The sequence below is a fragment of the Borostomias antarcticus genome (genome assembly GCF_949987555.1).
Source record: "Borostomias antarcticus genome assembly, chromosome: 20".
In the NCBI taxonomy this organism is placed as follows: domain Eukaryota; kingdom Metazoa; phylum Chordata; class Actinopteri; order Stomiiformes; family Stomiidae; genus Borostomias; species Borostomias antarcticus.
In genome coordinates this window covers 20,703,631-20,775,719 of record NC_140253.1, presented here as the reverse complement: position 1 = coordinate 20,775,719, position 72,089 = coordinate 20,703,631, and the positions used below count along the sequence as shown (strand labels likewise).

The window sequence follows — 72,089 nt, the reverse complement described above, 5'->3', positions numbered from 1 at the left end:
TAATGCCAGACAAGATTACAGACTGTAATCAATGTATGAACAATGTCACATTGATCATGCTCAACATTGTTAAAATTGAAATACATCTGAGACCTCCGAACGTAACGTTAGCATTCACTAACGTTAACCCTAAGCCGTTAGCATTAGCTACCGTTAGCATAGCTCCCTAGCCTATCAATATAGTTGATGTTAATATAAAGAAATGTAACATTAGATAATGTTAGCTAAGTTATTCAACATTGACCCACTTACCCTCTAGATCTTTTCCAACGATGTCCTAAAGTAACCACATGTCATGATCATTTGCATCATAGACATACGTTCTGATTAGCATGATCATAAGCTTCATTGCTAAAGCATAGCAAATGTTAGCGACGTCATTACATGACTTCCTATCCAATCAGAGGCAGAGTAGGGCGGGTCTTCCTATGGTCACGTGCTTTCCCGAGTTCGCAGGACTCACGAACGCGCGACCAGCGCGTCCCCGAGGCTCGTGCACAGCACATGTTTAAATGGCTCGATACAGGTATTGGTGGCTTCAAAAACCCCAAAACTTTTTGAATTAAAAGTTTATATTGATAAGATTGGTCTCTGATGCTGAATGATACCCAGAAAAATTTTGTTTTCCTTTTCTAGCCCTATCTATCATCATCCACTAACATGGGAAATAAGGGTTCTTGGGCCGCATGCCGTGACATGACTTGCAATACCGGGCTTTGGCCACTACGTCAAATGGCTTCATGCGCCGGTGAGCAACTTTCATTGAAATGAATAGGCAGCCATTTTCAATGCCGTCTCCAGTTATATTATACCTCCATGAAATACATGAACAATACTTGTAAATTGAATAAGATGTACTTGTTTAAATTAATTCCAATATACCTGAGTTCATGGTTTACAACCACTCATCTCGTAGCGTTCTTTCAAGGACTTTCAAAATAAAAGTAAGGGAAAACAAATCTACTTTTTTTTACTCACTTGGCATTGGTCCGAATGATAGGCCTATACTGAAGTATGAAGTAGGCTATATTGAATCTGATATACTGAATAGCCATATTTGTAGGACCTGTTCATCAGTTAAGGACAACTTTAATCTAAATGTATGCAAGCAGACCATGAAAACGTGTTTATCTGAGGCGAGGCGAGGGTGCTTCCAGGTTAGTGTTAATTTGGAAGAAACCAAATCCACCGGGCGGGAAAGAGGGTGTTTGGCTTATTGAAAGAGGTTATGGTGGCTTTTCGAGGTGGTCTATGACAATTAAAATAATACATTCAGCTCAGTAGAGAAAATAATCATAGCTCCGCATTGTAAAATGTAATGATAAACAAACAATAACAGAAATGTAATTTTTTTTTTTTTTTTGAAAAGCACTCCCAAATCTGAGGGGGCAACTGCCCCCTCAAGTTCTATGGGCATGACGCCTCTGGGTAGAACACAATGTGTCAGAATAAATGGTGATCTATCACCCCCCTGGAACATGATGTGGGTGTGCCACAGGGATGGATCCTGGGCCCTCTCCTGTTCAGTCTGTACATAAATGGCCTGCCCTCTGTCTGCTCTTGTTCTCTAGTCCACATGTATGCGGATGACACAGTCATCTATGTGCATGCTAAAAACAAAGCAGAGGCAGCAAGCAAACTCAATGCAACCATGATACAGGTTGTTCAATGGCTCACTGACTGCTGCCTCCACCTGAATGCAAAGAAAACCATCTGTATGTTCTTTGAAACCAGGCCAGCGTGGCTTATAGGCTTGTTTCTGTTCAGGACTGGTCGAACGGAAGCTAGTCCAACGCTAAAATAGCTGTGAATTGAAATGACATGAAATAATGTCTGATAAATTAAGATAGGTCTTGCCAATTCTAATCCAGCACAATAAGAGCGGGATAGCCAGTTAGCTCATGAGCTCACAACAACTAGCAGCAGCTTCCATAAAATTAATGGTAGCGGTCAGTGGCTAAAGCAGTTACACTGATGATTCCTGTAACGTTAGCTATTTTGCTGCAATTGGTTCAACTTCTGTTTCTGGACAAAGGTAAGGGATAAAAAGATTGGAGTGAAAGTCATAAAGTCATCCCCACCGGCCCCCCGTCTCCTGGGTGGGAGCCCTATGCTTTCACCGCTACTCTACTTGTGCAGTAGAAATCGGCAGGTTGGTTTTGGTGTCCTTCTTAAAGTCCCTAGTGTGGGTTGGGGTTAGAATAAGCGTTGGGGTTAGAATAACGGTTGGGACAGGATCTGACCTATAAGGCAAGGGGTAAAGGTTGGAGTGAAAGGATGAACATGTGGAGGTTTGGGGTATAGTCCCATAAAGTCATCCCCACTGGGGCCTTGAACCCCCGTCTCCCGGGTGGGAGTCCTATGCTTTCACCGCTACTCTACTTGTGCAGTGGAGATCGGCAGGTTGATTTTGGTGTCCTTTTTTATTTTTGTGTGCTGGGACTACTGCCTCTTGTGGTGCCAACAGAGAAATGCAGGTCAACATTGACCGGAGGGAGGGAGTGATAACCGGACAAACGCTATTCTAGGTGCGCTGGCTTACAGCCATGCACAAAAAAACACTGCCTCTTGTGGTAGCAACATAAAACTGTGGGTCAACAACCCGACGGAGGAAGGGAGGGAGGGAGGGAAGGAGGGAGGGAGGGAGTGACAACCGGACCAGGGTTTCCGTTAGAGAAAATCGGTACCGGTCAATGTTTCCGGGAAGATTAGACTTTTCCGGACAAACTGGAGAAATTCCGGTCATTATATTATAATATAATATTAGGCCTATTATAGGTGTTTGTCGCGGTTATTGGCCGTTGTGTAGCTTATATATGCCATTTATTGTCTTATTTCGCATCCGTATGATTAAATGTGTGATAGGCTGTCATGATTCCATGCGCTAGGCCTACAGTATAGCCTATGTAATTGTACAGCCACAAAAATAGTCACCTTTGAATTGCGACTATAGGCTAGAACATGATTGTTTATTTCAATTGCATGAATCGGATTTGAGGATGTAGGCTAATTGGTTTGGGATTTGCGACAGTAATATGTGTTTACTAATTTCTCTTTCCAGTTTTAGCCTACCCTTTTTATCAATAAAACAGCGTCATTATAACGATGGACATCGCAGTAGGCTATGATGATGAGGAGGACATAACTGTTGAGAAACAACTGATATGCGGGCTGGGCTAAGTAAAAAAATGCCACAATGCATGTCTAGATATAGAACATTTTTATTTAAAAGTGCAAGAGGTTAGGCAACATGTAGGCTTCTCGTAACATTTTAATTTAAGGCCTACGGCTGCGCTGATTGGAATTCATGGGCTAGGCATATAGCCTAATTTCGGCCTTTTATCAGATAGGCTAAAATAGAACAAAACTCCTTGAAAATAAATATAGCCTACTTAAAGGACAATGCTCGTTTTTGACAACCTGGACCTTATTTACGACATATTATAAGACGTTTGACTCAACGAGATCACTTTGGTGTAGTTCGGAGGCATGTAGAAGAAATTAAAAATCCAGCGCGAGCCAGTATATCCATGTAATGGTGGTGGTCGGGGCAACGAGAATGCAGCTTCTAAAAATCTATTTTCTGCCGCGAAACGGTTGTTTTCATCAATCTGTCTTGATGAATCGCTAGTTGTGCTTACATAGAGAGCATAGGCCTGTTGTGGTATTTGTGAGTACGGGTCAGTTGCCTCCTATTTTATTCCCTTCTTTCAAGTTCTTCACGTCGTAGCTAGCACTAGCCGTTTACCTCAGGTTTTGTTTGCCTCCACTACTTTCTGCCACCACACTGTGCACACAACTGCAGTGATGCAATATTAATTTGAATAACTGATAATTAATTTGAATAACTGATAATTAATGCAATATTAATTTGAATAACTGATAATTAATTTGAATAACTGCATTGAAAAACTGAATCCGAATAGCATATTTTCAAGATTAAGTTATAAGTTTGAAACTGAATGTAATATCATGGAATTTAATTCATTTGTTCTGAAACCATATTCATTTCTCTCAATTCAAATTTGCTTCATGGAATTCAAAACATTATTCTGATTCAAAACTTCAGTCTCACTCACCCGGGCCCTTGATGAAGAGCAATCCGGTGTTGTGCCGAAAAACTAATGCACCGCAGGTTATTTAAGGCTGAAAAGTTTAAAATTGCAAAATATAATTGCTAGAATATAAGGCCATCTGAGCTTTTTGAATAATATGTCAAGCTCTCCACTCCCACTTATCCACCACTGATGTAAAAACCGTTCTAGTAGACCTGTATACACTTCTTCAGTCACCACTAGCCTACAACACTAGAAAGCACATCATTACAACAGGGAGCATGTTGAAGTGGGAGTCAGATTTTAGCAGTGTTTTTAAAATCGCCCTCCACCCTATCTAAATCAAATCCAACTTTCTTCCTACAGCACATTTCATACACAAAGGCAACATAATGTGCTTTACAGAGAGAAGGGGGGGTCGACATCTGCACCCCCCTAATTGAGGATAGCAAAGTCTGCAGTGACCCACTAACATCTGATGACCTCTACTTCAAAGCCTCAACTTGTCACTAACATTTTGCAATTCTGAGATTGGGGTGCACTCATATTTTGCAATGCTGAGATAGGGGTGCACTCAATGCTGAGATAGGGGTGCACTCAATGCTGAGATAGGGGTGCACTCAATGCTGAGATAGGGGTGCACTCAATGCTGAGATAGGGGTGCACTCAATGCTGAGATAGGGGTGCACTCATATTTTGGCAAGCGCCTGCAACACTTTTTGGCAAGCGCCTGCAACAATATTACATGAAATGCAATTAATTTTAGACATATTTCAGAACACAGACATTGGATAGTCGATTTGAGTAACTTTTAACTGCCGAAGCCATAGCCTACCACAACTATGTTAAGTGGCGTGAATGTTAGGCTATAGCTCGCATTGCGATGTGTTCATCTTAAAAACTAAAACCTAAAATATACGATAGTTTTTGTGATAATTGCATCCCTTGGGATGGTCCGGTGTTTACTGAGTGAGTAAACAGTAGAAGCATTTGTTCTTTTGGAAGAAGAGCACAGATCGCAAGCTGCACGGAGAACACAATGCTGATTCTCTCCCTCTTTGAAAACTCTGGTTAAACACTAACTATATTAAATAACAACTCACATCTCTCACTGTTATGTCCAATGTGATATTCTGAAAAATAATTCTGAAATAGAGTAGCCTACTCCCTACTAACACACGCAGGTTGCGCAAACGTTCTACATACGGCCGCTATAGGTGACGATTCATCTGCGCCGCGTGCGGAAATTACGCGGCCATTTACGGAAACGCGAGATCTGCCGTTTAGTAGCCGCTACGTAAGAACGACACGTCATTCCGAAGTTGCGGCCGCGTGCAAAGAACGCACGTGATCACGTGGGCAGGAACCTCCGTTATAAACTCACCTGGCTGACACTAGATTTACAGGTATTTATATGACTTGGTCTGCACGTCTTTTTCGCACGGTGCAAATATGGTGCGGCCGCGTGCAAAAAACGTGGGCAGGAACTTCCGTAATAAACTCACTTGGCTGACACTAGATTTACAGGTATTTATATGACTTGGTCTGCACGTCTTTTTCGCACGGTGCAAATATGGTCACTTACTGACCACTGGCTATATTTAGCATTTGCAGTACCACTGGCTATATTTAGCATTTGCAGTACCACTGGCTATATTTAGCATTTACCAGTACAAAAACGAATTAATGCTATATGGGGATATAGCAGCAAGCATTATGATACAAACCAATATAAGACTGAACACCATTAACAGTTTAGAACATTTTATTACACAAAGTACATTACAAATTAAAAGTATACATATTTACAAGGATGAGGTTTACGGTCTGTCACATTACACATAGCCAGAAAAGCAAAAAAAAGCATGTACAAGCTCTGGCTAGCAACCCATTATCTGACAATTGCAAAAGTTCTAAAAACAAAAATGAAACAGTGCGCATTCTGTGGCAGGCAGACCGGGAACAGACCGTTGTATCCCACAAAAAAAAGGTTAAAATTTACAAAAACTATTTACAAAAAAGGCATCCATCCTGGCAGGCTGGAAAGGCAGGTTTAGGGAGACGGGCTGGGGGTCACCCACATCTGAATCGAGGGTCTGGGCAGAAGAGGTCATCCTCATCTGAATACTCCACTGTGGTCAGGGCTGGAGCTGCGGTCAGGGGCTGGGCTGGGGAGGTCAGCTGGGCTGGAGCAGATGCCTAAGGACATAATGAAATGGCTGTAAAAGCAAGTCGCATACGTTCATTGGAAGCGTGCCATGTCACTGGATACGAGAAAATTAACTGCCTGACATCACATACCTTTTTGAATCGAGCAGGGGCATGTTTCAGCATCTCCTGCAGCTGGGCAGACACCTCCGTCACAGTGGTGCTTGGCTTACAGGCCATAACCCTCCCTCAGACTCTGCATGACGCTGGAGAACTGCTGACACATCATCCTCTGGAAGTCTGGATATTAAACACAGATGTGGCTATAAGTAATTGTACGGTCCCATAATGGATATTCAGCTCAAAGTATATCCCTACATGCAGCATGAAGTAGTTCACAAAATTCAGCATACCAGCATCTGCAGAGCTTGATGGCAACACTGCTGGAGCTGTTGGTCTCACAGGCGATGGCCTCAGAGAACTACCTGAAAACCAGAGGATAAAGGGATGAGCAGGAAACTATGGTGCTGGCGGCGTAGTGATTCTGGCATAAGGGGAAGAATCAACTCGACATGAGACATGTCAGACCCTGACCTGGTCTGGCCGGGGTGCTAATCGCTGATGCATGCTGCTCGTGCCTGGACGTCTGAAGGGCCTGGGCTCACAGCGCCTTGGCTCAAAGGACCCGGGCGATGAACATCTACTGCCGAGTAGTGAGATGTGAGATGAGCGAATTAGTGAACTGAGTACATGAGTCTTCCGAAAGTCCTGAGTTAACTAAGTGTGCAAATATGCATAGACATTTCACCAACACAAACATGCATGGATACCTGCATTGATAACTGGCAGAGCAGGCCTTCCGGCTCTGGCACCTGGCATAGCTGGTCTGGTCTGAGTTCTGCCGACCGGCTGGCTGCCTGGGCACTGGAACATATAGTAGAGGTAAACTAGCTCAGATTAGTCAACTCAAGTAGTACTCTTTTGGGACTGTTGAATGCACTTTATTATATTACCTTCGTCACTGGAGTCATAGCGTGTGTTGCGCTGTCTCTTCCTTGTGTCTTGGGAGTTAATCCATTGATGACTGCTGCTCAAACACCTTCGCCAAGGCACTGGCTACTTCATAATGCTCTGTGTGTTCCTCAGCAGACAGAGGTTGTCATGGCTCCTCTTGATGTGCTTGTGGAGGTAGATCTGGGAGGTATAGGAGAATTGGCACTCAGAGCAGGAGAACACCCAAGTCTTGCACAACTCTAACATCACAGCTAGGAGAGCTTTTTAATAATCCATTAAAAAGGATTATCTCACCTGTAGTACAAGTTCAAATATAGAGTGATTATACGTCATTGTAAATGAGAGCTTACTCTCAATTGATTCACGAGGTTAAATAAAGATTGAATGAATATGTAGCTAGTGGGGGGTTACAACCACACAACTGTGGAGAGAGAATGAGACACTTGGTTCCCTCCTCTACTGGTGTTCATGGCCATGGCCACACACCTGGAATACTCCAACCCTGATTTAAAGGGTTAATAACTGAGCGGATCTTGCAAGTTTGCACTACAGGGAAGCAATTGCTCAATTTCCCTGATATTGTGGCGTCACTGGCGTCAGTGATGCGTCTTATGAATCTCACATGTCTACCGCTAACATTAACTCAATATCAATATTCCCTTTTGTTTATCCCATCTATGGAAACGTATGTGCATTTGTACTTACGTGTGCCTTTATTGATGATCAGGTGTTTCTCCACCTAAGGGCTGGCCAGACAGAACCATCAGAGACCATTGGGCTGAGCTGAGGAGAGAGCGACATGTTAGAGTGTATGTGTGCATATGTATATGGTGCTCTTCTGTTAATACTCATGAGGGCATTCAACTGAACAAGACTCACAGAGCCTGTGGTGCTGTCCCAGGACTGCCCCTGGCCACGCCTGTCCCCGTCTTAGCGCCTCTATTAGTAGTCCACATCATGAGTACCTATTATGCAAAATTTGGATTTGTATGTGAGTGAAAACGTAGTACACAATTCTTTACCCGTTTGACAGAATGAGCAACCATTTCAACAGTTAAGAGTAACATGAAATCCACCAAGATGGCTGATGTAACCAAATGAGCCAAGATGGCTGCTATAACAAATCCTGCTAGCTAGCCTAGCTCCGTTGTTGGGGCTTCTAGTATTCTGTTAACGTTAACTTCGGAAAAATGAATGCCTAAAAACAAACACATACTAACGGTGTCGTGGGTTAATGCGAAATCAATGAGTAAGCTAATTATCACATTTTATTCCAAGCGATGAAACAGTACGAACGTGCAGGAGCTCGCGCGAGCCTGCTAGACTCCAGAAGACTCCACCATTGCCCGAAAAAGGCTAATCACGTTAGCTGGCTAGCTAGTTAGCTAACATTGGAAAGAGAGCATCTGCATATAGATAATCATTACAAAAGGGTAGCTTGCACATAACGTTGGTGTTTTATCTGGGACGATACCAAAATACATAGTATGTATGTATACATACTAATGTATACATTGAAATTGAGATACTTACAGGATCTGTGTTGTCGCGGGGACAAAGACAGCGTGTTGGTCTTTCTCAATCACTTCTGTTTCAAACGGGGCGGAAGTTTACCGTTCTCGTTCTTCTTCTCCTTCGCTGGGTTTAGTGGCGGATCGCAAACAACTTTAATGTGCATACAGCCACCTACTGGCACAGAGTGTGTAACTTGTTTGTCTAGTTCTTCAATTGTGTCACCTAAGAAAGTAGCCCAATGCCTTGCATTCTACGTTCACTGCTCAGCGTTCATTGCTCACATTTAGGTTGCAAAATTAGGACTTTATTCATAGGCATATTTTTTATCATTATTTTTTATTAGGCCTAGACTGCAAATCTTTAGTGTTAATATTAACTGTAAATGAGAAATTACACACAAAACAGACATGCAGGATTTCTCCTCATTATTACAATTCTGTAACTGTATGACTTCAAAATCTATTTTAAAACCTAAGTAATTTACAAATGTTCTGACCCACTGTGACATATTTTTAATAAAGTCAGATTGGGACTGTGATCTAACCACATTGTCACGTTATTTAATTACATCGTAGTTACGGATTTAAGCAGCAGTGGCGGCTACGTTCCCTTACAGTGTACTTGAGGACGGCTATTTTGGTTATTTTGCGACTGAAAAGGCAAGTGTCAGCTAGGTGTCAGCTAGGTCCGCTGCTCGTGACGTCGCAAAGTTACCACAATTACACCAATGTGTCCCGTCAGTTTTACGTACTGTGTTAGTAGGGCTTACTCTGTATTGTCCTCTCCGCTTTGAGATGGTATTATTTTCTGTCGAAGCTAAATGGATGCTGCAGAAACTTTAAATTTTCGCTTTTTGCCTCTCCCTTATATTTGTCCCAGTTACTAGCACACTAGAAACACTCTGCCCCCCCCCATCTCTTTCTCTCTCTCTTTCTCTCTCTCTCCTCTTCCTACCTGTACTCTTAAGATTTCAAAATACTCACTTTATTTTGTTGGCACTAGGCCTACTTCTGAAAACTGTACTCTGCTTCGCCTGTCCAAAATGTCTCCTTGACTGTTGTTGGGCATCACCCAGATGAAGTATGCTGAAGGTGGATCTATGAACTTGTTTTTCCTGTTTATATGTCACTGGGTCCGACTCACAGAGCACAGTATTAGCTAGAGAACACTGAGCATGTATTGTGGTGTATTATCAGTCACTTTCATGTGTTTCATAACGCCATGTTAACAGCTTAAATAAGAACAGGGATGGAAGTAATACTGTTTATCTGATCTGACTGGTGAAGTGCACAGCTGGATTTAGAGAGACAGAGAGACAGAGAGAGCGGGAGACAGAGAGAGAGGGTGAGAGAGCAGGCGAGGGAGAGAGAGATAGGGCAGGAGGGAGAGAGAGAGAGAGTAAGAGACAGAGAGAGAGAGATAGGGCAGGAGAGAGGGAGGGGTGAGAGAGAGAGAAGGCCGTAAACACAAGGACAGATCATGCTTCTCATATTACATTGAAACATTAACTCTTTCCTTCCCCAGCACTGACAGTCAAATACTTCTTTAGTTAATAAGTTAGTTATTAGTTACTGCATTTAGTTTGCTAGCTAGCGTTAGTTAATTATTTACCTCTGCCTCAGCGACAGTGCAAGATGAGAGGTAATGTTTTCAGTGGCATGTGTTTATTTATTTGTTAGTTTATTTTTTTGCAGGATTATGCAAAAACCTACCTGACCAATTTATGAGACTTGGTGGAGGGGTGTAACAGGGTCCATCTTAGAACCCATTACATTTTGGAGCGGATACGAATCACAGGGCGAATTAAAACAAAACTTAGAACGAAGCCAAAATCAATGGATTCTAACTCAGGTAAACATCAGGTAAGATAGAGTCATTGCTGTCATCTGTAACTTTTATTTGAAATTAAACAGCCGTTGTTTGCACTGCACTGCTATTGTTACATGTTTGTTAAACACACACACACACACACACAAACAGACTCACACACACAAGCCTACTGTAGGCTACATACGGTGTTATTATCCCACTGTCACATGCATGGGCGTAACTATGTATTCATTGGAGGGGACATGTCCCCTGGAATATTGAAATATGCCAATCTGTCCCCCTTAATAATATACAGTAGACAAAATAAAAAAGGATAAAAATGCTCTCGTTTTTTAAACCTTGTCCATGGATCTGTTTCATATTTCCTATTTATTTTCAAATTATTTCCGTTGGAAAACAAATGTGTGAGATGAGACCCAGGTTTGTTCCAACATGCTCACACAGATCCAGCGCGCGCGGCACGCTCCACACGTGCACACGCACGCTCCACACCGTGCACACGCGCGCTCCACACCGTGCACACGCACGCTCCACACCGTGCACACGCACGCTCCACACCGTGCACACGCGCGCTCCACACCGTGCACACGCGCGCTCCACACCGTGCACGCGCGCGCTCCACACCGTGCACGCGCGCGCTCCACACCGTGCACGCGCGCGCTCCACACCGTGCACGCGCGCGCTCCACACCGTGCACGCGCGCGCTCCACACCGTGCACACGCGCGCTCCACACCGTGCACACGCGCGCTCCACACCGTGCACACGCGCGCTCCACACCGTGCACACGCGCGCTCCACACCGTGCACACGCGCGCTCCACACCGTGCACACTGACGCAGAGCTTCGTGTGAGGGAACAGGGAACGAAAGAGCATCCATTCGGTACTTGACTGTTGTCTGTGAACTGTGATAATTGAATGGCGGCACGCACATTAACCCAAGATAGTCTACTTTTCTCTTAAAAAGCAGCTTCTTAAAAGGATAGCATAGGTAACGTTAGAGCTGCTCAATTAGCTAGCTAGCACTGATCTGGAGCACACATTGTTGTGACCAAATTAATTTGGCTAACCAGAACTCGGTTGTCTGATTTTAAACACTTGCTAGTCTATTATTGTTCACTAAAGTAGCTATGGCCAAGTTAGCTCAGAATCAGCAGATCTCCCAACTTTCTAATCTAATGGTGCGTTTATCATTGGGAACTTGGATTTTCTCAGTTCCTGTCATCACACAGTTCCTAATGATAAAAGAACGCACCATCACTTTATCTCATGTCCTTGACAGTGTAGCTGGCAATGGAGATGACATGTCATGAAGACATTACCTAAAAAATGGGGCCATCAGCAGGACATACGAGGCTGTTTTCATACAGTAGTGAGATAACTACCCAGACAGCAATCAGCTGATCTGGGCCTGATGATCTGTAGCTACTAGATCTGGCTCAGATTCTTGCTCTCTGGGTAGATAAATAAACCTTTTTTATTTGGTCGATCATATTGCCACTGTATTATTTCGTATCAATCGTATATCCCACAATGCATGAGCTTACAAATGGGACATTGTAAAGGGAAATTAACTGGCTTTCCAATTTTGATTGGAAGTCTATGGGACTGTGCACTGTGATTTCAATGGTCTAGACTAGAATTGGTACAATTTATTCAAGAGATGGAGACTATTCCTTTCTAGTTGCATTTGTGACTAAAAATAGATTTGTGCGAGCAGAAGGAATCATTCATGAGCACACTGCGATATTTCAACCATTTGTGTGATTGTAGCCTATATTGACTTGATACATGTCAACATACAACTAGGCTATAGCTTGTAATAAAATAGAATATTCCAGTTATGATCATCATCAGTCAGTCATTGTTCTTCTGGTAAAATGATATCTTGTCATAATTTAGGCAGCACGCAGAGACAGGGAGAGACCGCATGGCGAGAGGAGAGTGTCCTGTGGGGACTCTGGGGACACAGATGATCAGGTAAGAAAATGGACAGTGAGACTGAAAACAGCGGGATACAATAGTTTAACCTACAGTAAGCCTACATGTCAGCAGTTAATAATACAACTAGCTTTAACTTCAACCATTAATAGAGCCCACCAAAAGAAGCAGGAAACCTTCCGGCAGGGCACGTTTAGCAAACGGCAAAAAAAAAAAAATTTGCGCGCTATGCGCACGGACAATTCAACTTATAAGTATATGGTTACGGGGGAGTTGCCCAAATCCTCGCTGCCCACGCCCCTCCTGGTGGCCACGCCCCTCCTGGTGGCCACGCCCCTCCTGGTGGCCAAACGATTCCACTGGGAGCATTTGATGACACGTAGCAGAGTTCCCCCCCCCCTTCCTCCGGACGATCCATTCTAGCATCAACTCCAGCGCAGCCAGCAAATTTAGAAACGTCCTCCTTACCTAGCGTAATGACCGCTGTTCTAGTCTGGGTGCAGCAGCAATCCCAGCTGTAGCATCTTAGATTGTTGTTGCACACAAACTACAACAGCGGTCATTACAGTAGCCGTTCGCGCTGCTGCGGACGGAAGCACAATTGGGTTTTATTTCTCTTTGCTTTTTTAAAAAATTCACTGTTGAAATCGGGGACATTTCCGGGGACAGCTTTAAGCAGGGACAGGTCACCCAAAACGGGGACTGTCCCCGGAAATCGGGGCTGCCTGGTCACCCTACCCTAACCCTCCACACCCACCACAGACGATCTCCCTAGAACACTCCCTACGTTATATTCTTTATCATCTAAACACCAAACCAAGCATGCTGACACATCTTGATCCAAAATAACATTTTATATCTCAACTGAGCCTGAGGAGGAACATAATGACGCTGTCCCTCTGGGTCAAGCTGAGCTAATCAATCAATCAATCAATCAAAGCTTTATTTGTATAGCGCATTTCATACCCAGAGGCAACACAATGCGCTTTACAGAGAACAAGGGAGGAGGGCATGGGTCATTATACGAAAACATGCCATTTTATGTCACTTGAACAAAACTGCTCTGTAAATCTGAATAAACAATGAATAAACAGTAAAACATTTGATAATTCAGTTTCCATGATATGTCTCATAACATAAAAATAAATGTATGCTATTTTTGTTTTGTGTTAAAAGTTTTAAACATGTTTTTGTGCGAAGCATCTTGACAAAATTGCAAAAATGACCTGTCACTCAGTATGGTTTTTCTACTTTCACTAGCTATTGAGGCCAAAAAAGTCAAGCTATAATAAAAATAACTAAACTTTACTTAAGTCTTAAGTGTCCATTCATTACTCATGAATGGGTTTTATTATTAATATGTGTAAAATGTTGGAAAAAAACACAATTTAGTTGTGTCGCCATGTTGTCGTCAACCCTGTTACTTTTAAGGAAAACACCCCTTCAGATATAATGGACTGTTCCAAAAGTAGCATAATTTCCAGAAAGTTGCATCATCTGCCTTTTCAGAAGTTGATGGTGGAAAAACAAGTAAGTGTCCTCTTCTTTTAAGTAGTTTTCTTTGAGTTATATAATGTCTGACACAGGGGGACAAGCTCATTGTGTCAGCCCTGTGACCACAAAAGCATATGTTATTAGTAATTTGTTTGAAATTGTAAATGTACATATTTATCACAATTTAAGCCTCTCATGAATGCACACCATGTCGTGTCATGACCTTGACCACAGAGCTAGCAATGGCTGCTAATATAATTTTTCGTCAACCCTGTTACCGTCAACCCTGTTACAATTCTAGGGTAACAGGGTTGACGAAGATTTTGTGTATACATGAAAATACACTTTTGTTACCAATAGTATTAATATAATATACAGGTTTTTGCAGGTTTCATTCCTAAATATGTTTTTCCTTTTATTCTGATTTATTTGTATTTTATATGCTTTTGTTAGGATAGGATGCCACTTTCTGCAGCTGAGAAACAGCGCCTCTACAGACAACGTAGAGATGCTGATGCCGAGAGACGAGAAGCTTATTTAGAAAAAGAGAGGGCAAAATGGAGAAAAGACAAAGACACAGGGAAAAAGCTGTCTGTTAGTGAACTAAATGACAGAGAAAGGAGAGCCAAGCGACGAAATTGGAAAGCAGCACAAGTGAAATGCAGAAGAGCCAAAGCAGCAGGACTAGCAACCATAGATCAGTCCATGACATCACCTCTAAGTTCAGGGCCAGATGTAGAGCCAGCTCCAGAGCCACTTCCAGGGCCCTCAAGGTTAGACTTAGAAGAAAGAGAAGTTATGGCTTATGTTTAATGTGGTGCTATACTGTATGCTGACTTGTACATTTAGATTTAATAGTGTGTGTGTGTGTGTGTGTGATCTCCCTATATTTATGATAATTTGATTGTCAGTACAGATATTTGCTTAATCTATGCTTCACTGTGTTGCAGGCAACACGTTCAGGGACGTTTAAGGTCAAAGAGGGACAGAAAGAAGGTCCACCATGACCTGGAGCAATTGAGACAAAGGCTGGAAAAAGAAAAACAAAAGAAAAATAAGTACAAACAAAGGTACTTCCGCCTAAAGAAGAAAACGGCATCCCCAGTCAAGCATCACCTGAGCACCCCAGCTGCTCGGTCACAAGCACGAAAAAGCCTTAAATTTCATACTGCACTGTTGAGGGACTTAAAAGGCAAACATAAAGCTTCACGTGATGAACGAGAGAGGCAGGTTATCTCCCAATTGGTATCCGGGCAGATAGTAAAAAAGTACTGCATGCAGAAATATGGAATGAATGCCATTGGTCTTCCAAAAAGAAGGTGGAAGACTTTAGATAAAAATTCACTTTCTTTCACTCGTAAGGAAAAGCTCCGCATCCCCACAGCATTCAAATCCAGTGTCAGAACCTTCTATGACCGGGATGATGTTAGTCGGGTCACAACTGGGAGAAAACAGACCATAACGCGTGACAAGGTTAAAAAGCAAAAGAGATTTCTTGTTGATTCACTGATAAACCTTCACAGGAAGTTCCAAGCCGAAAATCCAAACAGAGCTTTGTCCTACACTCTCTTTTGCAGACTTCGTCCCTTCTGGGTTGTACATCCAACCATTCAGGACAGAGATACGTGCATGTGCAAAATCCATGAGAACCTCGGCTTTGTGGTTGACAAGCTCAAGCAACTAAGTTTGCTTACCAACTCAAATCTTGAGAGGCTAACAGAGGAGGTCTCTTGCAGCATCAATAGTAAGGAATGCATGTATGGAGAGTGTTCAACATGCAAACTGAACAGCTTCCCACTGGCTGCTGTTCATGATGCCACCATGCGTGTCACATACACACAGTGGGTACTGGAGGAGAAACAGAATGAGGCTGTGTCATTCAAAGTGACAGCAAAAAAACAAATCGAAAGCTCTTTAGAGGAGCTCATTGAGCATTTCACTTCTCTACTGCACAAGTTCAAGAAGCATTTGTTCAACATCAAGCAGCAGTTCTCATTCTCCAGGGAACTAAAGAGGAGTCTGTCCTCACATGAATGCATTATACATGTGGACTTTTCAGAAAACTACTCGTGCAAGTATAGTGCTGAGATCCAAGCTGTGCATTTCGGTGCCTCGCACCAACAGGCAACCATGCACACAGGTGTGTTATATGTTGGTGAAGATGCAAGCCCTCTCTGCTTTTGCACCATCTCACAATCCAAGCAAAAAGGTCCCCCGGCAATCTGGCAACATCTTGGGCCAGTACTGGACTATGTACAAGCCCATCATCCTTCTGTGTCTGTGGTCCACTTCTTCAGCGACGGCCCTTGTACTCAGTACAGGCAGAAGGGCAATTTCTTCCTGTTCAGTACTGAATTGAGCAAGAGAGGCTTTGAGAGTGGCACCTGGAATTTCTTCGAAGCGAGCCACAGCAAGGGAGCTCCTGATGGTGTTGGCGGAGTGTTAAAAAGACTGGCAGATCAGCTTGTGAGTCAAGGCCGTGATATCCCTGATGCCCCCACATTCTACCGAGCACTACTAACAACTGGCACCAATGTGAAGCTCTTTTATGTGGAAACCGAGAACATTGTGGATGCATATCGTAACATGCCAGCAAACATCCCATCGGTCCCAGGGACGATGCGGATACACCAGCTGGTCACCTACAGAAAAGGCCACTTGATCTCCAGGGATGTCAGCTGTCTGTGTGCCACATTGAAGAACTTGTCCTGCACATGTTTCAGCACGCACCACTTCATCTTTCCTCCACTGTCAGAGGGCCCTCAAATGATCCAGGATGAGGAACTTCAAGCAACAAAGTCAGGCCTCAAGCACCCACAAGCAACACAGTCAGGCCTCAAGCACCCACAAGCAACACAGTCAGGCCTCAAGCACCCACAAGCAACACAGTCAGGCCTCAAGCACCCACAAGCAACACAGACAGGCCTCAAGCACCCACAAGCAACACAGTCAGGCCTCAAGCACCCACAAGCAACACAGTCAGGCCTCAAGCACCCACAAGCAACACAGTCAGGCCTCAATCACCCACAAACAACCCAGACAGGCCTCAATCACCCAGAAGCAACAGTCAGGCCTCAAGCACCCACAAGCATCACAGTCAGGCTTCAACCAACCCATTTAGATGAGCACCTGACAGAACAACTTCAGGGACCCCAAGAGATCGACTGGAGTAATGATGAGATCATTGGAAAATGGTGTGTCTTGACATATGACGAAGAGCTCTATCCAGGAATCATTGTGGCAACAGATGAAGGACATGTCCAAGTTAAGTGCATGCACCGTGTTGGCCTGAATAGATATTTCTGGCCACCCCGCGATGACAGTATCTGGTACATGTTCGATGACATTTTAGGACAGATTCCTGCTCCTGTTAGAGTGACAGCACGGCACGTAGAAATACGGAAAGACATCTGGTCAAAACTCTCTGGGTAGGCAGACAGGAACGTTTTTGTGCTTTATAAATCGCATATCGTATCCATTTCTAGGATTCTCTCTCTTTTTTCCCCGTTACATAATGCAGCGATTGGGGGGGGGGGGATTTCTGATTTTTTGGGTGGGAAAACTATTGTCAAACTATTTTGTTCAGCTCCACAATATTGACTTTTGTTTATTCTGTTAAGGCAAAGCATGTTCAATAGATCTAATGTTTAATAGATTCTCTTGTCATTTGAATATTCTTAATGTTTTGAATAAAACCATTGGTCCCATCTGTGGTATCATAATTTTTCATCACCGTCTGTTAATAAATCTGTGTCCAGAATATTCTGATTAGTGGTTTTGAGTTAAAGGTTTATGAATGTACCATTCATTAGACCTATAATTGTAACTTAAACAAGCAGTTTGACTACCAACTGGTGTTCTGGTGTCAACCCTGTTACTGAGGTGTCAGCCCTGTTACTTGTATAATATTGTAATATAATTTAAACAATGAAAAGACTAAAGTAAAATCAACTCAATTTATATGTAAAGTAAAATACAGAGTAATCCACACAAAGAAATCAGGGTATTATTATGTTATTACCATAACCTTTTCTTAAAACAGAAGATCCTGTTTAAGTGTCAATTGTAAATGAGCATATTAATCCATGGGAAAAAAGTAAACTCCTCATTATTCTCACTTTACAAACACACTTATTATATCAAGGGGGAATTTATCTTTCATAGAATATCAGATTTTGTTCTAAATATGGATTTAAAACATTTTCAAACAATTATTATGTCGGTAACAGGGTTGACGAAACAGACTTACACATGTTGATTATATGTTTAAAAAAATAAAAAATAAGATAGCCTGAGATGGCACAGCATATTTTTCTAAGAGGTAAGGACCTACTTCATCCAAAAAGGGGCTTAAAGACTTTTAAAACAATACTTTGAAAATCAAACATAAAAAATGGAAAATGGCACGTTTTCGTATAATGACCCGCATACGACCCACCTCTACATATTCCAGAGGGAAGCAAAAAAACAGTATCACCCGGGGGCCAGATAAGTGAGCTGTAAAAATTCTTCCCTGACCCCTCTCAACAAGGCGATCGAGCAAGCTCCTGGAGTATGTTTGTCTACCGGCTAAGAACATTTATAAAGCAATACATTACATTAAATTACATTTCAGAGTGAGAGAGGCTAAAAGCATCATAGGAGATCTAAGCTAACATGTGACTAGTCTACAGTAGCATCAGGGGCTGGGAGCTAAGCTAACATGTGACTAGTCTACAGTAGCATCAGGGGCTGGGAGCTAAGCTAACATGTGACTAGTCTACAGCAGCATCAGGGGCTGGGAGCTTAGCTAACATGTGACTAGTCTACAGTAGCATCAGGGGCTGGGAGCTTAGCTAACATGTGACTAGTCTACAGTAGCATCAGGGGCTGGGAGCTAAGCTAACATGTGACTAGTCTACAGTAGCATCAGGGGCTGGGAGCTAAGCTAACATGTGACTAGTCTACAGTAGCATCAGGGGCTGGGAGCTAAGCTAACATGTGACTAGTCTACAGTAGCATTCAGGACTGGTAGCTAAGCTAACATGTGACTAGTCTACAGTAGCATCAGAGGCTGGAAGCTAAGCTAACATGTGACTAGTCTACAGTAGCATCAGAGGCTGAAAGCTAAGCTAACATGTGACTAGTCTACAGCAGCATCAGGGGCTGGGAGCTTAGCTAACATGTGACTAGTCTACAGTAGCATCAGGGGCTGGGAGCTTAGCTAACATGTGACTAGTCTACAGTAGCATCAGGGGCTGGGAGCTAAGCTAACATGTGACTAGTCTACAGTAGCATCAGGGGCTGGGAGCTAAGCTAACATGTGACTAGTCTACAGTAGCATCAGGGGCTGGGAGCTAAGCTAACATGTGACTAGTCTACAGTAGCATTCAGGACTGGTAGCTAAGCTAACATGTGACTAGTCTACAGTAGCATCAGAGGCTGGAAGCTAAGCTAACATGTGACTAGTCTACAGTAGCATCAGAGGCTGAAAGCTAAGCTAACATGTGACTAGTCTACAGTAGCATTCAGGACTGGTAGCTCCGTGACTCCGAGGCCCCTGCTGTCGATCAACACAGTCACGGGTCTTCTCTTTCCTGTCCCCACAGTGGTGGAATGAACTACCCACTGACGTCAGGACAGCATCATTGCCCATCGTTCTCCGCACGTTCCAAACTCACCTCTTCAAGAAGTACTACCAGGATCCTCCCTCTGAAGCACCTATTGTATTGTATTTTTAGTTTGCTATTCTTGCACTTTGGCTTCATCACTAGATTATGCTCTTAGTCACTTGTTTTAGAGAGGAGATGCACTTGTGAGTTCTGGCAGTAGTAGTACATGGGCTTTTCCTATGTTAAATGCAATTATTGCAAGTTGCTTTGGATAAAAGTGTCAGCTAAATGACTGTAATGTAATGCTAGCTAAGATAAGGTGACTAGTCTACAGTAGCATTCAGAGCTGGAAGCTAAGCTATATGGAAATTGTTTCTGCAGTCTGTCCCTTTATGAATGGTTACAGGTATTGTAAATAAACCAGTACAGCACTGAGAAGAGGAGAGAGATATGACCATTCAGTCATCATAAAAATGTAAAAACAGACAATAATAAGTAGATAATCTCTCTCTCTCTCTCTCTCTCTCTCTCTCACACACACACACACACACACACACTCTATCAGAACAAGCAGTCCTACTGACTAACTAAAAAGTACACCATACACTCCTCTTCCTGACACACACAAACATAGGTTCTGAGACAGATGAAACACCATTGTAACGGTATATTGAGGTAGGGACCATTGTTGTAATTTGTCCACTAGGGGCCAGTCTTGAGCCACACATATGGAACTAGAAGGGAGAGCTTCCGCATGCTGAGGACACTATAGGCCAGAGCCGGGTCAAAAGTCACATTTTTTGGTTTGATTCCATTTACTCCGAAATTAATAGAGATAGAGATTCCACATTTTATGACACACAACTTGCACATGTCCTTCACTATTATCAACTGTAATGTTCGTGCTAGGATATAAGAGTTTAACATAAATAGGGCGAGAACGGACCGAGCGCAATGCGACTTTTGTCCGTGCCGAGCGGGACAAAAGTCTCATAGGAGAGGGGCAAAAGTCGCACTGCTGCAAAGTGTGTCCTATCTGGGTTTTTTTGGCATGTAATTCTCTTTACTTTCAACGAATGTATTATTAGACATAATATCATAATAATATATATAGCCTTCAACGACCTCCTGCTGCCTGCCTGATGGTCTCAGGGCTAAAGAGACCGTGCATCGTTTTCCTCACATAACTATTGGCATGCTGTCAATGAAAGAAAATACATTGTAAATAAACATGGTTTTAGGCTATTGTGTTTATGTAGGCCTATAAGTTAAGCTATTTGTGTTCATAAGGTAACGTCATTGTAAATGAAAGTAGCCTATATAATCCAATTGACTGGAACCAGGGGGTTTAACAAAAGTTACGAGGCAAAATAATTTGTCTTGACTGCATTTAAGATTTATTTTTCACATTAAAACTGCCTCCTGGGCGCCTCCCTAGGGAGGTGTTCCAGGCGTGTCCGGCTGGGAGGAGGCCGCGGGGTAGACCCAGGACTAGGTGGCGGGACTACATCTCCGCACTGGCCTGTGAGCGGCTAAAGATTCCCCAGGCAGAGCTGGTTGATGCTGCTAGGGAAAGGGATGTCTGGGGCCCCCTGCTGGAGCTGCTGCCTCCGCGACCCGACCCCGGATAAGCAGATGAAGATGATGGATGGACCTTCTCAACCCTCAGATCACAATAGAAATAAAATACATAAGTCAATAAAATATCAATCAATCAATCAAAGCTTTATTTGTAAAGCGCATTTCATACACAGAGGCAACACAATGCGCTTTACAGAGAACAAGGGAGGAGGGCATACGACCCACTCTCTACATATTCCAGAGGGAAGCAAAAAAACAGTAATCACCCGGGGGCCAGATAAGTGAGCTGTAAAAATTCTTCCCTGACCCCTCTCAACAGGGCGATCGAGCAAGCTACTGGAGTATGTTTGTCTAGCGTTCTATCTCAGTAAACGAGTATGTTTGTCTAGCGTTCTATCTCAGAAACGAGTATGTTTGTCTAGCGTTCTATCTCAGTAAACTGGAGTATGTTTGTCTAGCGTTCTATCTCAGTAAACTGGAGTATGTTTGTCTAGCGTTCTATCTCAGTAAACTGGAGTATGTTTGTCTAGCGTTCTATCTCAGTAAACTGGAGTATGTTTGTCTAGCGTTCTATCTCAGTAAACTGAAGTATGTTTGTCTAGCGTTCTATCTCAGTAAACTGGAGTATGTTTGTCTAGCGTTCTATCTCAGTAAACTGGAGTATGTTTGTCTAGCGTTCTATCTCAGTAAACTGGAGTATGTTTGTCTAGCGTTCTATCTCAGTAAACTGGAGTATGTTTGTCTAGCGTTCTATCTCAGTAAACTGTGGAACTGTTGTGTAACAACACAGGGCCCTGCCCAAGGAGCACTTCTGCTTTTCAGATTGTATGGAGACAAATCAGGAACTTAGATCATATTATTCATTGAGAGACTGTATACATTTTTGTATGGTGTGTGTCAAACGTGATGTGTAGCCGACATGTGACTAAGGAATGTTCTAGAAGGGGTAAATGCTGTAAGGCTCTGATTGGATTGGAATGTGTGATGTTTAGAAAGCAGAAGGAGAGTGAAGCTTGAATAAAAGGTGATGTACAGTAGACATTAATGGGACTTGCTCAGTGGACACCACAACCCTCCCCATCGAGGCATCCAACTTTCAGGAGCCGATCCGGACCCAAGCGCCCCCAGCCCGGCGCCGCTCCGGCCCAGTGTAGCCCGCTGAAGAAGACTCAGCTGCACATTCAGACTTGTTTTTATGAGGACTGTTGGAGTTGTTAGGTCAGGACTGAACAGGGTAGGGTGATAGAACTGCCCTCTTAGTCACTCTCCTAATAGGTAACCTTTCTTATTTGAATGACTTAGATTTTCTATATTATTATTTGGTATTATTTGCTAATGCTTTTTGCTCAACTAATCAACATTTATTCAAGATTAATACATTGATATTCTGCATTGAAAGACACTAATCTCCTGACACTTTTCTCTCCCCTAGTGAAGGGAGTAGTATTATTGCATCTCTGTAATTGTAAAGGTTAGGTTTCTGCATATTGTACGCTGCTACAAAGTTCTTTAAGGTTACTCTAGACCCACAAATTGGCACTTCCTTACACCTTCCTTATAATTAGTGGTGAATTAAACTCTAGCACTCACACCAACCGTAGTCTCACAGACTTGAGCTGTCGTGATGTGGTTTATAGGCTGATATTCTACTAAAAGGTTGCTAGCAGAGTCCTACAGTATAAACAGAAGCAGGGGGGAAGAAGACGACAGCCTTCGCGTGGCCTTCCCTGTAAGTAGCAAGAGATGGTGCAAGACCAACTTGCTAAAAACCAGCTTGTGAAACTAATGTCGCCAACCAAACGTCGAGCTGGCAGACCTAGGAACGGCGGACGAGCAGCCATCCCGACCGTCCAAAACCGAGGCCTGTCAGTGCTTCAAAAAAACAAGCAGGGAGAGCTTGAGGATAGGAGGCAGAGGCTAGACAAGTCAACTCTTTGAGCTGAAAGGTAGTGAAATCCTTAGTGATTAGCTGGAATCGTGTTCTTGTACTGGGATCACAGGAGAGACCCTTAATAGCCATCTTTGGGGTACCCTCCATTCCAGCCAGTCTTATCAAGAAGGAATCTGATGTGTCGTTGCCCTTGCAACATAGCTCGTATCCTTTTACAGTAGAAAAGCCCAAGTCCACCCACTATCCTGGCTGAATGATTTAATGAGCGTTTCTGTCACAGGAAAATATTCTTTGAGAGGCTCAGTTCCCAATTTCTTTAAAAGATCTCAGACTATTCTCTCATTCATTGACACTCTGTACTTCAATTCTTTTATTTTGTTAATTTTCTTATTTGCATATGTATGTTTTTTGTTTTATGTTCTCAGAGTTTGGGGTGGGTGAGGTGGTTGAGCTGCTGTTCTGGTTTGTTTAACTGCACCACAAACATACATACAAGTTTATATATATGACTATATATATATAAATATATATATTTATGTGGAGGAGGTGTGAGGGAGGAGGAGGTGTGGAGGAGGAGGAGGTGTGAGGGAGGAGGAGGTGTGAGGGAGGAGGAGGTATGAGGGAGGAGGTGTGAGGGAGGAGGAGGAGGTGTGAGGGAGGAGGAGGTATGAGGGAGGAGGAGGTGTGAGGGAGGAGGAGGTGTGAGGGAGGAGGAGGTGTGAGGGAGGAGGAGGAGGTGTGAGGGAGGAGGAGGAGGTGTGAGGGAGGAGGAGGAGGTGTGGAGGAGGAGGTGTGAGGAAGGAGGAGGAGGTGTGGAGGAGGAGGAGGTGTGAGGGAGGAGGAGGTGTGGAGGAGGAGGAGGTGTGAGGGAGGAGGTGTGAGGGAGGAGGAGGAGGTGTGAGGGAGGAGTAGGTATGAGGGAGGAGGTGTGAGGGAGGAGGAGGAGGTGTGGAGGAGGAGGAGGTGTGAGGGAGGAGGAGGAGGTGTGAGGGAGGAGGTGTGAGGGAGGAGGAGGTGTGAGGGAGGAGGAGGTGTGAGGGAGGAGGTGTGAGGGAGGAGGAGGTGTGAGGGAGGAGGTGTGAGGGAGGAGGAGGTGTGAGGGAGGAGGTATGAAGGAGGAGGGGGTGTGAGGGAGGAGGAGGTCTGAGGGAGGAGGAGGTGTGAGGGAGGAGGAGGTGTGAGGGAGGAGGAGGTATGAGGGAGGAGGAGGTGTGAGGGAGGAGGAGGTGTGGAGGAGGAGGTGTGAGGGAGGAGGAGGTGAGGAGGAGGAGGTGTGAGTGAGGAGGTGTGAGGGAGGAGGAGATGTGGAGGAGGAGGAGGTGTGAGGGAGGAGGAGGTGTGAGGGAGGAGGAGGTGTGAGGGAGGAGGAGGAGGTATGAGGGAGGAGGAGGTATGAGGGAGGAGGAGGTATGAGGGAGGAGGAGGTGTGAGGGAGGAGGAGGTGTGAGGGAGGAGGAGGTGTGGAGGAGGAGGAGGTGTGGAGGAGGAGGAGATGTGGAGGAGGAGGTGTGAGGGAGGAGGTGTGAGGGAGGAGAAGGAGGTGTGAGGGAGGAGGAGGTGTGGAGGAGGAGGAGGTGTGAGGGAGGAGGAGGAGGTATGAGGGAGGAGGAGGTGTGAGAGAGGAGGAGGTGTGAGGAGGGAGGAGGAGGAGGTGTGAGGGAGGAGGAGGAGGTATGAAGGAGGGGGAGGTGTGAAGGAGGAGGAGGTGTGAGGGAGGAGGAGGTCTGAGAGAGGAGGAGGTATGAGGGAGGAGGAGGTCTGAGAGAGGAGGAGGTGTGAGGAGGGAGGAGGAGGAGGTGTGAGGGAGGAGGAGGAGGTATGAAGGAGGAGGAGGTCTGAGAGAGGAGGAGGTGTGAGGGAGGAGGAGGAGGTGTGAGGGAGGAGGAGGTATGAGGGAGGAGGAGGAGGTGTGAAGGAGGAGGAGGTCTGAGAGAGGAGGAGGTGTGAGGGAGGAGGAGGAGGTGTGAGGGAGGAGGAGGTATGAGGGAGGAGGAGGTATGAGGGAGGATGAGGTGTGAGGGAGGAGGAGGTGTGGAGGAGGAGGAGGTGTGGAGGAGGAGGAGATGTGGAGGAGGTGTGAGGGAGGAGATGTGAGGGAGGAGGAGGAGGTGTAAGGGAGGAGGAGGTGGTGTGAGGGAGGAGGAGGTATGAGGGAGGAGGAGGTGTGAAGGGGGTGTGAGGGAGGAGGAGGTGTGAGGGAGGAGGAGGAGGTGTGAGGGAGGAGGAGGTGTGAGGAGGAGGAGGTATGAGGGAGGAGGTGTGAGGGAGGAGGAGGTGTGAGGGAGGAGGAGGTGTGAGGGAGGAGGAGGAGGTGAGGAGGAGGAGGTGTGAGGGAGGAGGAGGTATGAGGGAGGAGGTGTGAGGGAGGAGGAGGTGTGAGGGAGGAGGAGGTGTGAGGGAGGAGGAGGAGGTATGAGGGAGGAGGAGGTGTGAGGGAGGAGGAGGAGGTGTGAGGGAGGAGGAGGAGGTGTGGAGCAGGAGGAGGTGTGGAGGAGGAGGTGTGAGGGAGGAGGAGGTGTGAGGGAGGAGGAGGTATGAGGGAGGAGGAGGTGTGAGGGAGGAGGAGGTGTGAGGGAGGAGGAGGAGGTGTGAGGGAGGAGGAGGAGGTATGAAGGAGGAGGAGGTGGGAGGAGGTGTGAGGGAGGAGGAGGTGTGAGGGAGGAGGAGGAGGTGTGAGTGAGGAGGTGTGAGGGAGGAGGAGGTGTGAGGGAGGAGGAGGTGTGGAGGAGGAGGTGTGAGTGAGGAGGTGTGAGGGAGGAGGAGGTGTGAGGGAGGAGGAGGTGTGAGGGAGGAGGAGGTGTGAGGGAGGAGGAGGTGTGAGGGAGGAGGAGGAGGTGTGAGGGAGGAGGAGGAGGTGTGAGGGAGGAGGAGGTGTGAGGGAGGAGGAGGTGTGAAGGGGGTGTGAGGGAGGAGGAGGTGTGAGGGAGGAGGAGGTGTGAGGGAGGAGGAGGTGTGAGGGAGGAGGTGTGAGGGAGGAGGAGGTGTGAGGGAGGAGGAGGTGTGAGGGAGGAGGAGGAGGTATGAGGGAGGAGGAGGTGTGAGGAGGAGGAGGTATGAGGGAGGAGGTGTGAGGGAGGAGGAGGAGGTGTGAGGGAGGAGTAGGTGTGAGGGAGGAGGAGGAGGTGTGGAGGAGGAGGTGTGAGGGAGGAGGATGAGGTGTGAGGGAGGAGGAGGAGGTGTGGAGGAGGAGGAGATGTGGAGGAGGAGGTGTGAGGGAGGAGGAGATGTGGAGGAGGAGGTGTGAGGGATGAGGTGTGAGGGAGGAGGAGGAGGTGTGGAGGATGAGGTGTGAGGGAGGAGTAGGTATGAGGGAGGAGGAGGAGGTGTGAAGAAGGAAGAGGTGTGAGGGAGGAGGAGGTGTGGAGGAGGAGCAGGTGTGAGGGAGGAGGAGGTGTGAGGGAGGATGAGATGTGGAGGAGGAGGTGTGAGGGAGGAGGAGGAGGTATGAGGGAGGAGGAGGTGTGAAGGGGGTGTGAGGGAGGAGGAGGTGTGAGGGAGGAGGAGGTGTGAAGGGGGTGTGAGGGAGGAGGAGGTGTGAGGAGGGAGGAGGTGTGAGGGAGGAGTAGGAGGTGGGGAGGAGGAGGAGGTGTGAGGGAGGAGGTGGTGTGAGGGAGGAGGAGGTGTGAAGGGGGTGTGAGGGAGGAGGAGGTGTGAGGGAGGAGGAGGAGGTGTGAGGGAGGAGGAGGTGTGAGGGAGGAGGAGGTGTGAGGGAGGAGGAGGAGGTGTGAGGGAGGAGTAGGAGGTGGGGAGGAGGAGCAGGTGTGGAGGAGGAGCAGGTGTGACACTGGCACAGGCTAGCACCGTCAGCTGGTCAGTTTGATGGAGCTGGCCAGGCGTCCTCTCTGGGGCAGCCGTACTGCAGCACCCTGGTACCAGCACCTCCAAGGGCAAGGTGGCACCGCTCAAAGAGCTCCAGAAGAACCCCACATTTCAACAGAAGAACCCAACATTTCAACAGAGGAACCACACATTTCACCAGAAGAACCACACATTCCAACAGGAGAACCCTACATTCCAACAGAAGAACCCTACACTTCAACAGAAGAACCCCATATTTCAACAGAAGAATCCCACATTTCAAAAGGCTTTCCGGTTGGTGGATGATGTTGTAGATTTAGAGTGCAAGATTTGGAAAAAGCAAATATAGCAATTATCCCAGCAACCAGTCAGCTGGTCGATGAGTGGAATGTGAAGCTGTAAGTGCAGGAGCAGCTGGTGTCAGGGTTCACATGCGTGGTGTCTGGTCACGTATGAACACACACCAGACATCAGGGTTCACATGCGTGGTGTCTGGTCACGTATGAACACACACCAGACATCAGGGTTCACATGCGTGGTGTACGGTCACGTATGAACACACACCAGACATCAGGGTTCACATGCGTGGTGTACGGTCACGTATGAACACACACCAGACATCAGGGTTCACATGCGTGGTGTCTGGTCACGTATGAACACACACACCAGACATCAGGGTTCACATGCGTGGTGTACGGTCACGTATGAACACACACACCAGACATCAGGGTTCACATGCGCGGTGTACGGTCACGTATGAACACACACACCAGACATCAGGGTTCACATGCGTGGTGTACGGTCACGTATGAACACACACCAGACATCAGGGTTCACATGCGTGGTGTACGGTCACGTATGAACACACACCAGACATCAGGGTTCACATGCGTGGTGTACGGTCACGTATGAACACACACCAGACATCAGGGTTCACATGCGTGGTGTACGGTCACGTATGAACACACACCAGACATCAGGGTTCACATGCGTGGTGTCTGGTCACGTATGAACACACACCAGACATCAGGGTTCACATGCGTGGTGTCTGGTCACGTATGAACACGCACACCAGACATCAGGGTTCACATGCGTGGTGTACGGTCACGTATGAACACACACACCAGACATCAGGGTTCACATGCGTGGTGTCCGGTCACGTATGAACACACACCAGACATCAGGGTTCACATGCGTGGTGTACGGTCACGTATGAACACACACCAGACATCAGGGTTCACATGCGTGGTGTCCGGTCACGTATGAACACACACACCAGACATCAGGGTTCACATGCGTGGTGTACGGTCACGTATGAACACACACACCAGACATCAGGGTTCACATGCGTGGTGTACGGTCACGTATGAACACGCACACCAGACATCAGGGTTCACATGCGTGGTGTACGGTCACGTATGAACACACACCAGACATCAGTCCGCCTGGTCAGCAGGGCGAGGCCCTCAGCAACACGCCGAGGGTAGTTTTGCACCCTGCCAAGACTCAGTCATCCTTCACATACAGAGGGGTGAACTAAAGAGGGGCCTGTTACAAGCGGGGGGCTGAGCCGATCTTCTGGAGGCCTAAACCTGACATTAGTATCATCAGGTTGCTGTCAAGGTCACTGTATTTGTCACATGCACAGATACAGAGTAAAACCATGGAGCTACTGTATAAAAAAAACTGGAGACGGTGTTAAAAATGGTGTTGCATTCATTCCAATGGAAGTTGCTCACCCAGCGCATGAAGCCAGCTTACGTAGTGGCCATGCTTGGTATTGCAGGCTTTGGGGGCAAAAAGCCTATTTCCCATTGCCCATAATGTAACCAGGCCAGGTCCAGTCTGGCATATGTGCGTGGCTGGCTTGTTTCTGTTCAGGACTGGTAGGACGGACGCTAGTCATGCCACTGAAATAGCTGTGAATTCAAATGACATGAAATAATGTCTGATAAATTAATATAGGTCTTGTCGCCTGGACACATCAGTTCCAATGCTTCCAATGCTAATCCAGCACAATAAGAGCGGGATAGCCAGTTAGCTCATGAGCTCACAACAACTAGCAGCAGCTTCCATTACATTAATGGTAGCGGTCAGTGGCTAAAGCAGTTACACTGATGATTCCTGCAACATTAGCTATTTTGCTGCAATTGGTTCTGTTTCTGGACAAAAGTCATTACCTGCTGTATGCACTTCCCTTTAGGTGGTGAAGTAAGTAGACGGTAATCTCTGAGAATGTCCCGTGTGGGAGTCCAATTATTACTCTACTTGTGGAATTTAGGTAAGGGATAAAAAGGTTGGAGTGAAAGGATGAACGTGTTTGGGGTATAGTCCCATAAAGTCATCCCCACCAGGTCTTGAACCCTGGTCTCTCACTAATCTACTTGTGCAGTGGAGATCAGCGGATTGGTTTTGGTGTCCTTCTTCCAGTCCCTAGTGTGGGTTGGGGTTAGAATATGGGTTGGGGTTGGGACAGGATCTGATCTATAAGGCAAGGGGTAAAGGTTGGAGTGAAAGGATGAACATGTGGAGGTTTGGGGTATAGTCCCATAAAGTCATCCCCACCGGGTCTTCAACCCCAGTCTCCCGGTTGGGAGTCCAATGCTCTGACCATTACTCTATTTGTGCAGTGGAGATCGGCACATCGGCAGATTGATTTTGGTGTGCTTAATTATGGTGTGCTGGGACTACTGCCTCTTGTGGTGCCAACAGAGAGATGCAGGCCAACATTGTTGGGAGTAAGGGAGGGAGGGAGTGATAACCCAACAAACGCTTCCAGCCATGCACAAAAAGAAACGGTTGGGGAAGGAAAACATTTTTTCTGCGTGTCATTCAAAGTAAAAAACGAATTTTAACGATAAACGATAAATTTCGATACGATAAACAAATTTCGAACGATAAACAACAAAACCGTTGGACTCTTTTTTTTAGAAGCCTCTGGGAGCCGTATAAACCAGGTAGTGGTTGGTATCATGGATGTTAAAATGATCTCGGAAATCCCAATGCCTTGTGAATCATCGGCGAGATGCCGAGGGCTGCAAGCAACAAAATAACGTAATGAAAAGCCTTGTCTGCAATTGTTTTGGAAGCTAAAGGTAGGCAGATGAAGCTACTGTAGCTATAGCTAACGTGAGCCACCAACGTTAGCTAACTTTGGACATCGGCCTTTGGATATTTTTTACATTAAGATGGTCAAGCTACCTAACAGTGGCTTCTTCTTCTTTCGTGTATCATCAGATGGCCAGCTCAGTGTGTTTTTGCCACCAAAGCCTGCAATACCGAGCTTGGCCACTAGGCCCACGTAGTTTCAAAACGCCAAGTCATTCCTGGGGGATTGAGTAAAACATGCAGTGAAATGAAGGGAGGGTGCTCAAGTCATGCTAAAAATATTAATATACAATGATATTTAAGTGATTGCGATCCATCTATCCTAAAAGAGGCAAATGGGTGGAAGGGTTGACCATGCACTTCACCACCTAGCCCCCAGAGGGCGCTGTGGACGGTCGCAGAGACACGCGGTTTGGACTGGCAGAAAGGTCTCCATGTAATGGACACAGCAATACCAAACATGTCCCGCTCGCATGCTCGTGCGCACGCACACAGCCAAAATAAAACTTTGAGCAAAGCCAGGACAGTGAAAAATAGTGACAAAGTGATACAATATAGTCGACAATAGCCTACCATTTACAAAAATATAGGTTATAAAATACACATAAGTCTGTCAAGCATGAAACGAACGAAAATCTAAAGACGATGTGGTACCGGACTCCACCTATAGCTTCAGTAGTGGATATCAATCAAAAAAGATGCATGATATTATCCTACTCTCACTGTACTCCCTCAGTATCCAGAGGGGCGCGCAACAGTTTGAGTTGGACCAGAGAATTGGGGATATTATTGGAAAGCACTCTCACTTTGTAAAATAATGAAAACCATTATCAAAGGATATTATAAATTATACAAATATTATTGTATTCCAATCATATATTATACAACTGTAGAATTGAAGTAATCGCAATCACCAATGATTTTGCATGAACATTTTGCATAATGTCAGCACTCCTGTAGCCTGCACACGACTGCTCTTCTGTGTTTGTAGATACTGTTCTTTGTTCCCACATGTGAGAACATTGGTGAATGCTTGCAGAAAAAAGGAGAAAACGCACACCTGGAGAGCTAGGAGCTGGAGACGGGGAACAAAACTGATAAGAAAGAAAGACGATTTAAAAGGACAACGTTTGGGCCGTAGCCTTCATCACAGTCTTGTAGACAGCCAAGTCTACGGCCCAAACGTTGTCCTTTTAAATGTTTTTTTGCATCTAGACCAGAGTGTGCGGATCTTTCTCTCTTATCAACATTGGTGAATGCCAGAATCTTCTTGGAAACGATGTAAGTGGGGTCTAAGAATAAATGCTTCTTAAGAAATTCTTAACTTCGTTTGTGAATCAGGCCCATTGTTTTCTTGAATTGGACATCAATTCAAGATGGCCGCCAACACGAACAATTCTTAACTAGACACCATTATGATCCTAGAAAAAAAAGCAGGTTACAAAGCAATGCCATACAGGTACATGGGAACCTATTTATCCTGCTAGACTAGTCATGTCACTCCACCTCACACCACCGAGACCCGATGACAGCTGCTGCACACTACAGTCCTCCGATACCTCCACTGTCTAGTAGCTACTGGGTCACACACCGACTGTGGGACGGACGAGTTGACTCTTTTAAGGCACAGCCTTGGAGCAGGTGCTGGGCACCCACAGAAACACACTGTGCCTCCAAATGTCGGCTACACAGTAATATGCTAACGAATGAACAGATGTCTGTGACGATAATGAGAAAGAATGCAGCTCAACTGCATTCACAACAACACTGTTAAAAGACCATAGCACATCCCCCAGTTAAAACAACCTACCACACACAGACACACACACACACATACACACGCGCATACACAAACACACACACAAACAGCACTGCAATTTCCATGAGGTGTACATAAGAGGGTTTGCTGTGTCTTCTGCCAGTACACAGACACACTCCCACTGCCGAGGTCATGTGGTGTGTTGAACCCCTGTGTTCACCATGAGAGCTGCCCTGCTCTTCCCTCTCTGGCTCATGGTGAGTACATTCTACTGAATTTAACATTCCCTTCAGAATCAGCGATACACTAATACGCCTGCCGAAACTATTTCATCATGTATAGATTTTCCTAAATATGAAGATGAATGCATGTTGTTCGTGTTGTTGTTATAAGGAATATTACTTTATATTTTGCTTGGATTTTACAATTTGAATGTAAATGTTTAAGGTGCATGTATAATGTAAATGGTAAATGGACTGCACTTATATAGCGCTTTTCCACCTTAGCGGCAAAAAGCTCAAAGCGCTTTACAATGGCCTCTCATTCACCCATTCACACACCAATGGCGGTAGCTGCCATGCAAGGTGCTAACCTGCTCATTGGCAGCAATTTGGGGTTCAAGGTGTCTTGCTCAAGGACACTTCGACACGTGGACAGTCGGAGCTGGGATTCAAACCACTGACCCTTTGATCATTGAATGACCCGCTCTACCAACTGAGCTACAGCCGTCCCTTGTAGGCAGTGTCAGTGTAGGACAGGTGTGTTTCCAGAAGGAGCTGTCCACTTGTCACCAAGGATGGATGAGTTTATCCAATCTACACTGTGTATCACTTCCCATCAGGAGGTTCACAGTATTATACATATATCTACAGTATCATATATCCCCCCAGACAGAGAGGGCTTAAATGGGTGTAATACTGAAATAAGAAACTTCTTCCTACTTTGTAACGGGAGCGGGGGTCTGTGAGACAGGTGTATTGTTTTTACTGGCATGTTTAAAAGAGGACCGTCGACTCTGAAACCAGTTTGACAGCCATTCAGCAACATCACCCGGAGCAAGTATCTATTCCACGTCAAACATCGTGAATAATGCTTTCAAGTACACGTCCCCTACACTTCAGGTCCAATGTGGTTTATTGGTGTTTATTTTATATGAACAAGATATGAGTACCATTTACATTTGAATGTTTAAGCATTAATGAGGCTAAAATTGGATGGATACAGAGACGATTACCAATAACACTTCACAGAAATAGTTTATGATAGGCTATTAAGTGTACTTGAAAACAGAAAAACATAATTTGGCTGGATTTCATTCATTGATTTATTAAGATGAGATTCAACACCTTTGAAGTCGTATCCAGACAAAGTATGTCTGAGGCTTTTTTCTTTGACAACAGTGTTGAGTATGGATATTGAATCATATATTGACCCCTTCCCAGTGTGCCACGTGTGATGATGTGGTTCTGTTAGTTTGTTTGTTACCATTCTTTTGTTTGTTAGTAACCAGGACTATGCGAAAACTACCAGACCAATTTTCATGAAACATGGAGGGATGTGGAATGGGCCAAGGAAGAACCCATTCAATGGGCCAAGGAAGAACCCATTCACTTTCAGAGCAGATCTGAATCACGGGGCGGGTCCACAACCCTCCAGGCCTGCTACCCTCCAGGCCTACTACCCTCCAGGCCTGCTACCCTCCAGACCTACTACCCTCCAGGCCTGCTACCCTCCAGGCCTGTTACCCTCCAGACCTGCTACCCTCCAGGCCTACTACCCTCCAGACCTACTACCCTCCAGGCCTGCTACCCTCCAGGCCTACTACCCTCCAGACCTACTACCCTCCAGGCCTGCTACCCTCCAGACCTACTACCCTCCAGACCTACTACCCTCCAGGCCTACTACCCTCCAGGCCTGCTACCCTCCAGACCTACTACCCTCCAGACCTACTACCCTCCAGGCCTACTACCCTCCAGGCCTGCTACCCTCCAGACCTACTACCCTCCAGGCCTGCTACCCTCCAGACCTACTACCCTCCAGACCTACTACCCTCCAGGCCTGCTACCCTCCAGGCCTGCTACCCTCCAGGCCTGTTACCCTCCAGGCCTACTACCCTCCAGGCCTGTTACCCTCCAGACCTGCTACCCTCCAGGCCTGTTACCCTCCAGGCCTACTACCCTCCAGGCCTGTTACCCTCCAGACCTGCTACCCTCCAGGCCTGTTACCCTCCAGGCCTACTGAATGGGCTCTGATAGCCGAGGGAGAAAGACAGAGGGAGAGAGAGACCTTGCTGCTTTCTCTGGGGCGGCTGTGGCTCAGGAGTTGAAGTGGGTCATTCAGTGACCGCAGGGTCGGCGTTTCGAATCCCGGCTCCTCCTGTCCACATGTGGAAGTGTCCTTGAGCAAGACATGAACCCCAAATTGCTCCCAATGAGCAGGTTAGCACCTTGCATGGCAGCTGCCGCCATTGGTGTGTGAATGAGTGTGAATGGGTGAATGAGAGGCCATAGTGAAGCACTTTGGATAAAAGCGCAATATACTGTAAGTGCAGTCCAAGTGCAGTCCACCTAATCTCTCAATCACTGTCTGTTGATTTCCTCCACTTACACATTTAAGAACTGCACATGCTAACCAAATGCATTCAGGGGCGGAGGTCCATTTCTAGTTGTATGTACAGTGTATTTTTAACCTGTATTTATGCAGAGGGTCCCAATGAATCTCTTTTGAAGGGAGCCCTGCATACAAAAATGCAATTATACAAAATACATGCCATTTTGTGTGAGTAAGAGGGGGTGTGTTGCTCAGGTATGTGGAGTGTCTGGTGTCACCAGCTCTGAACCCCTGAACCGTCACAAGAGAGCCTGGATCATCGACTCATTCAGAATGGAAGAAGGGAACCCTGGCCCTTTCCCTTATGAGCTGGGCAGAGTGAGTACATGATGAGCAGTAGTCCAATACAATACAACTTTATTTAAAGAGCACATTTAAAACAACAAGAGTTGACCACTAAAGTGTTTTCCATTTCAATCAATACAAAAAACACAGTTGACAACACAATAGGACAATAGCAGCATAATGAAAGATAATAATAAAGAGCTACTCTGATACTTAGTATTCAAACGCCAGGGAAAACAAATGTGTTTTTAGGTGGGACTTAAACACTGGAAGCGTTGGGGCCAGCCTAATGTAGGGGGGCAGCTCGTTCCAGAGTTTGGGGTCAACGACGGCCAAGGCTCGGTCCCTCCTGGGCTTTAGCCTAGATTTAGGGACGACTAGGAGCGACTGGTCAGCCGACCTGAGAGACCGTGGTGGGATGTACGGATGTAGGATGTCGACGAGACAGGGTGGGGCCAGACCATTCAAGGCTTATAAGCAAATAATACAATCTCAAAATGAATCCTAAACTGCTCAGGAAGCCAATGGAGGGAGGCGAGAGCAGGAGTCACGTGTTCTGGTCTGCTCAGGAGGCCAATGGAGGGAGGCGAGAGCAGGAGTAACGTGTTCTGGTCTGCTCAGGAGGCCAATGGAGGGAGAGGAGAGCAGGAGTAACGTGTTCTGGTCTGCTCAGGAGGCCAATGGAGGGAGGCGAGAGCAGGAGTAACGTGTTCTGGTCTGCTCAGGAGGCCAATGGAGGGAGGCGAGAGCAGGAGTCACGTGTTCTGGTTTACGTGTCCCTGTCAGGAGAAGGGCAGCAGCGGTCTGTACCAGCTGGAGATGTGACAGCGACACTAGTCATATCATCACATATACCTGTTCATGATGAGTAGTCATCTACATATACCTGTTCATGATGAGTAGTTGTCATCTACATATACAGAACCTGTTCATTATGAGTAGAAGTCATCTACATATACCTGTTCATGATGAGTAGTCATCTACATATACCTGTTCATGATGAGTAATAGTCATCTACATATACCTGTTCATTATGAGTAATAGTCATCTACATATACCTGTTCATGATGAGTAATAGTCATCTACATATACCTGTTCATTATGAGTAATAGTCATCTACATATACCTGTTCATGATGAGTAGTCATATACATATACCTGTTCATTATGAGTAGTCATCTACATATACCTGTTCATGATAAGTAGTAGTTGTCTACATATACCTGTTCATGATGAGTAGTCATCTACATATACATGTACATAATGAGTAGTCATCTACATATACATGTACATAATGAGTAGTCATCTACATATACCTGTTCATGATGAGTAGTCATCTACATATACATGTACATAATGAGTAGTCATCTACATATACATGTACATAATGAGTAGTCATCTAGATAGAGCGGTACATGTTAAGTAGTAGTAGTCTACATACTGTATACCTGTATATGAGTAGTAGTCATCTACATATACCTGTACATTACCAAGGTTGGTGTTACCAGATGGGTTGATTATAAGAGCAGTTTTTCTGTCTTTGGTTTTCATAATTATCAAACTATATTAAATGGAGCATAATGGTACTAATTAAACTCTTTCCACACTACTTTTACCGTCCACAACCATGTTTTCAGGTCCAGATTGAGAGGAAGTACCGTGTGTCTTTCGAGCTGACAGGACAGGGAGTGGACGAGGAGCCCAAGGGAGTGCTCTCCATCAATAAGGACACAGGAACGGTCCTGGTCCACAAGCCACTGGACTATGAGGAATACCAACTCTTGAGGGTCAGACTTCTGCTCAGTTGTTGTGAATAATGGTCAAGGGGATAGTTCCATTTTTGTTCTGATTTCATTTTCAAATTCATTTTGTATGGCTTATTTCCTATGGCACCTAACATTACACATTTAATTCCACAGCTTACTTTTGAGTCTAGGAAGGCAGATCTGGAATTGGATACAAAACTAGGAGTTGAGGTTCAAATATTAGACATAAATGACAACCCACCTCGCTTTCAGAGGGATGTGTATGAGATCACCATCGGAGAGGCACATGTTCAAGGTAAGGAATGTCATGCATATGGTCAAACCCTTACACCACCTCCCGACCACTACGCCCTGCTACCCCATCACTCCGAGGCCCTTTCGGTCATTCGGCACGGTCACGGCTCTTCTCTGTCCTGACCCCACGGTCATGGCTCTTCTCTGTCCTGACCCCACGGTCATGGCTCTTCTCTGTCCTGACCCCACGGTCACGGCTCTTCTCGGTCCTGACCCCACAGTCATGGCTCTTCTCTGTCCTGACCCCACGGTCACGGCTCTTCTCTGTCCTGACCCCACGGTCATGGCTCTTCTCTGTCCTGGCCCCACGGTCACGGCTCTTCTCTGTCCTGACCCCACAGTCATGGCTCTTCTCTGTCCTGACCCCACGGTCACGGCTCTTCTCTGTCCTGACCCCACAGTCATGGCTCTTCTCTGTCCTGACCCCACGGTCACGGCTCTTCTCTGTCCTGACCCCACGGTCATGGCTCTTCTCTGTCCTGACCCCACGGTCACGGCTCTTCTCTGTCCTGACCCCACGGTCACGGCTCTTCTCTGTCCTGGCCCAGCAGTGGTGGAATGAACTGTCCACTGATGTCAGGACAGCAGAGTCGCTGCCCACTTTTCGCTGCAGGCTCAAAACTCATCTTTTCAAGAAGTACTACAACAATCCTCCCTCTTAAGCACCTATTGTATTTTAGATTGATATTCTTGTACTTTGCCATCAGCACTAGATGATGCTCTTAGTCACTTGTTTTAGAAAGGAGATGCACTTGTGAGTTCTGGCAGTAATAGTACACTGGCTTTTCCTACGTTAAATGCAATTATTGTTAGTCACTTTGGATAAATGTTTTAGCTAAATGACTGTAATGTAATGTTATGTAATGTAAGATCCAGCTTCATAATACTGTGCTTTGTCATAGTATCAGGAGGTTCCTTCTCTCTCAAACAGGTTCCTATCTAGTCACTGTGGTGGCGTATGACAGAGACAAGATAGGGTCACCCAACTCAACATTTCACTACGCGATGGCATCTGTGTCCCCAAACCCACCAAACGCTGAGTTCTTTATTGACAACCATGGTACCGTCACATTCAAGGGATGTTTGGAACATGAGGTAAGATCTATATCTGCAACTGAAACAATTTAACTCCATTTATTTGTACCAAATTAAGATTTTGAGCCTGTACACCACACATTATGTTGGTGAAAAGGAGCAGTACATAGCATACAAATGATGGCATACAAATATGCCATCATCTCTTGCACTTGACTCTGAGTTATGCAAGGTATGCAGAACCTTCCAGTGTGTAACTATGAGTATACTGTTCTAGTATGCAACACTTTCTAGTGTGCAACCATCAGTTCATGAATCAGTCAAGAGTCATGTCACTTCAAATCATATATTATGTGCATTGTAATAATTTCATAGCAGAACATCCATATTTCAGTTCATAGTCCTGTTTGAAATCGTTTCCGCAAACCAATCAGTTAATCAAACCAATCAGTTAATCAAACCAATCAGTTAATCAAACCAATCAGTTAATCAAATCAATCAGTTAATCAAACCAATCAGTTAATCAAATCATCAGTTCAATTAATCCAACAAATGCGCTTTAGACGCATCCGGGTCTCTCAAGTCAGTAATCCCCATCAGTCAATGAATCAACACAATCAATGAGCGCATTATTTAAAGAAACTAGTAAACCAAATTTAAAAAATCACAATGGTGTGTGAGTGCGAGGTAGAGAGGGCATTGGGGCTTGGGAATTCGGGGTAGGCTGGAGTCGGGAGAGTAGGCTACTTTAGCCCAGTAGGAAGCCTGGAGATGGGGAACGTATATGGAGTCAGAGACGTGAACAGCGTGGAGATGGGGAACGTATATGGAGTCAGAGACATGAACAGCGTGGAGATGGGGAACGTATATGGAGTCAGAGACGTGAACAGCGTGCTGGAGATGGGGAACGTATATGGAGTCAGAGACGTGAACAGCGTGGAGATGGGGAACGTATATGGAGTCAGAGACGTGAACAGCGTGGAGATGGGGAACGTATATGGAGTCAGAGACGTGAACAGCGTGGAGATGGGGAACGTATATGGAGTCAGAGACGTGAACAGCGTGGAGATGGGGAACGTATATGGAGTCAGAGACGTGAACAGCGTGGAGATGGGGAACGTATATGGAGTCAGAGACGTGAACAGCGTGGAGATGGGGAACGTATATGGAGTCAGAGACGTGAACAGCGTGGAGATGGGGAACGTATATGGAGTCAGAGACGTGAACAGCGTGGAGATGGGGAACGTATATGGAGTCAGAGACGTGAACAGCGTGGAGATGGGGAACGTATATGGAGTCAGAGACGTGAACAGCGTGGAGATGGGGAACGTATATGGAGTCAGAGACGTGAACAGCGTGCCAAACACAGACCATGCAGCTCATCCTTCCGCACCGGTGTCTGCTTCCCACTAATTCTTCATCCAAGCTGTCTTAGTTAAAGATTTCCAGGATTTTCTTTTTCTCCTGTTGTTCCAAATCCTCATCAGTAGGATAGAAGGGTTTGAGGTTACACACATGTACAGTCCTTACATCTTCACCAGTGTCCTCTCTTACAACCTGGTAATCAAGAGGTCCAACTTATGTCACTACACGATAGGGGCCCTTCCACTTGGTAGCCAGTTTGGCTGAAAAGTTCCTTGAAGCACTGGACTGTGGAAAGTTTCTCACCCACACTCTTTCCTGGAACCTGAAGCTGACATCCCTCCTGGTCTTATTATAGTTCCTTAGCTGTCTCACACAAGTCTTCCTGCTACTTTCCTCAGCTCAGCTTTAGCATGGAGGGTTTTCATCTGAAGAACGACATCATAGGCGTGAGCATCAAGAGGAAGAGTCTTTCCTCTTAGAATCTCATCCATTGGACTGTTCAGCTTCCTCCCAAGCTGTAACTCAGCAGGGGTTACTCTAGTGGTTTCTTCAACGGCAGAATTCAAGGCAAATCTAAATTCTGGCAAGTACTGGTCCCACTTTCTGTGGTTGTCATCCACATAGGCAGAGATCATACACTTCTGGGTGTGATCTACCCATTCTGTCATGTTCGTCTGTGGGTGATAGGCTGTAGTAAGCTTGGGTGTCACAGTCTATTGCTCACAGAGGTCCTTGAAAAGAGATGATACAAACTGTGATCCTCTATCTGATATTATGAAATCCGGCACACCACATCTGGTAAAGATTTCTTCCTTCAAAATGCGAGCGATAATCTGTGACGTTGCCTTCTGCATGGGAAAGAATTCTACCTATCGGGTGAAATAGTTGACTAAAATCAGAAGACACTAGTTCTGTTCTGGACTGCGTGGTAGGGTCCCATTATATCCACTCCCAACAACTCATTTGGGCCTCTTACTGAGTGTTGCTGAATCCTTCCTGCGGGCTTCCTGTTGTCTGACTTCAGGCTCTGACACTGAACACAATATTTTACAAAAGCTTTGACATTGGTCAACATTCCGGGGCAGAAAGCCACTTCTTGGAGTCTCTTGTAGGTTTTGAATATTCCCCCATGACCACATCGAGGGTTTTCATAGAAGCTTTGAGGACTTGTGGGATCCGTGCTGCAGGGAGGAGTGTTAGAGGAAAAAGAGAGTGGGGAAGATGAAAGGTTAACAATTTTTAGGTCAAGAGAATCCAGTTTCCTTTCCATGGAGAGGACCTTGTTCTTGTGGCTCTTTGCTTGCTCCTTCATCTCTGCTTTCACTTGCTCCAGGTGAGAGGATACCATAGTCAACTGGGCAATACAGTATTCAACCCCTGTGTTCAACCTATCCAAACCTTCCTGTGTGGACTGTTTCACTCCTCTGATTTCTCCCTGAACTTCCTCTTGGAATTGTTCTACCATGAAACGTATCTGGGAGTTAAGGGATAGTTCAGAGCTTTTCATGAAACGTATCTGGGAGTTAAGGGATAGTTCAGAGCTTTTCATGAAACGTATCTGGGAGTTAAGGGATAGTTCAGAGCTTTTCATGAAACGTATCTCAGAGTTAAGGGATAGTTCAGAGCTTTTCATGAAACGTATCTCAGAGTTAAGGGATAGTTCAGAGCTTTTCATGAAACGTATCTGGGAGTTAAGGGATAGTTCAGAGCTTTTCATGAAACGTATCTGGGAGTTAAGGGATAGTTCAGAGCTTTTCATGAAACGTATCTGGGAGTTAAGGGATAGTTCAGAGCTTTTCGTCTCCTCAGCTACAACCGTTTTAGTTGCTTAGACCAAGTTATTAATTTCTCTCTTGGTTGGAGGTTATTCATGATTTGAGATGACAGTGATTTGCATTTGACTGGTCTGCAAGAGCCTTGGGTCTCCCATCACAGTCAATTTTGTATTCCTTCACACATTTGGTCATTTCCTGTACTGTCCATTTTTGCTTATTCATTGCCTGGTACAACTTAAACCAGTTATCCTGAGTTTTGGAAGCCAGTTGGGTTAACTCCCTTGCCGCTGTAGAGAGGACTCCTGGTAGGAGGTATGGATTCAGAGGAGGAAGAACTGGAGGCAGCTTTGGCCTCTCCAGTCACATTGGAAGATGGTCCAGGCTGGTGATCAACATTGGTTTCATTTGTCCATGTCAGAGACGCAGTGTTTGTAGTGAGCGCACCACTGATTGGTAAAGGATGAAAGTGCACATCATCCCCAGGCCGGGTTGAAGGAAACTACATTGGATATCCCTCGCCCCACAGGCGGTTATATCCCATTTAAATGTAATCCATCCGTCTCAAAGACTTTGAGAGAGTATCAACGTCCGCAATGTCTGGACTCTCTCCATTCCCTCGATTCAGGGAAGTTGGGGAAGGTTGGATTTTTGAGTCTGCTGCGGTTTCAGCCATGGTGGACTCAGTTGGCAAAATGTATGTTATGTAGGGTTATAAACTGAAATCAGTGAAATAAAACAGCACAGCTCTGGTCGGAGTATGATTACCTGAATTAACCTGCTCACAGTATGATCAGCTGAATTAACCTGCTCACAGTATGATCAGATGAAATAACCTGTTCAGAGTACCATCAGTTGATTTAACCTGGTCAGAGTATGATCAGCTGAATTTACCTGGTCAGAGTATGATCAGCTGAATTTACCTAGTCAGAGTATGATCAGCTGAATTTACCTAGTCAGAGTATGATCAGCTGAATTAACCTAGTCAGAGTATGATCAGCTGAATTAACCTTGTCAGAGTATGATCAGCTGAATTTACCTAGTCAGAGTATGATCAGCTGAATTAACCTGGGCTGAGTTTCCCAGAGGCATCGTAGCGCTACGTTCATTGTAAGATACGGCGTTCATCGTAGTTCAACGTAGTGCTACGATGCTCCTGATCATCTGAATTAACCTGGTCAGAATATGACCAGCTGAATTAACCTGGTCAGAATATGATCATCTGAATTAACCTGGTCAGAATATGACCAGCTGAATTAACCTGGTCAGAATATGACCAGCTGAATTAACCTGGTCAGAATATGACCAGCTGAATTTACCTGGTCAGAATATGACCAGCTGAATTAACCTGGTCAGAATATGACCAGCTGAATTAACCTGGTCAGAATATGATTAGCTGCACCGTCGTCTTCAATCTGCGATACACATTTGTTAACATAAAATCACAAATGATGAGCTATTGTAAATAATTAAATAATAATAAATATGTATTTTATATATGTGTGTGTGTGTGTTTGTAGGTGAGAAATGTATTTGTCCTTGCTAGGTAGGTGATAAATGTATTTGTCCCTTTAGGTAAGTGATAAATGTTTTTGTCCTTATAGGTAGGTGGTAAATGGATTTGTCCCTATAGGTAGGTGATGAATTGATAGGTAGGTTATAAATGGATTTGTCCCTATACAGTAGGTAGGTGATGAATGTATTTGTCCCTATAGGTAGGTGATGAATGGATTTGTCCCTATAGGTAGGTGATGAATGGATTTGTCCCTATAGGTAGGTGATGAATGGATTTGTCCCTATAGGTAGGTGATGAATGTATTTGTCCCTATAGGAAGGTGATGAATGTATTTGTCCCTATAGGAAGGTGATGAATGTATGTGTCCCTATAGGTAGGTGATGAATGGATTTGTCCCTATAGGTAGGTGATGAATGGATTTGTCCCTATACAGTAGGTAGGTGATGAATGTATTTGTCCCTATAGGTAGGTGATGAATGTATTTATCCCTATAGGTAGGTGATGAATGGATTTGTCCCTATAGGAAGGTGATGAATGTATGTGTCCCTATAGGTAGGTGATGAATGTATTTGTCCCTATAGGTAGGTGATGAATGTATTTGTCCCTATAGGTAGGTGATGAATGGATGTGTCCCTATAGGTAGGTGATGAATGGATTTGTCCCTATAGGTAGGTGATGAATGGATTTGTCCCTATAGGTAGGTGATGAATGTATTTGTCCCTATAGGTAGGTGATGAATGTATTTGTCCCTATAGGTAGGTGATGAATGTATTTGTCCCTATACAGTAGTTAGGTGATGAATGTATTTGTCCCTATAGGTAGGTGATGAATGTATTTGTCCCTATAGGTAGGTGATGAATGTATGTGTCCCTATAGGTAGGTGATGAATGTATTTGTCCCTATAGGTAGGTGATGAATGTATTTGTCCCTATAGGTAGGTGATGAATGTATGTGTCCCTATAGGTAGGTGATGAATGTATGTGTCCCTATAGGTAGGTGATGAATGGATTTGTCCCTATAGGTAGGTGATGAATGTATGTGTCCCTATAGGTAGGTGATGAATGTATGTGTCCCTATAGGTAGGTGATGAATGGATTTGTCCCTATAGGTAGGTGATGAATGTATGTGTCCCTATAGGTAGGTGATGAATGTATTTATCCCTATAGGTAGGTGATGAATGGATTTGTCCCTATAGGAAGGTGATGAATGTATGTGTCCCTATAGGTAGGTGATGAATGTATGTGTCCCTATAGGTAGGTGATGAATGGATTTGTCCCTATAGGTAGGTGATGAATGGATTTGTCCCTATAGGTAGGTGATGAATGTATGTGTCCCTATAGGTAGGTGAGAAGTACACAGTGGTGGTGGAGGCAAAGGACCATGGTGAGGTCGTCAGTCTGTCGAGTTCAACTACCGTCATCATCCATGTTCAGGACGACAACAACCACCTGCCAACTATCACGGGTCAAACGGTAAGGTCTTCACCCCAGCCAACAACATCACTGTGTGCACTGTGCTCATTCTAATGCCGTTGCACAGTACACCTGTTTTATCAATATCATTCCAGAATTGTGCTGGCTCTGTGTCCCTGACCTCCCTCTCTGTCTCCATGCACCAGGGGGGTGGCAGCGTGCTGGAGGGAGAGACGGGGGTGTCACCCCTCCGACTGCACGTGACTGACAGGGACACCAAGGGCACCCCAGCATGGAGAGCCAAATATTCTATTGAGGGGGATGAGGGGGGATACTTTAAGATAGAGACAGACCCAGAAAGCAACGATGGAATCCTGATGGTTGTAAAAGTGAGTGTTGTCAGACTGCATGTGCAATGCCTCCCACCTGCGCTGTGTTCAAGGCCTTCTAGGGCTCTACAAACATGCATCATAGCCTGGATACTAACAGCAGCTCCCAACATATTATTAGAAAGCAGCAGCAGAGGGAACCAAAAAGTATTATTTCAAGTCTAACTCTGTTTTCAGGAGTGGGAACCTGTTCATGATGAGCTGAGTGTGTTCTGCTGTTTGACCTTAGCCCCTGGACTTTGAGGATGGAGCAGAGAGAGAGCTGACCGTCTCTGTGGAGAATGAGCAGCCATATTTCTCCTGCGAGGTGAAGGAGAAGACGGCCTCTGGCCTCTGGACTGTGGACAGCAGCTCTGGAGGTCCACCCCAGCGAAGCTCTGAGAGGCTCACCGTTCATGTGGAGGACGCCAACGACCCGCCGGTGTTCAGCGTTCCTGCGAAGGACGCCACGCTGGAGGAGAACTCACAGGCTGGATCCCCGGTGACCACAATGACCGCCGTTGACCCTGACTCCAGTCATGCAAGTGAATTTGTGTAAGACTGATTTTTCACTGTTTGTAGATTGAGATACTGATTCACTGATGATAAATTAGTTTAAACAGAAACAGAATCATCTGAGGTTCCTAAGATAATTATATGACTTGGTTGTGACATAATTATATGACGAACTCTTCCGGCTATGACCCAGGTATGTGATGGGAGATGACCCTGATGGCTGGGTGGAAGTGGACCCCCAGACAGGCCTCATCACCACAGCCAAAAAGCTGGACAGAGAGTCCCCCTATTACGTGGTCAACAATGTCTACACAGTCATACTCTATGCAGTTGATAACGGTAGGCAGTTGTTGTTGTTGTTGTTGATAAAGTTCTTGGTTTGGGGGTGAAAAACAACATTACAGCAACTTCAGTTTAATTCTAGGATAGGTTGGTTCATTTTGAGAGATGTTGGTTATTTGACATTAATGTGTAAGATATCGTAGCATTTTGCGGACAAACACATTTTAAGGTACAATAAAATGTGTTGATTTTAAAATCTGATGGCAGAAATAATTCACACATAAAGGTAACTATTAGCAATCAATTCTGATAAGTGTGAAAAGTGAAAAATTGTTGTTTACCTTGTTTTGCCTCGTTTTGACTTGTTTAGTCTGCCTGTGGATTAAAACAAGCCTGCCTCTCCACCTCCATGTACCTGTGAATCCTCAACTCCCTCGTTCCCACAGGAGACCCCGCCCTGACCGGCACAGGCACCCTGAGGATCCACCTGCTAGACCACAACGACAACAGACCACAGCTGGTGGTCAACCATGTGGACATGTGTTTGTCTGACGGTCCCACCTCAGCCAACATCACAGCCACAGACCTGGACCAGGATCCATACGGAGGGCCCTTCCTGTTTCAACTGCTAGGAGACGTTGATGGGAAATGGAGTCTGGATCCATTGTATGGTACAGTAAACAATCATTTCCTGTTTAGAAGTGTTCGGGCATTGGACCAGGTTCTCCTACCTTCTAACCAGGTCCAGTGGATGCCCCACTGTCGCCCGCAGACCACCCTGAGTTCGATAGATACCCCCGCGTCAGCTGTGGATGTTGTAGTATTTAGTTAACACACACATACACACGTACACACAGACACACATCAGTCCACATCTGGCTTAGGCCTGGACCTGATGCTCTTAGCCTTTCTTGCTCTGAAAATGTAATTTAATGTAATTTATTTATTGCTCTATAAATGTTCTTAGCCCTTAGACAAATATATTCCAGGAGCTTGCTCCAGGTTGCCTGTTTTAATATCTGTGTTGCTTTTATGACTCTGTGTGCTACTAACCCTGCTCTGCCTCCCCTCTCCTTAGTGCCTCTCTCTCTCCCTCCTATCTTCTAACCAGGTCCAGTGGATGCCCCACTGTCACCAGCAGACATCCCTGAGTCCAATAGATACCTCTGTGTCTGCTGTGGATGTTATAGCATTTAGTTAACACACACACACACATACACACAGACATACACCAGCCCACTTCCGGCTTTAGGCCTGGGCCATAGCAAACACACCAGTGTTTGCCATGTCTCTCCTATGATGCTTTTTTAACCTCTCTTACTCTGAAAATGTAATTTAATATAATGTATTGCTTTATAAATGTTCTTAGCCGGTAGACAAACATACACCTGGAGCTTGCTCGATCGCCTTGTTGAGAGGGGTCAGGGAAGAATTTTTACAGCTCACTTATCTGGCCCCCGGGTGATTACTGTTTTTTTTGCTTCCCTCTGGAATATGTAGAGAATGGGTCGTATGCCCACCTCCCTTGTTCTCTGTAAAGCGCATTGTGTTGCCTCTGGGTATGAAATGCGCTATACAAATAAAGCTTTGATTGATTGATTGATATGTGCATGATGTTACCTATCGTGTGTCTCTCGTCCAATCTGTCAGGTTTTTCAGTGAATCTGGTGAGGGAGCCTAGTGTGTATGCTGGGCCACACACCGTCGATATGAAGATCTCAGACAAGCAAGGCCAATCTGCCATTTACAACCTCTCCGTGACCGTGTGTGACTGCTCCGTCAGCCCCAGCTGCCAGAGAGGCCGGGCCAGCGCCTGGCGTGTGGCCTACGGGGCCGTCGCCATCATCTTCGCCTCCCTGCTGGTGCTGCTGGGTAGGAGGCTCCGCCCATTCACCTTTCACACTAAGGATCTTTCTGTAGTAGAGTCTGCTTTTCACTCAGTCATTGAACGTTCCCATTCTTTGACTGTCAGATACGCAGTAATTGTTGTTAATGATTTCTCTGACGTTCTGATGAACCCGGCACATTCCATGACCAAACACGATAGAACGCATCTAATGAATGGTTTGGATCTTTGGGGGGGAAGTGTTCCTGCTGTTGGCTGTCTTCATGTCTTGTGGAAAGAAGATGTCCGTCCTCCAGGTAGACAGCTCGGCGGTCGACCTGCAACCCTGCAACACAGAGACACCAGGGTCAGACTGTCAGGTGAGAGGGGGGTCAGGTGAGAGGGGGGTCAGGTGAGAGGGGGGTCAGACTGTCAGGTGAGAGGGGGGTCAGGTGAGAGGGGGGGTCAGGTGAGAGGGGGGTCAGGTGAGAGGGGGGTCAGGTGAGAGGGGGGTCAGGTGAGAGGGGGGTCAGACTGTCAGGTGAGAGGGGGGTCAGGTGAGAGGGGGGGTCAGACTGTCAGGTGAGAGGGGGGTCAGGTGAGAGGGGGGGTCAGACTGTCAGGTGAGAGGGGGGTCAGGTGAGAGGGGGGTCAGGTGAGAGGGGGGTCAGACTGTCAGGTGAGAGGGGGGTCAGGTGAGAGGGGGGTCAGGTGAGAGGGGGGTCAGGTGAGAGGGGGGTCAGGTGAGAGGGGGGTCAGGTGAGAGGGGGGCCAGGTGAGAGGGGGGGTCAGGTGAGAGGGGGGTCAGGTGAGAGGGGGGTCAGGTGAGAGGGGGGCCAGGTGAGAGGGGGGGTCAGGTGAGAGGGGGGGTCAGGTGAGAGGGGGGTCAGGTGAGAGGGGGGTCAGACGGTCAGGTGAGAGGGGGGTCAGGTGAGAGGGGGGTCAGGTGAGAGGGGGGTCAGGTGAGAGGGGGGTCAGACTGTCAGGTGAGAGGGGGGGTCAGGTGAGAGGGGGGGTCAGGTGAGAGGGGGGTCAGGTGAGAGGGGGGGTCAGGTGAGAGGGGGGTCAGGTGAGAGGGGGGGTCAGGTGAGAGGGGGGTCAGGTGAGAGGGGGGCCAGGTGAGAGGGGGGTCAGACTGTCAGGTGAGAGGGGGGTCAGGTGAGAGGGGGGTCAGACGGACAGGTGAGAGGGGGGGTCAGGTGAGAGGGGGGTCAGGTGAGAGGGGGGGTCAGGTGAGAGGGGGGTCAGACTGTCAGGTGAGAGGGGGGTCAGGTGAGAGGGGGGTCAGACTGTCAGGTGAGAGGGGGGGTCAGGTGAGAGGGGGGTCAGGTGAGAGGGGGGGTCAGACGGTCAGGTGAGAGGGGGGTCAGGTGAGCGGTGGGGTCAGACTGTCAGGTGAGCGGTGGGGTCAGACGGCCAGGTGTCTTTCTCTCAACTATGGTTCAGTTAGCATAATACAAAAAAAGAAGTAAACACACCTGTACCTGTATGATTATAACCTGTACATGTATGATTATAACCTGTACCTGTATGATAATAACCTGTACCTGTATGATTATAACCTGTACCTGTATAATTATAACCTCATGCATCTTTCTTCTGTGTGTTAAGATCCCCATTCTGACACTAGTGCCGCTGCCCACAGACAATCATCAGCAACCATGGACGCATGGGTACCCCAATCCCAGAGGAGCTCAACAAACACAGCTCTTTAAGACGGTGGGGAAAGGCTGAAGGGGGAGGGGGGTCTTCATGTGCATTGTTGTGATGAAGTGTTTGTTGTGAATAGAATACAGAACCAATATCCCACTGTTTTGTCACACAGGTTTTAGATCAGAACTTCTATTATGATGCCAAAGGCTACAGAGAAGACCAGGTTTGCCAACTGCTCAATGGCAACTCACTGTACAAGGTATATATGCCTCCATTACTCTGTTAACACAACACACACACACACACACACACACAGTGTGCAGAACGGAGCTTCATTTCATCATACATCCCTCTCTTCCCCTTTTTCCAAACCTAGAAGACAGAGTTTCAATCACTCATAGACAATGGCTGCTACAACCAGGTACTGTCATTGTTTTGTTGTAATCTATAGCCCTTCTACACCATCAGCTCCTGTCTCAGTGACCACAGGTGTCGCCTCTTCTCTGTTCAGCAGGAAGCAGCTGTGAGAAGGAGGTCTTTCTGGTGTAAACAGCAGAGCTCTGACTACGTGACACATGATGCCCTCCAGTCACTGTTCCACCAGGTTAGTACTGTACTAGTCTGTACTGTATTAGTCACTTCCACCAGGTTAGTACTGTACTAGTCTGTACTGTATTAGTCACTGTTCCACCAGGTTAGTACTGTACTAGTCTGTACTGTATTAGTCACTGTTCCACCAGGTTAGTACTGTACTAGTCTGTACTGTATCAGTCACTGTTCCACCAGGTTAGTACTGTACTAGTCTGTACTGTATTAGTCACTTCCACCAGGTTAGTACTGTACTAGTCTGTACTGTATTAGTCACTTCCACCAGGTTAGTACTGTACTAGTCTGTACTGTATCAGTCACTGTTCCACCAGGTTAGTACTGTACTAGTCTGTACTGTATTAGTCACTGTTCCACCAGGTTAGTACTGTACTAGTCTGTACTGTATTAGTCACTGTTCCACCAGGTTAGTACTGTACTAGTCTGTACTGTATTAGTCACTGTTCCACCAGGTTAGTACTGTACTAGTCTGTACTGTATTAGTCACTGTTCCACCAGGTTAGTACCGTACTAGTCTGTACTGTATCAGTCACTGTTCCACCAGGTTAGTACTGTACTAGTCTGTACTGTATTAGTCACTTCCACCAGGTTAGTACTGTACTAGTCTGTACTGTATTAGTCACTGTTCCACCAGGTTAGTACTGTACTAGTCTGTACTGTATCAGTCACTGTTCCACCAGGTTAGTACTGTACTAGTCTGTACTGTATTAGTCACTTCCACCAGGTTAGTACTGTACTAGTCTGTACTGTATTAGTCACTGTTCCACCAGGTTAGTACCGTACTAGTCTGTACTGTATTAGTCACTGTTCCACTAGTCTGGTACTGCAGATCGGTCAGTGTTCCACTAGGCTGGTACTGCAGATCGCTCAGTGTTCCACTAGGCTGGTACTGCAGATCGGTCACTGTTCCACCAGGCTGGTACTGCAGATCGGTCAGTGTTCCACCAGGCTGGTACTGCAGATCGGTCAGTGTTCCACTAGACTGGTACTGCAGATCGGTCAGTGAAAGGATGAGTTCCTTGTGCGGCGGTTATATTCAACAGTGCAAAGAGCTGAGGTGCAGTCCTGTTCCAAGTGAAGACTTAACAAGACACACAATTACATAACTGCACGCAATCAGGACAAATGAGTGTGTGGTATATGTACCTGATAACGCGACTCAGTGTCACACACAAAGAGTTTCCCCAACACATCTCCATACTGTAGCTGACAGGTAAACCATGGTTCATGTGTACAGGACACTGCTACTGCCCTTTGTTTGGCATCAACTTATCTGGGCAGTTTAGGGATTCCCCCCTCGAAGCAAGGGAAGGAAGCGTGAAGAAGAAAGCACTTAACTGGAAGGGATCCCCCCTGGCTGTCTCCTCCCCCCCGTCCCTCTCCCACAAAGACTGAGACGGCTAGACGACTGATAGTACATTGGGAACCTTATAATGTCTAGTTGTGTACTTAGGAACTGGGACTGATTAGTGCTGAATCTGATAAGATATTGTAAGGACAAGCGTACCTGTACCTATACTGGCTATATACTGTATGACAACGTTTCTATTCTATTCTATTCTGGCTATATATGACAATGTTTCTATTCTATTCTATACTGGTTATATATGACAACATTTCTATTATATTCTATACTGGTTATATATGACAACATTTCTATTCTATTCTATACTGGTTATATATGACAACGTTTCTATTCTATTCTATACTGGCTATATATGACAACGTTTCTATTCTATTCTATACTGGTTATATATGACAACGTTTCTATTCTATTCTATTCTATACTGGTTATATATGACAACGTTTCTATTATATTCAATACTGGTTATATATGACAACGTTTCTATTCTATTCTATACTGGTTATATATGATAACGTTTCTATTCTATTCTATACTTGTTATATATGACAACGTTTCTATTATATTCTATACTGGTTATATATGACAACGTTTCTATTCTATTCTATACTGGTTATATATGATAACGTTTCTATTCTATTCTATACTTGTTATATATGACAACGTTTCTATTCTATTATATTCTGGCTATATATGACAACGTTTCTATTATATTCTATTCTGGCTATATATGACGTTTCTATTATATTCTATACTGGCTATATATGACAACGTTTCTATTCTATTCTATACTGGTTATATATGACAACGTTTCTATTATATTCTATACTGGTTATATATGACAACGTTTCTATTCTATTCTATACTGGTTATATATGACAACGTTTCTATTATATTATATTCTGGCTATATATGACAACGTTTCTATTATATTCTATTCTGGCTATATATGACGTTTCTATTATATTCTATACTGGCTATATATGACAACGTTTCTATTCTATTCTATACTGGTTATATATGACAACGTTTCTATTATATTCTATACTGGTTATATATGACAACGTTTCTATTCTATTCTATACTGGTTATATATGACAACGTTTCTATTCTATTCTATACTGGTTATATATGACAACGTTTCTATTATATTCTATACTGGTTATATATGACAACGTTTCTATTATATTCTATTCTGGCTATATATGACAACGTTTCTATTATATTCTATACTGGCTATATATGACAACGTTTCTATTCTATTCTATACTGGTTATATATGACAACGTTTCTATTATATTATATTCTGGCTATATATGACAACGTTTCTATTCTATTCTATACTGGCTATGTATGACAACGTTTCTATTATATTCTACTCTGGCTATATATGACTACGTTTCTATTCTATTCTATACTGGCTATATATGACAACGTTTCTATTATATTATATTCTGGTTATATATGACAACGTTTCTATTCTATTCTATACTGGTTATATATGACAACGTTTCTATTCTATTCTATACTGGCTATATATGACAACGTTTCTATTCTATTCTATACTGGTTATATATGACAACGTTTCTATTCTATTCTATACTGGCTATATATGACAACGTTTCTATTATATTATATTCTGGTTATATATGACAACGTTTCTATTCTATTCTATACTGGTTATATATGACAACGTTTCTATTCTATTCTATACTGGTTATATATGACAACGTTTCTATTATATTATATTCTGGCTATATATGACAACGTTTCTATTCTATTCTATACTGGCTATGTATGACAACGTTTCTATTATATTCTACTCTGGCTATATATGACTACGTTTCTATTCTATTCTATACTGGCTATATATGACAACGTTTCTATTATATTATATTCTGGTTATATATGACAACGTTTCTATTCTATTCTATACTGGTTATATATGACAACGTTTCTATTCTATTCTATACTGGCTATATATGACAACGTTTCTATTCTATTCTATACTGGTTATATATGACAACGTTTCTATTCTATTCTATACTGGCTATATATGACAACGTTTCTATTATATTATATTCTGGTTATATATGACTGTGTTTCTATTCTATTCTATACTGGTTATATATGACAACGTTTCTATTCTATTCTATACTGGTTATATATGACTGTGTTTCTATTCTATTCTATACTGGTTATATATGACAACGTTTCTATTCTATTCTATACTGGTTATATATGACAACGTTTCTATTCTATTCTATACTGGCTATATATGACAACGTTTCTATTCTATTCTATACTGGTTATATATGACTGTGTTTCTATTCTATTCTATACTGGCTATATATGACTGTGTTTCTATTCTATTCTATACTGGTTATATATGACTGTGTTTCTATTCTATTCTATACTGGCTATATATGACTGTGTTTCTATTCTATTCTATACTGGTTATATATGACAACGTTTCTATTCTATTCTATACTGGTTATATATGACAACGTTTCTATTCTATTCTATACTGGCTATATATGACAACGTTTCTATTCTATTCTATACTGGTTATATATGACTGTGTTTCTATTCTATTCTATACTGGCTATATATGACTGTGTTTCTATTCTATTCTATACTGGCTATATATGACAACGTTTCTATTCTATTCTATACTGGTTATATATGACTGTGTTTCTATTCTATTCTATACTGGCTATATATGACTGTGTTTCTATTCTATTCTATACTGGTTATATATGACAACGTTTCTATTCTATTCTATACTGGCTATATATGACAACGTTTCTATTATATTATATTCTGGTTATATATGACTGTGTTTCTATTCTATTCTATACTGGTTATATATGACAACGTTTCTATTCTATTCTATACTGGTTATATATGACTGTGTTTCTATTCTATTCTATACTGGTTATATATGACAACGTTTCTATTCTATTCTATTCTGGTTATATATGACTATGTTTCTATTCTATTCTATACTGGTTATATATGACTGTGTTTCTATTCTATTCTATACTGGTTATATATGACTGTGTTTCTATTCTATTCTCCACCAGAGGATCCAGTCCATCCAGGCTCCAGGGGAGGAGCTAGGGGACTACGACCCTCACCCTTACGCTGAGGAGGGGGACCTGGAGGCCGAGTTTGGGCTGGAGCCCATCTTCATCCCTGGTGACACCTTGGACCTGAAGGAGCTAGAGAACCTCGACCCCAAGTTCCTTGAGCTGGCCGCTCTCTGCAGCCCTGCCTCGGCCCAGCTGTCCATCCGCTCCACCAGGGTGAAGCTTCAGCAGAGGGACAGAGCAACATGCTCATTAAGCTTCAGCAGAGGGACAGAGCAACATGCTCATTAAGCTTCAGCAGAGGGACAGAGCAACATGCTCATTAAGTAGCTGAGGGTTGGGCTTCCAATCTGCACAATTATGAATGTTTGAACACTCTTGAAGAGCAACCATTCAAAGTGCGATGTACCTAGGACCTTGAGGATCAAATTAACTTGACAGCATGAAACAATTTATAATGTGATTTATTATACAGGGTGAGTCACAAAACAAGTTTCAATTTTATAAGAACATTTTTGTCCATATATTCGACTTGTGGGAAATCGCCACACACATGGGCTGTCAAATAGACATGCCACATCAATTGTATTCACAAAAACAAAATTGAAATTAAATCATAATTAAACTGCATTTTGCTTTGATCTAATCATTCATTTGTTAAAGAAATATAATGGAACAAACCAAATGGGATGCCCTTCATACTTCATAGAACAAAACTGTATTGCAACGCATTCTAAGGACAGTCTATCAAACTGTTCTCATCTGTCTTCCTTTGCACATGTGCTGCCAGCACACAGGGAAACTAACATGCTCCAGGATTCTGCACATTACATTATTATATTTCATGAGCTCAGTTCTATATACACAGGGAAAAAACAAGAAAAATAAGAACATGAATATGACCCTTTTAGCCTTCACACTCTCCCAGTGTCCATATAGGCCGTGGGCCACTGGTAGGCCCTGCTGGAGCCTCTCCATCCCTCAGGAAGCGCCCTGCCACCAAACACCTCCATGTTCAGCTTCTTCTCCTCCTTCCAGGTCATTATCAACACTTAAGACTCAAGATCTGTTTATTAGCCAAGTACTGTATATGGTTCACACATACTAGGACTGTTGCGGACGACATAGGACAGGGTGCAGGTCAGGACAGGACAGTGCAAAGACATGACAGTGCGAAATAGTACAAAAAACAGTGCAAATACAAAAAACATTGCAACAAAATGCAGTGCAAAGTACAAATTACAATATACTGTACACTGCAAAAAACATTAGTTAAAATACAAGAAATAAAAAATACTGAATTTGAGGAGAAATTACACTTAATTCTAGAGAAATTATCTGTCCGTGCAGCAAGTTAATTTTACTTATTCTTAAAATATGCTGGTTCAAGTCTAGAAATAAGATAGAAACTAGTAAGTAACTTTTAAAACAAGATAATTAATCTCATATTTCCAAATCTAAGATTTTAAATCTTGGCAAGCGCAGAACAATTTGCAGTGTAATTCTGGAACACACATGGACAGATTCTGGAACACACATGGACAGATTCTGGAACACACATGGACAGATTCTGGAACACACACAGACAGATTCTGGAACACACATGGACAGATTCTGGAACACACATGGACAGATTCTGGAACACACACAGACAGATTCTGGAACACACACGGACAGATTCTGGAACACACATGGACAGATTCTGGAACACACATGGACAGATTCTGGTAGTGGTCCTCCTCTGTCATTCAGGCTACCATGAACATTGACCTTTAACTGATCACGGGGCTGGCAGCCGTCTAATCACCGGGGCTTGAGGTCAGTAGCGATGTTGGTCTTGGCCTAGCAGATCTGTTCTTTAGGACAATCTTCTGGGCCATCGCCATTCTGGGTCCCCATTCCACAATCCACCTCTTCCTCTGGATCAAAGAAATAGTGTAAAAAGTAGCGGCATCTCTTAAATGGCTTCAAATATGAACTTGCATGTGATATTTAAACACAATTTCAATTTTGCCATGTTTGGGGCACATGGATGATACCATATAAATAAAGCAGGCACCTTTAATGGTCAGCTCATTCTCAAGGTCCTTTGCAAGGTCATCTTTGCAAGGTCATCTTTGTAAGGTCATCTTTGTTAAACTGAGCATTGGCAGTTTCAAAATCAAAGTCAGACTCAAATTGCAAAGTGGTGGTCTGTGAGTTTTCCACCAGAAGCGGAGCTCTCCTATGGTACCTGGACCTGCGAGTAGGAGGGTTCTGATGGCTCGGTCCCGTCAGTGCTGGTACCTGGACCTGCGAGTAGGAGGGTTCTGATGGCTCGGTCCCGTCAGTGCTGGTACCTGGACCTGCGAGTAGGAGGGTTCTGATGGCTCGGTCCCGTCAGTGCTGGTACCTGGACCTGCGAGTAGGAGGGTTCTGATGGCTCGGTCCCGTCAGTGGTCCTGGACCTGCGAGTAGGAGGGTTCTGATGGCTCGGTCCCGTCAGTGGTCCTGGACCTGCGAGTAGGAGGGTTCTGATGGCTCGGTCCCGTCAGTGCTGGTACCTGGACCTGCGAGTAGGAGGGTTCTGATGGCTCGGTCCCGTCAGTGCTGGTACCTGGACCTGCGAGTAGGAGGGTTCTGATGGCTCGGTCCCGTCAGTGGTCCTGGACCTGCGAGTAGGAGGGTTCTGATGGCTCGGTCCCGTCAGTGCTGGTACCTGGACCTGCGAGTAGGAGGGTTCTGATGGCTCGGTCCCGTCAGTGCTGGTACCTGGACCTGCGAGTAGGAGGGTTCTGATGGCTCGGTCCCGTCAGTGCTGGTACCTGGGCCTGCGAGTAGGAGGGTTCTGATGGCTCGGTCCCGTCAGTGCTGTCAGTTCCACACACCGTGCAGGAGCATCACCCAACCAGTGCTTGGATGCAGGCTACCTTGACGTCGCCTCGGTCTGCTGCTGCTGCTGCTGCTGCCTTGAATCTGCGAGACGTCTGATCTGAACAGAACACATCAGAGGGTCAGAATATGTGACGGTCACTGGCGGTTCGGTCCTTAATTAGGGAAAGGTCATTTTTCCTTCTGTTTTTTTTTTTTTTTACAGACTATGAAAGTGTAAATTGGAAGCTTTAAAATGTGGCATGCATTGAAATCTGCAAATACACTACTGTATATAGACAAAAGTATTAGGCCACCTACACATTACACCTAGAGGAGCTTTTATGACATCCCATTGTAAATTAATCGGCAGTAATATGGAGTTGGTCCCCCTTTGAAGCAATAACAGCTTCCACTCTCCTGGGAAGGCTTTCTACAAGATTCTGGATTGTCTGTGGGAATTTTTGCCCCTTCATCCAGAAGAGCATTAGTGAGGTCAGACGCTGATGTTGGACGAGAGGGCCTTACATCACCAAGCACAATGCCAAGCATGAGGGAGTGGTGTAAAGCACGACGCCACTGGACTCTGGATATTATAGCTGCAAAGGGGAGACCAACTCCATATTAATGACTATGAATTTAGAATGGGATACTACGTATGCTACTGATCTAGACAAGTGACAACAGATGCGCTTAATTGATGCATTAATCAATCATTAATGCATGCATTTATTTAATATAATTGTTAAAAACCTGATTATTTAGTGATGCTTTATTCATACAGTATGAGCACCGTAGAAAGAGCAGGTGGGATCCTGCTGAGAAAGGCGTGGCCGTTAACCGCTGACGTCGCCAGCCACAGAAGGAGGCTACGTTGGCTGGCTCGGGGAGGTCTGTAGGGGGGAAGTGGGGCCTTGAGGCCAACACCTGAGGCTCGTCCACTGGGATCCCAGAGCCTGCGATGCCGTCTGTGTAACCGTTTCAGGCGCCTCTCTGCCTTTCTGCGGCCCGCCCGCCCTGACAGAGGCAGATGACTGGCCGCTGTGTGAAGTTGGAGTTTGTACTGTGAGCTCAAGCGTGACAGAGTGGTGCAGAGTTGACACGCTGCATCGACAGCTTGTCAGCTGTTATTATTGTTCCCATTCAAAGAAAGTTGCGCCCGATCTCTACCCTAATTAAAAGCAATGGTATAAAAACAAACAATAATACATAAAACCAAGGACATAAAAACATACAAAAAATAAGAAAATAAATAAAAACAGGAATTGGAAATGGGTCTTACTCCCACGTCTAGAGACACAGACCGTACAATACTTTAGTAATTCAGGACTGTTGATCCTGTGCTCTCATCATTTCTGACAGGTAGACAGAAGCAGAGCAGGTTACAATGGCTTGTGTGGACTATCTCTAAACCACATCTCACCCACCATGGCAGCCAAAACAACAATAAGAATGTTCTAATGTTGATGTCCGCGTCCTGTTGCTCCTCCTCTTGGGACGCCTCCCGCCCTGAGGCAGCCCTGCCCAGACCCAGCAGGCTGTTTCCCGCCCTGAGGCAGCCCTGCCCAGACCCAGCAGGCTGTTTCCCGCCCTGAGGCAGCCCTGCCCAGACCCAGCAGCCTGTTTCCAGCCCTGAGGCAGCCCTGCCCAGACCCAGCAGGCTGTTTCCAGCCCTGAGGCAGCCCTGCCCAGACCCAGCAGCCTGTTTCCAGCCCTGAGGCAGCTCTGCCCAGACCCAGCAGGCTGTTTCCCGCCCTGAGGCAGCCCTGCCCAGACCCAGCAGCCTGTTTCCCGCCCTGAGGCAGCCCTGCCCAGACCCAGCAGCCTGTTTCCAGCCCTGAGGCAGCCCTGCCCAGACCCAGCAGGCTGTTTCCAGCCCTGAGGCAGCCCTGCCCAGACCCAGCAGCCTGTTTCCAGCCCTGAGGCAGCTCTGCCCAGACCCAGCAGGCTGTTTCCCGCCCTGAGGCAGCCCTGCCCAGACCCAGCAGCCTGTTTCCCGCCCTGAGGCAGCCCTGCCCAGACCCAGCAGGCTGTTTCCAGCCCTGAGGCAGCCCTGCCCAGACCCAGCAGTCTGTTTCCAGCCCTGAGGCAGCCCTGCCCAGACCCAGCAGCCTGTTTCCAGCCCTGAGGCAGCCCTGCCCAGACCCAGCAGCCTGTTTCCAGCAGGGCCAGCGCCCGGCCCTGGCTGCATTTCATCCACAGCTGGACCGCTTACACACTGATTGATCAAAACAGTGTTTTTTTTTATTTTTAAATATGGATGTTTTTATCTGAGTACTCAGGATGCTCAGTCTCAGTTCGCAGAATTCTTCCTTCTTGAGAACGATATTACACTTTCCTTAAACAAAGTGGCCATTGATGGCTACCAGAGAGACAGCTTAAAAGCGGTAGGCTTAGGCTATGTTTCAGTATTGATACAGTATAATTTAACTTCTGAAACACTCGATCAGTTTAGTCAATCAGTCATTTCCATTCTCAGGGACTTGTGTGCAGAGCGTGTGGAGAAAAGACACTGACCATCTCCGATTGTTCTTAAATGTTTCCTCTAGTTATAAACAGATACTTATTGTAGCATTATTTTGTAGAAATATAATTTGATTTGAATCAAGCTAATTGATCACCACCAAACGGTACATTTTATTTTGGTATGGTTCACATAGCCTACAGTAATATTCTGTAACTAAAGTACCCAACATTAGAGTATTTATACAAAACAGCTTCCAGATAATTCCTGAGACATGAGAAATCTAAATAAATGGTCAACATCCACCCACAGACGCCCCAAACCCCACACCAACCACCACTGCATCACATCAGTCCTATATGAACACTGAGCTGTGGTTTGGAGTAGCCTATGGTTTCTTCATACCATCTACAGATATGCTGATTTATTTACTCCTGTCTCACTAGCCTACATAAAGTTAAGTATGAGAACTATTTGTTTTGTATAAATAGTCTGTTGGGTAGGCTACTTTATTTACACGATTCTATGTGAACCATACCAAAATAAAATGTCCAGTTTGGGTGGGATCAATTAGCTTGATCCTCACAGGTCAAATTATATCTCTACAAAATAATGTTAGAGGAATGCTGATCTGTCCAAATCCACTTTGTTTGCTTAATTCATTCCTCACTATTCTGAAAAGGTATCTTAATGTATTCATACCACTTTGTTCATACTGTTCATTCTGTATATCTGAACACATTCAAACCCACCCTTACTGTTAACCCCCAGCCTTGTCATCACTCCCCCAGTCTCTCTATCACTCCACCAGTCTCTCCATCACTCCCCCAGTCTCTCCATCACTCCCCCAGTCTCTCCATCACTCCCCCAGTCTCTCCATCACTCTCTCTATCACTCCACCAGTCTCTCCATCACTCCCCCAGCCTTGTCATCACTCCCCCAGTCTCTCCATCACTCCACCTGTCTCTCCATCAGCCTCTCCATCACTCCCCCAGCCTCTCCATCACTCCCCCAGCCTCTCCATCACTCCCCCAGTCTCTCCATCACTCCACCAGTCTCTCCATCACTCTCTCTATCACTCCACCAGTCTCTCCATCACTCCCCCAGTCTCTCCATCACTCTCTCTATCACTCCACCAGTCTCTCCATCACTCTCTCTATCACTCCCCCAGTCTCTCCATCACTCTCTCTATCACTCCACCAGTCTCTCCATCACTCTCTCTATCACTCCACCAGTCTCTCCATCACTCCACCAGTCTCTCCATCACTCCACCAGTCTCTCCATCACTCTCTCTATCACTCCCCCAGTCTCTCCATCACTCTCTCTATCACTCCACCAGTCTCTCCATCACTCTCTCTATCACTCCACCAGTCTCTCCATCACTCCCCCAGTCTCTCCATCACTCTCTCTATCACTCCACCATTCTCTCCATCACTCTCTCTATCACTCCCCCAGTCTCTCCATCACTCCACCAGTCCATAATTCCTGTGGCAATCCCGAACCCCAGTCAGGGAGAAAGTGGACTGTCAAGTACACAGAGGCCTCCCTATGAGAGAGGCCCGGGGGCCAGCGATGAGGCCTCCCTATGAGAGAGGCCCGGGGGCCAGCGATGAGGCCTCCCTATGAGAGAGGCCCGGGGGCCAGCGATGAGGCCTCCCTATGAGAGAGGCCCGGGGGCCAGCGATGAGGCCTCCCTATGAGAGAGGCCCGGGGGCCAGCGATGAGGCCTCCCTATGAGAGAGGCCCGGGGGCCAGCGATGAGGCCTCCCTATGAGAGAGGCCCGGGGGCCAGCGATGAGGCCTCCCTATGAGAGAGGCCCGGGGGCCAGCGATGAGGCCTCCCTATGAGAGAGGCCCGGGGGCCAGCGATGAGGCCTCCCTATGAGAGAGGCCCGGGGGCCAGCGATGAGGCCTCCCTATGAGAGAGGCCCGGGGGCCAGCGATGAGGCCTCCCTATGAGAGAGGCCCGGGGGCCGGCGATGAACAGATCTGGCTCGACCACCTGGGACCGGCCCCGAAGGGGGGGAGGAGGATATCAGGGATATGAATCAAGAGGACAGGAAAGAGCCTATGACCCCACAAGACGGGGCTGGGAAGGACAGGATGGCACGGGGAGACCAGGGGTGGCACGGGGAGACCAGGGGTGGCACGGGGAGACCAGGGGTGGCACGGGGAGACCAGGGGTGGTAGGGAAGCGACCAGGGAAATAGCTCATGAGATACTGAACAATACCGGGTACGAGGCTCCATGGTGGTACGATGTTCCCCCGCATTCCAGAGGAAGATGGTAATATATCTGTCTAACAATCCAGGATGAATGGATGATTAATAAGACACACACGCTCACACACACACTAAACTGACAAGAGGCCCAGCTAGTAATAAGTGGAAGTGATAATGACCACTCAGTCTTACCCCCCAAGGTCTGGCGCTTCTCACAAAATGAAGGGAATCAAAGGAGCTGTGCTGGAAGGACTGCCTGAGAAACACCATCAGCCTGGAGTGTGAGAAGGAGCGAGCAACAGGTGTTGTTGGAGATGAAAGATGTCATCAATTAGTAATACAGCTTAGAGTAGAATATCATTTATAAGAAATGTAATCACACAAAGTAGAGGTAGACGTTTATAAATCATGTATCTGTTATTTAAGCAATAAACCACGAGAGGCCGTGTGTTATAGTGATTTTATAACAGCTAGGGGCTAGGGGGCGTTGTTAAAACCCCCCTAGCTGTTATAAAATCACTATAACACACGGCCTCGAGTGGTTTATTGCTTTTATACTACGGTTACTACAGCTATTAGTGTAAAATAGACACACAGCAATGTAAAATATTAACATTTATTCAAAACGAAGCATCATTCCCTCAATTCCGCCGCGCAAAATAGTTCCCCTAACAAAAGGGTTGCCAAGCAACAATAACAAATACAATGCATTGTATCAAATGGGAGGCACATTAATACTGAAAATAGAATGATATGCGGTCCCAGGTGTGTGTTACAAAGTATTTTAACACGGCTTCCAGCCAATCAGAATCAAGAACCAGAACTAACCGTTGTATAATAATCAAGATCAACTATGTAACCTTGTATATGTGTGAGACAGTAATGACAATGTAACGATTGGAGAATGTATCCATGTATCAACTGTTTGAGTATATAGTAATGCTTAAAGTAGGATATTTGATAAGCTGTTAATTAGACATTTATTCTGTGATGTTCTGCTTTGGGAGAGAGAGAGAGAGAGATAATCTGTTGAATGCCGGGATTGTTAATCTGCCAGGGAGGAGGAAGGGACTGTGTTTATCCAGAGAAACGTGACGTCAGCCCTGCCCTCCCGGTTTGGATTCAAAACGGCGAACGGGAGGAGAGACGGGACTCTCCATCAACAGAGGAGTGGAAGAAGTCAGAGGCTGGACACCTGGGAGATATTCTCTTTCATGTTTTTCTTGTAATTTGTATTTTTTCATGTAACTGGATTATCTGTATAACTTCACCAAGTTTTTATAAAGATTCTTATTTTTGCACCAGATATTTTCTTCTTGCCTTTATTGGTTTGGTGAGTATTAATATATCTTGTTTGGGTCATTGAATTAAAATAGAGATTTAGCTAAAAGGTCTTACAGCAGGGCATCGGGCCCCGAGTGTGTGTGTGTGTGAGTGCAAACGAGAGAGGTCAACCTTTGACCTGCAAAGCACGGACAGAGGCTTAAATCAAGTGGCACCGCTCTGACAGAGAGAGCGCATTGGAGCACAAACAGATTTGAAAGAGATGGGAGAAGCATTTTAAGAGAGGCTGAGACTGATGTGATGGTAGTTTAAGCAAGAACATATTAGATTCATGAGCCACGGATAACAATAAAACCTGGTGGTAGTGGGGCGGGTGCTGAGGTTCTAGAAGCCGTGGTAGGGACTCCACAAAAATAAGACATCACCTTGAGATCATGAGGCCAGTAGCCTGCTCTTCAACAAAAAAATTTCATCGTCTCCCTCTCTTTCTCCCTCTCTTTCTCTCTCTCTTTCTCCCTGTCTAGCAATGTGAAGACTCAGGTTCGGTTCCCGCAATCAGCTTTTGATATCAACAGTTTTTTTTGCTGTTTATGCCCAATATTGCCTCATTTTTCTATGCATGTAAAACAAAATCATATCTGATTCATGAGAAACAAATCAGATAAACACGGTAGGAAAAGTAACATTTTCCTAGCCTGGATCCTGTGGTATGAGCCTACATATAAATCACAAGCTACCTGCACATCTGGGCTGAGGTTTGGCCCCTTGAGTGTCAGGTTTCACTAACTATGTGTTCTTTTTAATTTGAGTGTTGAAGCAAATGAAAAAAAACAGTATTATCCGTCACATAGCAGGATTATACAAAAACTACCAGAGTGATTGGATCCCACAAACTATTTTCTAAATGCACTCTGATATCATATGAAAAAAGATGGAGAGTCAAACCATGCTGCTTTCTTCTTTTTTAAATCAACTTAAACATTAAGGTGGACTGTAAAATTCCAATCGGTAAACTGAGTCAGTAGCCAACTTCATCGTGCCGCGAATCGGAAATTCGGCCTTGTGTTTGACCGTGAATGTCAAATGAATATCACTAATATCAAACATCATGCTATCTTTACTGCGGTATGGACTTTTGTGTCCAGTTTCAAAAATGGTTAGCATAGCACAACAACATTGACATTAGAAGCAACTAAGGGCTTCAAAATTCACAAAAATCTCCAACAATTATGTATTGTGAACTCTAGAACAAAATCTACTGTATTCTGTGAATCTCTAGGTGCGTTCGAGATGAGCCAGTGCTGCACAGAATTGATCAGCGGTGGTCAGCGCACAGTGCATGCTGGTTAGTTTTCTGTCCGAGGTGAACCCATGGATGTATTAATAGAACTGGAAAGGGTCACTCCATTCACTGACTGCTCGAAAAAGTGAAGCCTTATAGGACCGCGCCATCTTTGAAAAAAACGCGTCATTGATACCTTTGACATGCGCAGTCAAAATTATACTGTTAAAACTAAGATGCCTGGATAAAAAAATGTCTTCCAACGGATATATTTGACAAAAGTAGATTAATAAGCAAGCCGGTTTTCATTGCTAACTCAGAGCGGGGAGAGCCATGAACGCGCGTTTGCATTTCACATGAACGCAATCTGTTCGTGGACTACAAGAACGCGTCAATGATACCTTTAACTGCGCATGTCAAAGGTATCAATGGCGCGTTTTTTTTCAAAGATGGCGCGGTTCTATAGGGCTTCACTTTAGATTTTGAATCCTGGGGGCCTGGTTGGACCCGACTGCGTCTGACTTGCTGATGTCATGCACGATAATCTCACGAGATCAAGGCGGCTGCAGTCCCCAGAGCCAGGCGGCTGCAGTTGCTCTCCACTGACTGCAGCCGCTGCAAGACCCAGGGCATGATGGGAAACGCTCGACTGTCGCCTGATCAAAGAGCTGATTTGCCCTTAGTTATGACCACAAACCACACATTTCATAGAAAATCCTGGTGTTCTGTTGTATGAAACGCTAGATTGTACTAGTCTCATGTTGTGCAATAAAGGTTCAATCTCTTAACAAACATATTATTGTGTGGTTTTTGATGATAGAAAAAAAAATCTATTTAACTCTTAAATGTATGTCTTTTTATATAACCATATGTTGCTTATACATTGTCTTGATGTCTTTTATACACTGAATTGCCTCGTTATTGAAATGTGCTATAAACTTGCCTTATCAAAATGAGGATATACAAGTTTAGTTTATTGTTGTCATAATATACATTAAAGGTACAGTGTACAGTCAATGCAATTAAATTAATTTTGCCAGACACCTTCTCAACCCTCAGATCACAATAGAAATAAAATAAATAAGTCAATAAAATATCTATCAATCAATCAATCAATCAAAGCTTTATTTGTAAAGCGCATTTCATACCCAGAGGCAACACAATGCGCTTTACAGAGAACAAGGGAGGTGGGCATACGTCCCACCCCTACATATTCCAGAGGGAAGCAAAAAAACAGTATCACCCGGGGGCCAGAAAAGTGAGCTGTAAAAATTCTTCCCTGACCCCTCTCAACAAGGCGATCGAGCAAGCTCCTGGAGTATGTTTGTCTAACGGCTAAGAACATTTATAAAGCAATAAATTACATTAAATTACATTTTCAGAGTAAGAAAGGCTAAAAACATCATAAGAGAGACATGGCAAACACTGGTGTATGTGTGTGTGTGCGTGAATGTGCCTGGGTCCAGGTAGAGGCAGGGCTTGGGGTAGGGATGGGGTAGGAAAAGGATACGGACCCGGGTTAGGGTGAGGGGAAGGGGATCTGAGACCAGGACTGGTGTATGTCTGTGTGTGTGTGTGTGTGTGTGTGTGTGTGTGTGTGTGTGTGTGTGTGTGTGTGTGTGTGAGAGTGTGCCTGGGTCCAGTTAGAGGCAGGGGTCGGGGGTAGGGTGGGGGTAGGAAAAGGATACAGACCCGGGTTAGGGTGAGGGGAAAGGGGAACTGGGCCCAGGTCCAGGCCTGAAGCCGGAAGTGGACTGGTGTATGTCTGTGTGTACGTGTGTGTGTGTTAACTAATATAAATGCTACGACATCCACAGCAGACTCGGGGGTATCTATCGGACTCAGGGTGGTCTGCTGGTGACAGTGGGGCATCCACTGGACCTGGTTAGAAGATAGGAGGGAGAGAGAGAGAGGCACTAGGGAGAGGGAAGGCAGAACAGGGTTAGTAGCACACAGAGCCATAAAAGAAACACAGATATTAAATCACTGATGTGTGAAGTGCTTCTCCTGTGGGCCATGCAATGTGATGGGACAGATGCGAGTTGACCAGGGAACAGAAGTGATGGAGATGGGTTGATACGGTTGATTTGGAAATGTTGAAACAGTCTGCCACACCCTTATAAGACTCTTGAGTCCACAGACAAGCCAGAACACTGTTTGTAACAGGCAGCTGTATTTGCGGCCTGTGGAAGTGGAGTGGTGCCAGTGTGGTTATGAGGTCCTAGTTAATAAAGAAGATTTCTCTTCTCTCTTCCTATGAGGTCCTAGTTAATAAAGAAGAGAAAATGATCAAACATGCACATTTCAGTGATGGTGTTACGTTGGTCTTAAAATGCTTTAGATAAGCCTACCTCCACTTGTCCTCTGACAGCCTGAAATTACTTTTGAAGTCAGTCATGTTGTACATGGGTACGACCTCCTCAACATAGTTAACTATTTTGGGAACCAACCTAGGAATAAATTAGAATAGAATAGAATAGAATAGAAAGATTAACTAGAAAGTACATTTCCTGGAGAAAATGTGAGGTGGGCTAGCTGCAGCAGCTGTATGTAACAGCTACTGCTGGAACTACTATGGACCAGGCAATCTCCATGCACCCACCGGCGAAGACCGTGCGTCTCTAGCCCACTCAGGGGCTGAGTTGTGGGGTCTGTGGCGTGGACAGTGGCGTGGTGGTGAGACTCCGCCCCCTCAGGTCAGAGCTGGTCGAGGACAGTGTACCCCTCTCCGGGCCACCTACCCGCCCGCACCGGTGAAGACCATGTGTCTCTAGCCCAATCAGGGGCTGAGTTGTGGGGCCGTGGCGTGGGGGTGAGACTCCGCCCCCTTGGGTCACAGCTAGTCGGGGACAGTACAGTGATCTCCAGGTAATGTCCATGCATCCACCATTGAAGACTGTGTGTCTCTAGCCCACTCAGGGGCTGAAAAGTGGGTTCTGTGGCGTGAATAGTGGCGTGGTGGTGAGGCTCCGCCCCTTTTGGTCACAGCCAGTCAGGGACGGTGTACTCCTCGCCGGGCTACTCCCCGGCCCCCACCAGTGAAGATCATGTGTCTCTATTCCACTTTGGCTGAGTTCTGTGCTACCACATTAGTTATAATAGGGTGCCTGAACCTTTAAGCGAGGCTGCACATGCACAAAAATTCAAAAAAAGCAACAGCTGCCAACACTCTAATCCCAACTGACACTCTCATCCTATACATGGTCCGCTTCAGACAGCTCTATCGCGAAAACTATAAATGTAACAGCTTATATATTGATACCATAGTAATCCTGAGAACTTGCAGAACATGTCTATGTATAATATGTCCGTATAGCTTAAACACTGTAGGCATGGTGACAAGCTAGAAAAAGGGTAAAAATGCAAAATTAGCAGCTCAAAAGTTAGTGCGGCACCATATGTTTAAATGGGGAGCGCAGTTGCCAACAAATCGTCATACCGTGAAAACTATAAGTCACACAGCTTAGATACTTATATTGTACGAATCAGCACCGTTGTGTGAATGTTTTGATGTATAATATGTGTGTGAGCTTTCAAAACTGTAGGAGTTCCAGCAGTTTACAAAATGTGTGAATTTTCAAAGCAACAGCTGCCACCACTCTAACAACATAATGATACTGAACATTCCACCAGCAGTTTCAATGGCACAAAAATTACTATTAAAAGTTAAATTACTAAAAAACTATAAAAAATATCAAAAATCTGAATACATCCGGGAAACAGCTGAAGACGATGAACATTTTAAAGTTCGAATGAAGTTTCTAGCACAAAGTATGAAGAAGTAGTTAAGGGCCAAAAAACTGAGGAGAATAAGAATAAGAAAGAAAGAAAGAAATAGTGGGAATATCACAAGTTGGGCTAGCTTCTGCAAGCTAGCCCACCTAATAAAGAAAGAAAGACAGAAAGAAAGAAAGAAAGAAAGAAAGAAAGAAAGAAAGAAAGAAAGAAAGAAAGAAAGAAAGAAAGAAAGAAAGAAAGAAAGAAAGAAAGAAATAGTGGGAATATCACAAGTTGGGCTAGCTTCTGCAAGCTAGCCCACCTAATTAAGCTGATTCTACACAAAATTCTCAAGGACTCATTCAGCTTGAACAGAGAAGTTAGTGCATTAATATTATTAATGCTGACCCATGAAAGCCATGTATCTCCACAATGTCACCTTTATATGAATAACAACCTTGTTTTATTAAGAGAATATAAAATTGGCTTTTTAGAATGTTTTAATTTGCCTGAGATATTGGAGAATAATCAAAACGAATTACTTGATAACTTGAAACTGTTTAATATTAAACATAGAGATAAGTGATTTTCACTTGAAGGCGATCAGAAAAACAAACTAACACAAACTGCAACAGTGCCATATGCTCTGGTTTATTTAAAATATTTACATAAAATAAATTAACTTACCCTCTCTGTTCACCTCCATCCAAGTGAAAAAGAGAAGGGCTGTGGCGCCATGGTTTTTGGTGTGTAAACGATGGTTACGTATTGTAACCCTATGGGGTGGAGCGGAGCCCCACAGGGCTATCTCCTATTGGCTAGCGAAACCCAGCTAGCTACATTGACTGAAGAAAAAAACATACACGCACCTGTATCCAACCAAGTCCGGTGCACCACTGTATAAGCGGGCTACGCCCGCACATCTGCTCCTAACCGAAATTTTCAGCGAGCAGACTGCGGGGTCAGCAAGTCTGTTCCCTGTGGGGCTTGTAATGGAAATTACTGATCTAGTAAAAAGGATTTACCAAGATTCGCTCAAAAGGTTAAGTCTGGTTTATTGTGAAAAACATACGAGCGCAAGGACTTCCTGAACAACGCAACAGAGTGGTTTATTCAGCGAAGTCCCGATTATGGGTTTTGCTGTGCCTTATATGCAATCAAAAGAAAGGTACGGTGCTTCCAGGATGTGATTGGCTACTCCATTGTACGTCATATGAAATGGCAGGCGTGGCCAAGAGTACAGACATGTGACATGAGAAAAAGGCGGCAATTGGGGACAAAGGATGACAAAGGATGGTTATTCTGTTGTAGACAGATGGCCTCCTGGAAGCCATTTTGTATGTTAGCACAGCTATGTGAATATTTGGGGGAGGTGATGAATTACAAAAGGAGAGAGAGAACAAAGGTTTAAGGTGTTTGGATATAAATTCCACAACAGGCTCCGCTCCACTCATAGAACTAGGGTTACAATACGTAACCATCGTTCTATTTCGTGGAGCTCCGCCCCACAGGGCTAGCTCCTATTGGCATAAGCGGAGCTACACGACCGCACCATACACTCTTGCTGGCCCCAGTAAGGGAAAAACCAGTCAGGACACAAGCCAGGGCTCCAAGGCGAGACCATACTAACAGTTGATCCGACCCAAGCACTGGCCCCACCCCGCCACACTCAGTCTATCACAGCCGAGGGCAAGGAGAGGTACGTGGGGCGAGAGCTGGACCAAAGCGGTTACTCCGTAACAAGCCCGTCCCAGCCTCACTCATAAACAGGAGCGGAACGTCACTAGACGGGCCTGCTCCTACCTTAGCTGAACCGGTGAGACCTGCGTGAGTCACGTCTGCTTTCCTAGCAGGAAAAGACCCCGCGGCTCGAACCGGTTCTCCAGTAGCGGCGAGACCTGCCGTGGTCCATTCTGACTCTTTCACAGAAGACCCGGCGACTCGAGCCGAACACCTACATGAAACATCCTGTCTAACGCTGGCTCGCACCGGCGGCTGTGTTTAGCACAGATGACGCCACAGAGACAGAGGACATGGATAAAAGGTAATAACGGACAAAAGGAGACGGGGTAGACCAAGTCGCCGCCGCACAGATGTCCTCCACTGACACACCATTGAACAGGGCAACTGACGTGGCCACACCCCTTGTGGAGTGTGCCAGAACAGCACCAGGCAGAGGACGACCCGCAGTCACGCAAGACTGGGCGATGCCCTCACAGATCCAATGGGAGAGACGCTGTTTCGACAACGGAGAACCCACCTTCCCTGGGCCGTGGCAAACCAACAACTGGGGGGTGGTGCGGACCGCAGCCGTACGCTGGACGTAACACGTCAACGCACGCACAGGACACAACAAATGCAGGCGGGCCTCTTCCTCGCTTGCATGAGGTGGAGGATAGAAGGCTCCCAGCTCCAAATCCTGTGCTCTATAGGCGCCCCGGACCACCTTCGGAACGAAAAATGGATCCGTGCGCAACACAGCTTTGCTCCCATCACCCGTGATGAGAAAAACTGTCAACGCCCTCAGATCACTGACCCGCTTGCCCGACGTCAGAGCAAGGAGCAGCGCGGTCTTAATCGAAAGCCACTTGAGAGATATCCGCTCCATTGGTTCGAACGGCGCTTTACATAGCGCATCCAGAACCAAGAGCAAATCCCAAGGCGGCGCCGCAGCCTTACGCACAGGGCGAAGACGGCGCGTGCCGGCCAGGAAGCGTTTAACCAGGGGATGCCAGAAAACCGTAGTTTTGGCGAACCCCTCATGGCATGCGGAAATAGCACACGCATACACCTTGATAGTGGATGCTGCCAAACCGCCACCATGATCCATCAGGTGCTGAAGGAATTCCAAAATCGCCTCGACCGAGCATGACTCGGGAGCGAAGTCCCTTTCCTCACACCAACGCGCAAAAGCAGCCCATTTGCCAGAGTAAACCAAGGCAGTGGAAGCCGCGCGCGCGCTCTGAATTGTACAGATCACGGCCGGAGAGAGTCCCCTATCAGACAATCTCCGCCGTTCAAGAGCCAGGCCACCAGCGGCCGTCCCAAGACCGGAGGTGCGCAAATTGGGCCCTCCGCCTGGGACAGAGCGTTCGGCCAATGAGGGATGTGCCACGGTTCTACAGTAGTCATGGCCATCACTTCTGCATACCATCTCGCCCAGTGGCGGTCCGGCGCTATCAGTATTACCGATTCACCCTCTGACCGCACCCTGGCCAACAATGGTAAAATCAGCCCCATCGGCGGGAAAGCATACAGCAGCGCCCGCGAACGCATCCACGCCCAGCGGAGGCTGGTCCTGCCGTTACAGAGAGAACCAGAGGGGACACTTCGCGTTCTCTCTCGAAGCAAAGAGATCCACCCCTGCTCTGCCGAACCGGGTCCAGAGCTGAGCCACTATCTGAGGATGTAGGCTCCACTCATCCGGGTGAGGCCCGCCCCGAGACATCAGGTCCGCCCCGACGTTCAGACGGCCGGCAATGTGCCGCGCTGTCAGTGACCGGAGATTGACATGAGCCCATCGCCACAGCGTTACCGCCAGACGGTGAAGCGCTGGCGAGCGGACTCCCCCTTGTCGGTTGATGTAAGCTACTGTGGTCTGGTTGTCTGACCGCACCAGCACATCGCGCCCCTGTACCAGGTGTACAAAGTGGCGCAATGCCAGTAGCACCATCTCCAACTCCAGGAGGTTGATGTGGCGCCGTTCTCCGACGGCCCACAAACCACCTACGGCCTGGGACAGACATGTACCACCCCAGCCGCTTAGAGACGCGTCTGTGAAGACAGCGACGTGAGCCGACACCCTGCCTATTGGAACACCGTGCGCTATTACGCGCCGGTCCCTCCAATAATCGAGGTCTGCTGACAACGACCCCGGCATCCGCACAAGGCGCCGTCTGTGCCTCACAGACGCCTCAGACGAAGCCGCGCGAACCATCTCTGCACGCACCTCATGTGAAGTAGGCCCAGTGACACTACCACATGGGCGGCTGCCATGAGACCCAGAAGGCGCATGATCGACAGAACTGCGATCTTTCGAGAAGGACGGCAAACACTGAGACTCTTCTCCAGTGTTTCCCTCCTTGAATCGGATAGCCGTGCTCTCATGGCGCTTGTGTCCAGATTGATACCTAGGTAAACAATCTGACAGGCCGGCCACAGAGCACTCTTCTCCCAGTTGACTGCAAACCCCAGGTCGGTGAGATGCCTCACCACCGTGGCAGTATGCATCAGAGCCAACAAAGGCGACGGAGCCAGTACCAGCAGGTCGTCCAGGTTTGCCAGGATCCTGATGCCCTGCCGGCGCAGTGGCCTCAACGCCACCTCCACACAACTGGAGAAGGTTCTGGGGGCGAGCGCATATCCAAACGGGAGTCTGGTATATTCGTACGCCACACCCAGGTAGGCGAAACGCAAAAACTTCCGATGCCGATGAGCTATCGGTATGTGGAAGTAAGCGTCCTTGAGGTCTATGCTGGTGCAAAAATCGCCGGGAAGGAATGCCTCCAGCATTTGTCGCCCCGTAAGCATATGGAACTTCAGATTCGCCACCGTTTTGTTGAAAAGGCGGAGGTCCAAAATTGGCCTTACGCCCCCCGTCTTCTTTGGCACGAGGAAGTAGCGGGAATAAAATCCCTCGTCCCTCTGGTCTGACGGGACCACAGTTACCGCTCCCTTCGCCATCAGTTCTGCAATCTCTGCTGACAGAGCGGCAGCCTGAGCGGGACGCGGTATCACTGTCTCCACTACGCCCGTGAAGGGCGGTGGGGGGCAACAAAACTGAATGAG

General features: G+C 45.8%; 1 protein-coding gene across 1 annotated transcript; it reads left to right on the top strand.

Moving 5' to 3' along the window:
* Positions 1-31,944: 31,944 nt before the first annotated feature.
* cdh27 (cadherin 27) lies at positions 31,945-54,538 on the top strand (the record flags this gene model as incomplete). Its single annotated transcript, XM_084454716.1, has 14 exons — positions 31,945-31,980; positions 34,529-34,651; positions 36,255-36,404; positions 36,537-36,678; positions 37,609-37,772; positions 43,706-43,837; positions 43,984-44,166; positions 44,396-44,700; positions 44,855-45,000; positions 45,390-45,614; positions 46,594-46,815; positions 47,030-47,148; positions 53,477-53,698; positions 54,440-54,538. 14 exons carry the CDS (start codon positions 31,945-31,947, stop codon positions 54,536-54,538), a joined length of 2,268 nt encoding a protein of 755 aa, XP_084310842.1.
* Positions 54,539-72,089: the final 17,551 nt, after the last annotated feature.